Genomic DNA, 72,089 nt, shown 5'->3' on the forward strand with positions numbered 1-72,089 from the left:
CACGCCCTCCTAACACGGGCCGTGTCATTCCCAGAAGCGCTTAAAAACAACTTATTTAGTCCAGGGCTGACACGGGCCGTGTCAGGCGCCTGGAAATTCCATTTTTCATGACCAAAATCCTCTTCCTGACACGGGCCGTGTCACCTGACACGGGCGCCCATGTCAGGTCCCTGTTTTCCATTTTTCTTGATTTCTTGATCTTTTGTGTTGTGCAAGGCTCTAGCTTCCGAATTTTTAGAGATTCGCTGCGATCACTACCTTTATCTCCTCTATGAAACATTGTTTACACCTGCAAGTAGAAAACACACTACCAAACAAAGAAAATGATTAGATACAAAAACGGGGGTTGCCTCCCATGTAGCGCTTCGTTTAACATCGCTTGGCTTGACTGTTGCGCATCTTATCAAACAAGATGAACAACATCAGTTTGGCCCACAACTTGCCCCATATTGTACGACTTCAATCTCTGGCCATTCACTTTAAAAATATCTCCATTGGAAGGGTTTTTTATTTCAACTGCTCCATGAGGATACACTTTGTGCACCACAAACGGACCTGACCATTTCGATCTCAATTTTCCAGAAAACAACTTCATTCTTGAGTTGAATAGCAGCACCCTATGTCCTTCCCAAAACTCTTTCCTTTGGATTCTTCTGCCATGCCATTTCTTCGTCTGATCATTGTAGATCTTCGCATTTTCATATGCGAGGTTCCAAAATTCTTCCAACTCGGGGAGTTGAAGGATTCGGGATTCTCCTGCTTTCTCAAGATCCAAGTTAAGGAATTTGGAAGCCCACAAGGCTTTGTGTTCCAATTCCAAAGGTAGATGACATGCCTTTCCATATACCAATTGATATGGGGACCTACCAATCGGTGTTTTGAAAGCAGTACGATACGCCCACAGCGCATCATCGAGCTTACTCGCCCAATCCTTGCGAGAAGCATTAACCATCTTTTCTAGGATTTGTTTCAGCTGTCGATTCGACACTTCAACTTGACCACTGGTTTGCGGGTGGTATGGAGTGGCTATCCGGTGTTTCACATTATATTTCAAGAGTAGCTTCTCCATTAGGTGATTTAAGAAGTGAGTTCATTCATCACTAATAAGGGCTCGTGGCACTCCAAACCTGACGAATATGTTTTCTATCAAAAACTTGACCACCATTTTTGCATCATTTGTAGGTAGTGCGACTGCTTCCACCCACTTGGATACATAATCCACTGCCACCAAAATGTATTTCTTTCCAAATGACGGTGGAAACGGACCCATAAAGTCAATACCCCACACATCAAAGAGTTCAACTTCCAGCATGAGATTTTGTGGCCTCTGATTTCTATTCGAAATATTTCTCATCCTTTGGCATTTATCGCACTTTTTGATCATTTGTTGAGCATCTTTGAATAGTGTCGGCCAGTATAAACCTGATTGGAGGACTTTAGCAGCAGTTCTATCACCACTAAAGTGTCCACCATAGTCCGAATCGTGACAGGCTTTCAGCACATCCCTCTGTTCTTCTTCTGGAACACATCGTCGGACTGAACCGTCTATTCCCTTTTTTGTACAAAAAGGGGTCGTCCCACAGATAGAGTCAAAATCATTCGGGATCACCCTACCCACTAGATAGTTCGCATAGTCTGCGAACCAAGGCATTCCAATAACAGCGAGGATGTGTTCATCAGCAAGCTCATGCTTTATTGGGCGCTTTTCCTCATTCTCTTCTATTGGGGACATCCGGGAAAGGTGATCTGCTACAGTGTTTTCGCACCCTCTTTTGTCCCGGATCTCCATATCAAACTCTTGGAGGAGCAGGATCCACCGCAACAGTCTTGGTTTTGAGTCCTGTTTAGAAAACAAATACTTCAAAGCAGCATGGTCAGTATAAACATTGACCCTAGAACCCAACAGTTATTTCCTGAACTTGTCAAAGGCATAAACTACAGCTAACAACTCCTTTTCGGTAGTTGCATAATTCATCTACGCAGGGTTCAACACATGACTCGCATAATAGATAACATGCAGGAGCTTATCCCTATGCTTCCCAAGCACTGCTCCCACTGTGATGTCACTCGCATCACACATAATCTCAAAGGGTAGAGACCAGTCAGGAGCAATGACGATAGGTGCTGTCACCAATTTATTTTTTATTGCTTCAAAAGCAATGGCACAGTCCTTATCAAAAATGAAAGCCTTGTCCTTAACCAACAGGGTAGTTAAGGGTTTAGCTATCTTTGAGAAATCTCTGATGAACCTACGGCAGAAACCCGCATGTCCCAAGAAGCTTCTTATACCTTTTTCATTCACAGGAGGTGGCAGCTTTTCGATTACCTCAATCTTGGCTTGGTCCACTTCTATCCCTTTGTGAGAGATCTTGTGACCTAAGACTATTCCTTCTCGAACCATGAAGTGACATTTCTCCCAATTGAGTATCAGATTGGTTTGTTGGCATCTTTCTAAAACAAGGGAAAGGTTAGTTAAACAATTATCAAAAGTCATCCATGAAGACCCCCATATGCTTTTCAAGCATGTCTGCAAAAATGGAGCTCATGTATCTTTGGAAGGTGGCTGGAGCATTACATAACCCGAATGGCATTCTTCTGTATGCGAAGATACCATAGGGGCACGTAAAAGATGTCTTCTCTTGATCTTCCGGCGCAACCGCTATTTGGTTGTATCCAGAGTATCCATCAAGGAAACCGTAATACTCATGACCTGCCAACCTTTCCAACATCTGATCAATGAATGGTAGTGGAAAATGATCCTTTCTTGTTGCCAAATTCAACCTCCGGTAGTCGATGCACACACGCCAACCCGTGACTGTCCTGGTAGGAAGTAACTCGTTTTTTTTCATTCTTTATAACTGTAGTTCCCCCTTTTTTCGGGACCACATGCACCGGACTCACCCAAGAGCTATCGGAAATGGGATAAATCAACCCGGCGTCTAAGAGTTTAACAACCTCTTTCCTGACCACTTCCTTCATCACGGGATTTAGTCTTCTTTGTGGTTGAACCACCGGTTTGTGACCATCCTCCATGAGAATTTTATGCATGCACACCGTAGGGCTAATTCCCTTCAGGTCTTCTATTGCCCATCCCATGGCACTTTTGTGTTTTTTCAACACCTTGACAAGCTTATCTTCTTGAGAAACCTATAAATGAGAGCTTATAATCGCCGGGCATTTCTTTTCGGGATCTAGAAAAACATACTTGAGATTGCCAAGTAATTGTTTCATCTCAGCCACTTTCTTGGTCTCATGTTTCTTTTCTTCAACTTGAGGTTCCCTTAAGTTTTCCCGTTTGACTGATCGGGACCCCTTAACGGGTTGTTGTGTTGCCATCAGAGTTACCACTTCCATCTCCTCGTCACCCACTTCTTGAGTGTCTTCAAAAATTGAGAGACTTAGGACTCTCTCCAGGGGTAATTTTTGTTCCCCTAGGTGATTTTCTTGCAGAACCATTTGATCAATAACCTCTATGTGTTAGATGGTGGCCACATCATCTTTGTATTTTATGGTGTTGTGCACATCAATTTTTAACTCTTCGTCATAAACCTTTAGAGTCATGGTCCCTTCTTCTATATCTATCAAACACCTCCCGGTTTCCAAAGTCTACCAAGAATGAGCGGTATCTCTTCATCTTCCGGCATTTCTAAGATCACAAAGTCTACCAGGAAGACAAACTTATCAATCTTCACAAGAACGTCTTCCACCACTCCATAAGGTCTCTTGACAGAGTGGTCAGCAAATTGAAGTGTCATTCGGGTATCCTGTACCTTTCCAATCCCCAACCTCTTGTAAATGGATAAAGGCATGAGGCTACACTTGCCCCCAAGTCTATAAGGGCCTTCTTGAATGATCTATCCCCGATAGTGCAAGGGATAGTCACCAAGCCTCGATCTTTTTTCTTTATCGGGATCTTCATACCCTGCAAAATAGCAATGCAAGTTTCGGTTAGTACAATAGAGTCAGTGTCAGTGCTCCTCTTTTTTGAAATAATGTCTTTCATAAATTTAGCATAAGAGGGCATTTGCTCAAGTGCCTCCAAGAACGGAATGTTGATTTCAAGCTTTTTGAACATCTCCAAGAAATTTTCAAAGTTCTTCTCATGTTTCTCCTTCTTCTTATTTCTTGTTGGAAATGGGAGTTTGACAACCGGCTTAGATTCACTAACTTTTTCTTTAGCTATCGATTCAGATACTGTCACCTTCTCACTAACAACGTCATTCTCTTTTATCTCCAAATCAACTTCAAGCAATTGGTCCTCTTGTTCATCATCTTTTTTGGGGACTTCTTTTTCCTTACCGCTCCTTGTTGTAACGACCCTCACATTATTATGCTCTCTTGGATTCGTGACTGTAGCACTCGGTAATGCACCTGGTGTTAGCGAACCCGCAAGTTGTTGAGCAATCTGACTCATTTGCACTTCCAGATTTTTTATAGAAGCACCGGTGTTTCTCAGATTACTTCTAGTCTCCTCTTGAAATTGAGAACTTTGAGCTGCCATTTTTTCAACGGCAATTTCCCAATCTGGTTTTCTGGGAACATGTTGTTGGAATTGTTATTGAGATGGATGAAACTACTGCTGCTGGTAAGGTTGTTGTTGTTGTGGACGGTATTGCTATTGTGGTTGACTTTGATACTGGGTGGGCACTTGCTTCTGAGCATTTCCTTGCTTTTCCTTCCAGGAAAAATTTGGATGATTTTTTCATCCAGGATTGTATGTATTGGAGTACGGATTATTTTGCTTCAGAAAATTAATCTCTTCAACCTATTGAGCAGTTTCCACACAATGCATGGCGAAGTGCGGACCTCCACAAATTTCACAACTAACAGCTTGAATAGGTTGGACCGGTTGCACTTGTGCCACAGTTTGCGTGTCAAGAGTCATTTTCTTGAGCCTTCTCTCTACTTCAGCTATTATTTGGTCTTCCATCTTCACCACTTGATTTGCCAATTTAAGATCAATGATACCTTCGGGTTGACTTACACTGCGGTCATAGAGTTCTAGATGTTCATTTGCTGCAATGGCTTCAATAATTTTCTTTATTGAAGTGGTTATTTTAAAGTTTGTTGAACCACCGACAGCTGTGTCTATGAGTTGCTTAGTCTTCATTCTAAGTCCATTCACAAAGTTTTGCATCTATTCAGTTGCATCCATGTTATGTGTAGGACATGTAACCAACAGCCGCTTGAACCGCTTGTAAGCGTCTCCGAGTGACTCTCCTTCTTTCTGTTTAAAGTTAACAATATCATATCTCTTGCGGATATACACAGAAGCAGGTAACTACTCATTCAGGAATGTTGTCTCCATTTGTTGCCAAGCTGTTATGCTTCCCGCGGGTAAAGAGTAAAACCACTCTTTAGCATCTTCCGACAATGTAAATGGGAACATAACCAACTTTTTTGCTTCTTTTGAGTGTCCCTCAATTTTCAACGATGTCGTCATGGTCAGAAATCTTTGTAAATGCTTGTTGGCATCTTCATTGATTTTTCCGGAGAACGGTCGTCTCTCGAGTTGACGAATCGTTGACGGGTGCAGCTGAAAGTGATCAACATTTTGTCATACCCCGATTTTATCCCGATTTATTTTTTTCTCACGGATACCACGACATATTTGTTTTTAACCATCAAACCTTGATTCCCACATCTCTTTGTAATGGACTTGGGCCAAGCCATATATAGGAATCTAGAATCCTTCAAGGTTCTATGATGAACATGGCACAAGACTTAGTTGCTTGTGGGACATCCTCTACTGTCATGTTATGGCCTCACCACATATCATCGCGCACTCCATTCACAAAATACCCAGGAGAATTTACGCATCGTTGAGTTCAAATGGTGCATTGGTCCATAAGTACGAGTTGTAAATTAATTTGTCGAAGTGCTTTGTTTGGTGTGTGAGCACATCATTTTTGGTCCTTTACAAATCTCATGTCAATCCATTCCCATGTTTATTACGATCCCTCTATGTACAATGGTTTATAATGTGGCAAAGTTATCAAGATCCAAATAACAAAACCAGTAGAACTTCATTCAAATAAACAAACATCATTACAATCCACCAGCGTGCATTATTTGAAATACGGAGTTTGGTATTATTGACAAATAATACAACCCATCTCTATACCAAATTACCAAACCTAATTCTAATCACCTCCTAAAGTTTCACGTTAATCTTTGTACGATCCCTTGGTGTGTGGACACTTTGTTCCAACCTTGATAATATGACCGTTTGAACCATCCTGCCATAAACACTAGCAAGAAGACAAACAGACCAAGGTGAGTGATAATCATGCCGCGTAATGTGTCGCCAACATGAGCCCTGTACCGTGAACTTTCCATAATAAAGTTGGAACTACAAATTCTTGTTACAAACTATCCATCGATGCATCAGAATCATAAAGAACAAATGTCTAATTGAGTTCTATTGTTACAAAATCTATAAACCAATCACATTTCATGTTGATCCATAACTACCAGATGCTATATTCCAAACTGTAATTCATTTTACATGACAGGGATATTGTTTTTACAACAAGATTTCGTTTACAGCAAGGTGATCCAACAGGCAGCCCGCATCATTCAAATCCAAACTCTCGAACTGCAAACAGCAGCATAGCTGTGGGATGAACCAAATATGCTAGTGACCACGCTCCCGGATCCAACACCGCCAACAATGTTGCAAAACTACGACCTACAAAACAACAGCATCCCACACATATACAAAAGCAACCCAATGACAGATGCATTGAAAAAAGCATAATACACTTTAGAACGAATGCATAGTAAAGCCAAGGTCCAAGGTCATTACAAAATGCGAATTGCTACGCTTACCTTGTGAACCAACATGATTTAGTGTGCATCACCCCTGTAGTGTCAACGTTCCTTCGAGAAACCGCACCAGACTGAGTATCAACGGCATGATGATATCATGACTTAGCACTTCGCAAGCATTGCTAGCTAGTGCTGCAAGCCAAGGATATGAACAAGAGGTGACTGTGGTATACCGACTGGAAACCATGAGACCTTGTGGCCAATGTCCTGCATTATCAAACAAACCTGCAATACATTTTTAATACCATAAGAGCCACGCAGTGACGTAAAACAAATTCAGCATAACTACACCATGATACCAAGATACACGACGCATAACGTACATAAGGCCAAACAGGACAAAATGCTTATGCTCTACACCAGCCTGGAATCACTACAACAACAAAGCCATGCCAAGCATCATGAATTCTCCATCACCATGACTTCAATCCTTACAGCAGCCAGACCTGCAATAACCATTTTGCAGCCATAATACATACACCTAAACCTATGTCAATCCAAACTACAGTTCATTTCTACATATTTGAAACAGTACATGGGCTACAAGGCAAAATATATATGTGACTCAACGTTCCAAAACAATGGCAAGAGTTTTTCATGACAGTTCCAAATTTCCAGCCAGAAAGGAATCGTCTGTCACTTTGAGCATATACTCATCATTTCCAAAACAGTTGCCGAGTAAGCTACAAATATCGCCAAATGATATCCTTGACCTGGATTTAGTTGGGCTTGGTGGTGACTTAAAGAATCTCGATAGGGAGTTTTTACATCGAATCTGAAGGAAGAGTCCGCCAAAATACGCAAAGTTATTCGAAAGGTGTGCCTTGCCAAGTTGTGACTGAAGATGAATGAAACCTGGAGTTTTTCAAAAGCCTAAATATCTCACCACATTCAAGTAGCAGCCGAATGATCAAGGCAAAATGATTTCAAACTTTGAACGTCAAGTCATTCCTGGTTGTAACGATGAGGGGATAACATCCTAACAAAGATTTTAAAGTGAGGACGAATGGAGGATTGGGTAAACAGTATGCAGTAATATGCACCACCTCTAGAGGATACCATTAAAACTACCTGAACCTATGCATCCTATAAGTTGGTTTTAACCCTGCAATTGCCATAACTCTGTCAAGCAAATATGGGCATTGTCTCCAAGAACAGATACGTATGTTGAAGTCCTGTTTCGTGTTGCACATAACATATGGAAAACAGGACACAATCAGTTAGACCTCAAGGCAAAAAAACTGCAGAAGCATGTTGCAAAGAAACCGCTTATTATAACCAATGCTTTATAGACATGGTTAATACAGGAAAACTCAAGTCACTTATAAGCCATGATGGACGAACCTTAAAGTCAGGTAGGAGCATCGCTACTGTGCGCATAACCATAACCAAATAGTAGTAGACGAACTCCATGAAAATAAACCTGCTACAATAGAAGATTTACCAAATTATAACCATGGTTAAAAAATCTTCGAGTTTATGAGCAAAACAAGACTAAAGTGAAAACAATACTCTTACCACGACACATAGATCTTTCACGGCGGTAAATGAGAAACTCAATACAGGACCTCGATTTTGAAAATTTCACTACGGACAAAACAAAAACAAATCTTACCACCTTCATTTCCAGGATCACACCAAGATCTAGAAAGGATTTGATCCTAATGGATTTTTGGAATCTTTGCCAGCCCATAGATGAGATAACCTCGTACCCCCTAAACTCTATATAAAGACCGTCCATAATTGGGATGAAAAAACCCTTTTTTGGAGCGCCGTTACTCTGCAGAAAAAGAACCCGAAAACATTACTCAGCGCTCTAAAAAAGGAAGGTTGTTGAATCTTCATTTTGAAGTTCAACCAACCTGATCTAAACCTCAGTTTATTCTAAAAATAAATTTGATAACAAGAACACCGAAGGAGAAGAAGCGGAGAGGACAAAAGGTACAGAGGGAGGAAAACGAGAAGAAATCAACATACCTTGAGGTCGGGTAATATCGCCGGTACGCTCGTCGGAAATCTTGTTTTCCAACGAACCTCATATCACTTCTTATGAATTAATACCCCGTACTTCTTTCATAGAGATGTTGCACATACCTGTTACCATACTGTTAAGATTTGTGTTGACTATTTTGTGAATCTGTGGATCTCGCTTGCGTATGTCTGAATCGGCGGAAAAGGGGTGTATTTTTGTTTTTGTTTTAATTTATTGGCTTAATGTTTTGTCTGGTTTTAAACATAGAGAAGCAAGTTCTGGGTTGAAAACAAAACAAAGTTCAGAGAGGAAGAGAGGGAGAGTTTAGCGAATGTTAGGAGAAATATTTATGATTAGGAATGATTATTTTTCGGTTATGTTAATACTTTTTCACTAATAATACATTTAATGCTGGGATAATGATCTGTTCAAATCCCATTTGGATAATAACGTTACACTGGGTCTACTGTGTATTCATGTTTTAATGCATCATTATTTTTAATTTATTATTTGTTTGGTTTTCAATACCTAGATTAAAGGGAATATATTTACTGCCATGAATCCGTTGGTTTTTGTGTTGAGAAATGAGGCGTCCGCCTCCTTGACTTTATTCCTTTTCTTTTCTTTATTATTTATTTTGGTAGTTAATAAAGGTTGGGCCAGGTTTAAATCTGGGTTTGCTTTCTACATCACCTTGGATTTGTTCTTACCCCCCCCCCCCCTGCGCTTTGCAGCAAAGAGTAGGCCATTCCCCTTTGGGCCAGACACAGTTTGCTAATAAGCACCGTTTGTTTATCCTTCTAAACATTTCTTTTGGTTAAGTAAGTAAAATAGAGTTAATTGGGTAATCTTGTTAATTATTCTAATAATAATTAATCAATTTATTTGTTCATTTGGATGACTATTAATTAAATTATTTAGGTACTTAGTTGAATTCTTTTAATTAAATAACCTTTGACTAAGTCGTTTTATCGTTTAATCCTATATTGATTGAAGATTAGAAACCATTATGAGGGAAAACTTTTAAGAAACTCTTAATTCAATTTTGGATGAAAAGGAGCATAGCAAGCGCACGCTTAATTATCTCTCGATTATTCGAATAATTGGCGTTCGCCATATTGCTCGAATTTTCGTCATCTAATTAAAACATTAATTTCATAAAATTAAAATCACTTCCTCAAATTAATTATAAATCCTAAAACTTTTATTATTTAAATTAATTTTGAATGAAAAGGAGAATAGTAAGCCTCCGCTTCACTATCTCTCGACTATTCGAATAATTGGTGTACGCCATATTGCTCGGATTTTCGTCATTCAATTAAAACCCTAAAAATTCCATAAAATTAAAATCACTCCCCCAAATTATTTATAAATTATATAAGCTTTATTTTAATAATTAATTTTGAATGAAAAGGAGAATAGTAAGTCTCCGCGTCACTATCTCTCGACTATTCGAATAATTGGCGTACGCCATATTGCTCGGATTTTCGTCATTCAATAAAAACCCTAATAATCATACAAAATACAAATCATCTTCTTAAATTAAGGTAATACTCAAAATATATCTTTTTATTAACTTGGGATGAAAAAGAATATAGGAACCGTTCGCTTCACTATTTCTCAAGTACTTGAATGATTGGCGCACGCCATATTCCTCGAGTTCTTATCGCCCGATTAAAACATCAAACCATAACATTTCAAATCATTTCTTTTAAATCAACTACAAATTCCAAATTCTTTTAATTCTAAATTTCCGATAATTAAGGATGGGAGGCGTTCTCCTTACTATCTTCCGATTATTCGAATAATTAGCGCATGCCATATTGATCAAATTCTCGTCGTCAAAATTAAAATACGATCGAATAAATTCAAATCATCTTTTATATCAAATACAACATCTTAAAACATTTCTTCTTAAATTAAACTTCGGATGATAAAAGATGGGAGGCGTTCGCCTCACCATCTCTCGATTGTTTGAATAATTGGCGCTCGCCATATTGCACAAATCATCGACTTCCGATCAATACATTTTAAATAAACTTGGATAAAGGAATAATTGGCGCACGCCTCATTATTCTTCGAATAAGCAAGTAGGAGGCGTACGCCTCACTATCGTGCATATTCAACATCCACGAACAAACGTTCAAAATAATTTGAACGAAAAAGGAGTAGAAGGCGTTCGCCTTATTATTCCTCGAAAGAATTGAACGATTGGTGTGTACCACATTGCTCAATCTTTCGTCGTTCTTCAAAACACCTTAACAAATCAAACTAACTTCTCGCCCTCGCGCGATCGAAACCAAAAACATCAATCTCATCAATTCAACTTGTCATCCCCGCGTGACCAAAATTCTTTTTCAAAAGAACACTGCTAATCCTTTTTAATGCGCACAACAAACCAATGCTTAAGCCTCCGCCGAGAGTTGACAAGTCAGCGTTTAGCCTTTAGAACGCGATATACGCAGTCGTTCATTAAAAGATACCAACCAATCGTAGTTCCCCGAACTACGAATGCTCTGATTTCCTTATTTGCACCATAAGGATACGTAGGCACGAGATTGCGAGATCTTGGCGAGCACACTAATAAAAAACCTCCCTTTTCCCCTTCTGAGGTCTTCATCCATCTCTATTATCAACTCTAATTACTCGAAGAAAGCAAATAACATTTAGCTAACATTCAAATAGCAAATTAGACTAAAAGGTTCCCGTTGAGTACAACGGACGCGAGGGGTGCTAATACCTTCCCCTTGCGTAATCGACTCCCGAACCCAAATATGGTTGCGACAACCATTATTCTATTTTCTTAAAGGTTTTATCGATATTTTCCCATTCCTCCATTGGAATAAATAAAGTTCGGTGGCGACTCTGTTCGAACATAAATATTTCCACGACCATCGCGAGGAATCGTATTTTTCGAGATGCGAAACATTTACCGGTTGGTTCACAATTGTTAACCTTCCAGTAGGAGCATTTGCACCCCCATAGTCACCCAAAAGTCTCTCTGCAGGAGGTGGTGGGGCTTCACCCTGTGGTTCAGCCATGGGTTCAAAAACAACTTTTGAGTCTTCAGAATGAACAGAAATAGCTTCTTCTTTTTCGGACTCAGAAACAATAGGTGCTTATTCTGAAAGTTCCAGCCTAGCTTTTCGTCGTCTTGCACGCAATAATCTTTCGGGTTCTGCGTCAAAAAGAAATTCAGCTGAGGCCTTACCTGGCATACACAGATTAGATAATTATTAGATTAAACAATAAAAATAAAAAATAAAAATTTTTAGCTGCAGAGCAACAAAATTCCAATTGAATTATTTTAACTTATACTTTTGGCAGTCCCCGGCAACGGCGCCAAAAACTTTATTGGTAAAATAGCAAGTGTACTATTTGCACCAATGTAGTAATAAAAAGGGAGTTATCCCGAGTATCGATCTCGAGGACTGCGTAGAAAGTGTCAATTTTTAGAATAATTCAATTGAACAAAAGTTCATATGGGGTTTGATGATTATTTTCACAACTGATAAGAAATAAAAATATAAAGCGTATAAAAACAGTTTGACCAATATGAGAAATAATGCTAGGGCCAGGTGTATGACTTGCTGTGTATTCCACTTTTTCCATATCATATAACATCGATGTTATTATAATTCAAAACAGTTTCTCCAGAGTAGTTTTCTCTAATTCCATAGCCAAAACCATTTAACAAGCAAATTCACTCCTAATTCCTTAGTCGTTCAAATTGTTGTTAAGAATTACTTATTTTATCAAGAATTTATAGTAACCACAGTTTGATCCTCATTCCTAAGTGATTAAACGCGAGTTTTATTATACAACAAGTGACAAGGCGGTTTGTCCGACCTAAACCTTAACCAGAGATCAGAATTTCATTTGTCCGATAAAATTAAGCATTAAGCACGTTGTATAATAATTTGAATTACGAAAACATCAATGATTATAAGAACATGGATAAAATATTCATACAGTAGAAATTCAGGGACACCCCCCTAGCATTGGGGGGTTTAGCCTCTCATAATATTCAAAGATAAAAGATTACAAATTAAAGATATTACAAGTTGTTTTTGATGAAAGTTGATCTTCAATTTCTTCCGATCTTGAAGATCTCTTCTCTTCTCCACACCTTGCAAGGTTGCTTCCTCTTTTCAGATCTTTTCTTTTCACGATCCAAAAGTCCTTTTTTTAGTGTTTCCCATTCGACTAAATAGTTTCTAAACAACTAAAAACAATGTCAAATTCCCAAAATGCCCTCCGGATGTCCACAGGAGTAAAAATTAGAAAAATAAGAATTTTGAGCGAAATGGCCAACACGGGCCGTGTCAGGTGACACTGCTGCCCGTGTTGGCTCCTCTGTAGGTGCACAAGACATGCCCTGCTGACACGGGCACCCGTGTCAGCCCATTGTTTTACTTGGTTCATGATCGCTTGTTCTGCACATGCTGACACGGGCCGTGTCAGCTGACACGGGCCGTGTCAGTTGACACGGGCGACCGTGTCAGCCCCCTGTTTTGTCTGTTTTTCGCTTTTCCTTACGTCTCTGACCTCCCTACTTCTGGTACACACTTTCGGGCTTTAAATCTGTTGATTCTAAGTGTTGGCAGCAATTCTGGTAAAACAAAGAGTGTTCACAAGATGTTATGTGTGATGTCTTAACATGAGATATCCTATGTACCTGCTGGAGTTAAAGAAGATATGGAAGCAGGATTGTTTCAGAATGCCACATACAAAGACAAGGCTTCTGATATTGGTTGTACCTGCTGGAGCTTATATGGAAGACATATGCCGCATGATTGTTTTAGTTGACATACTCATTGCCATGGTAACTGATATGGCTGTACCTGCTATAAAAGGAAACTGGATTATGCAGGATTTTTCCAGATGTCAGACCCGATGTCATGACATCCTGTACACAGAACATTCAATATGAATGTCTGGTGTTTTGTGATTGCACAATTGGTGGCAATCATTGGTTGATTGAAGATATGGCTAGCTGGCGCAATCTATCAGGGATATCAACCAGATTTGTTTATTTTCCAAGGAGATCTTTACAGCTGATATGAAAAGATTTAATTGGAAAATATATTTAGGGTTTTCAAGTTGTCCAATGTTTCTATAAAAAGGGACTTAGAAAACCTGATTGCACACACAACCAAGACTGAGCGAAATTTAGAGAGAGAGCTAGGGTTTGTGTCTGTAGGTCATTCAAGTTATCCATAGATGATTGAATTCGACTGATTTGTCTTCTTGATCAAAGCTTTGAAGCAAGATCAAGAGTGTGTCTTCTTGATTGAAACTGTGAAGTAAAATCAAGAATATTGTAATTGAAAAGTATTTCTTTTCACAAGGGATTGTTATTTATAATCACGGGTGTGTGATTGTAAGGGAACTGAGTGGGTTCTCATATCTAAGAGTTCTTAGGTAGAAATTGCACGGGTAGAGATTAGGTGAGAAAGACTGTAACTTGGTGAAGTGTACGGATAGTCTTTGAACTAATTCTATTATAGTGAATTTCCTTCCTGGCTTGGTAGCCCCCAGACGTAGGTGAGTTGCACCGAACTAGGTTCACAATTGCTTGTGTGATTTGCTTTTCAATTCTATTTTTCCATTGTGTATTAACAGATATCAGTGTCGTGCATTACCTTCGACATCTTATATCTGATATCCGAATTTCAATTGGAATCAGAGCAGGCATCCTGCTCTGGATCTGGGTGAGATCTAGGGGCAATACTTTCTGGTACAATGGAGAGAGATGGAGGATTTGTTCATAGGCCACCAATTTTGGATGGTTCTAACTATGACTATTGGAAACCTAGAATGGTAGCGTTTCTGAAATCCCTTGATAACAAGGCTTGAAAAGTTGTGCTAACAGGTTGGGTGCATCCTATCATTACTAAAGAAGGAGAAGTCACCACTGAGAAGAAGCCTGAAGAACAATGGTCCAAGGAGGAGGATGATTTTTCTCTTGGAAACTCTAAAGCTCTGAATGCCATCTTTAATGGAGTGGACAAGAATATTTTCAGGCTGATAAATAACTGTGAAATAGCCAAAGAGGCTTGTGACATTCTCAAGACCACTCATGAAGGCACATCTAGGGTAAAGATGTCCAGACTTCAGCTGCTTACCTCCAAGTTTGAAAACTTAAGAATGAAAGAAGATGAAAATATTCATGAATTTTACATGAGCATTCTTGAAATTGCCAATGCCTCTGGAGCCTTGGGCGAGAAGATGTCAGATGAAAAACTGGTAAGAAAGATATTAAGATCACTCCCCAAGAGATTTGCTATGAAAGTCACAGCCATAGAAGAATCTCAAGATATCTCAAATATGAGAGTAGATGAGCTGATTGGGTCCCTCCAAACATTTGAGGTGGGAATATGTGATGGAGCTGAAAAGAAGGCCAAGAGCATATCAATTGTGTCAAACACCGAAGAGGAAGATGAGGTAGGTGGTCACGACATTGATGAAGACCTGGCAAATGAGATAGCAATGCTGGGAAGACAGTTCAACAGACTAATGAAAAAGGTAGATGTCAGAGCTAGGGGGAATGTCAAAAATATTACATCTGACATCAATAAATCCAACAGCTTTGGTAAGACCACAAAGTCTGAAGAAAAGCCCAAAGAAGTTCAGTGCTATGAGTGTAATGGGTATGGTCATATTAAAACTGAATGTGGGACCTACCTCAGGAAACAAAAGAGGAGTCTTGTAGCCTCTTGGTCTGATGGAAGTGAAACTGAAGAAGCTACAAGTCATGTAAATTCTTTGACAGGAAGATGGGGGTCTGAGGAAGAGTCAATTGATGATGAAAGATCCTTTGAAGAACTGGACACTACCTACAAAGAGTGGTGCCACAGAAGGGCAGGATTGTGCAGACAAGTTAAAAGACAGGAGGAAGTGATAGCTCAGCTGAAAAATGAGAAGAAAGAGTATATGGAAACCATCTCAAAATTGGAAACTGAGGCTGTATTCTTGAATTCCAAACTAGATGAGATGACTAAGTATGTAAAAATGCTTAACAATGGATCTGCCACCCTAGACATGATTCTCCAGACTGGGCAAATAACTGGAAACAAATCTAGCATTGGATTCAAGGGTGAGTGCAGTTGCAAATCAAAATCCAAACGTAAGAGCAGTCATGGTAGAAGCAAATCTGAGATGTCACAACAGTAGAAAGGGAACCATCAAAGATGGAAATGCCAATATTGTGGAAAATTTGGCCACCAGAAGCCCTTCTGTTATAAGCTATATGGCTATCCTGGTCCTGTTCAGTCTTAACACCAATCTAGGTCCAAACATCACAAGACTGTCAGCAGAAAGCAATGGGCTCTTAAGACAAAGGTCACAAGTCTAATAGCCCACACTTCCCTCAGAGTCTCAGCCAAAGAAGATTGGTATTTTGATAGTGGTTGCTCCAGACATATGACTGGGAACAAAAACCTGTTGACTGAACTTCATCCTCATGCCATGAGCTATGTTACTTTTGGTGATGGTGCAAAAGGGGAAATCAAGGGAATGGGTAGGCTAGATTGCCCTGGAGTTCCTGACCTTGATGATGTTCTACTTGTTAAAGGATTAACTGCTAATCTCATAAGCATCAGTCAACTATGTGATCAAGGTCTGAATGTAAACTTCACAAAAACTGAATGTCTGATTACTAACAAAGAAAATAAAGTAATCATGAAGGGAGTTAGGTCCAAAGACAACTGCTATATGTGGAGCTCTCAAGAAACTGGATACTCTTCAATGTGTACCTTAGCCAAAGAAGAAGAAGTGAAGATATGGCATCAAAGATTGGGCCATCTGCACCTGAAAGGTATGAAGAGAATCATATTAGTAGAAGCAGTTAGAGGGATTCCCAACTTAAAGATTGATGAAGAAAAAATTTGTGGGGAATGTCAGATTGGAAAACAGACAAGGATGTCACACCAGAAGCTCAGACATGACACAACTACTAAAGTCCTGGAACTACTTCATATGGACTTAATGGGACCCATGCAGGTAGAAAGCCTTGGTGGTAAGAAATATGCATATGTGGTGGTGGATGATTTCTCCAGATACACCTGGATCAATTTTATAAGAGAAAAATATGATGTGTTTGAAGTCTTTAAGGAGCTGTGTCTGAAGCTTCAAAGGGAAAAAGGAAGTCTTGTTATCAAAATTAGAAGTGATCATGGAAAGGAGTTTGAGAACAACAAATTTGCTGAATTTTGTTCTTCAGAAGGAATTCATCATGAGTTCTCATCCCCCATCACTCCCCAGCAAAATGGTATGGTGGAAAGGAAAAATAGGACTCTGCAAGAATCAGCCAGAGCTATGATTCATGCTAAGAAGTTACCCTATCATTTTTGGGCTGAACCCATAACATAGCCTGCTATGTCCACAACAGAGTGACATTAAATAAAGGGACTCCCACAACTCTCTATGAAGTCTGGAAAGGAAGAAAACCTACAGTAAAATACTTCCATGTATTTGGTAGCAAATGCTATATCTTAGCTGATCGTGAGCAAAGAAGGAAGATGGATCCCAAAAGTGATGAAGGAATATTTTTGGGCTATTCAACAAACAACAGAGCCTACAGGGTCTACAATTCCAGAACTAATGTGTGGATGGAATCCATTAATGTAGTGGTTGATGGTGAACAGACTGATGTCACAGACGATGTCGAGACATCTCTGAATGATTCTCCAACTGACTCCTCAGACAAGAATAAGGAAGAAGAACCACCTCAAACTGAACCTGAAGATGACAAAATCAACAAGGGACCCTCTATCAGAATTCAGAAGGATCATCCCAAAGACCTTATCATAGGAGACCCAAATAAAGGAGTCACTACTAGATCAAGAGAGGTAATCTCACATGGTTGCTTTGTGTCAAAGATTGAGCCCAGAAATATCAAGGAAGCCTTGACTGATGAGTTCTGGATCAATGCCATGCAAGAAGAACTAGGTCAATTTAAAAGGAATGAAGTATGGGAATTGGTTCCTGGACCTGAAGGAGTAAATGTCATAGGTACAAAGTGGGTATACAAGAATAAATCTGATGAACAAGGGGTTGTTACTAAAAACAAAGCTAGATTGGTAGCCCAAGGATATACTCAAGTAGAAGGAGTTGACTTTGATGAAACTTTTGCTCCTGTAGCTCGCCTTGAGTCCATTAGATTACTGCTTGGAGTGGCATGTATTCTGAAATTCAAACTGTTTCAGATGGATGTGAAAAGTGCCTTTCTAAATGGCTACCTAAATGAAGAAGTATATGTTGAACAGCCTAAAGGCTTCACAGATCCAAACCTTCCTAAACATGTGTACAGATTGAAGAAAGCCCTTTATGGGTTAAAATAAGCTCCCAGGGCTTGGTATGAGTGGCTCACAATATTCCTCACTGACAATGGATACAGGAAAGGAGGAATTGACAAAACTCTGTTTGTGAAGAATGAAGGAGGGAAGCTCATGGTTGCACAAATATATGTAGATGACATAGTATTTGGTGGTATGTCAGAGCAGATGGTTGAACACTTTGTTAGACAAATGCAATCTGAATTTGAGATGAGCCTTGTTGGAGAACTGACTTACTTTCTTGGGCTACAAGTCAAACAGATGGAAGACTCTATCTTCTTATCTCAAAGCAAGTATGCCAAGAACATTGTGAAGAAGTTTGGCATGGAGAATGCAAGTCATAAAAGAACTCCTGCTCCTACACATGTAAAAATCTCCAAAGATGAAAATGGTGTCAGTGTAGATCAAAGTCTATACAGAAGCATGATAGGGAGTCTGCTATATCTCACAACAAGCAGACCTGACATTGCATTTGTTGTTAGTGTGTGTGCTAGATATCAAGCTGAACCAAAAGTCAGTCACATAAACCAAGTAAAGAGAATACTGAAATATGTCAATGGCACCAGTGACTATGGGATGCTATATACTCATGGATCTGGATCTATGTTGACTGGATACTGTGATGCAGACTGGGCGGGAAGTGCTGATGATAGGAAGAGCACACCAGGAGGATGCTTCTTCTTAGGGAACAATCTAATTTCATGGTTCAGTAAGAAACAGAACTATGTATCTCTATCCACTACTGAAGCTGAGTACATAGCAGCGGGAAGTAGTTGTTCTCAACTGGTCTGGATGAAATAAATATTGTCTGAATACAATGTCACACAAGAAGTCATGACATTATACTGTGATAACCTGAGTGCTATAAATATTTCCAAGAATCCTATTCAGCACAGCAGGACTAAGCACATATATATCAGGCATCACTTCATCAGAGAATTTGTGGAAGAAAAGATCATTGCACTAGAGCATGTTCCTACAGAGAGGCAATTAGCTGACATATTCACAAAAGCCTTGGATGCCAATAAGTTTGAATGTTTAAGAGGAAAATTGGGGATCTGTGTGTATGAGAATCTATAGCAATCAAAGGAGTCTGGGGATAGTTCTCACAAAAAGAGTATGGAGTTTTGTGAGGTATGGTATAGCGAGAGATGTGATTGGTGTAAAGAGTCTAGGAGATTTATTTACCTTTGGTCAATTTTGACTAAAAAGGGGGAGAAGTATATGGAGCTGGTGGAGCTGGGTACTGGCTGAGATGGATAAACAGAAGTACAACCATTATTGGAAGAAGTGCGCAGGTGTTAAAACAGAATGGTTCTGTTGGGCTGTTAGCAGATGTCAAAGAGGATGCAGGTGTTGATGTTATAGCAGATGTCAGTGTGACATTCTGGCTGGTATAGGTGCTGGAGTTACAGTAGCTATTTTTGATGAATGCACAAATTTAGGGGGAGAAGAAGTACCCTAGTGCATTGTGCATTTGTGTGTCTTACTAGTTACATCCATAACTAGTAATTCTGTTGTTGTTGCACAGATTTAGGGGGAGGAGAAGTACCCGTGTGCATATGTGTATTACTAGTAGCCATAGCTAGTAATTGTTTTGCTTCTGCTGCTAATTAAACTACTGTTATGTGGTTTAAACTGCTGATAGTTTGCCTTGTGAACAAAAAGGACAGATATATGTTTTAGCCAAAATTTGCCAAAGGGGGAGTTTGTAGATTCTAAGTGTTGGCAGCATGTTTGGTAAAACAAAGAGTGTTCACAAGATGTTATGTGTGATGTCTTAACATGAGATATCCTATGTACCTGCTGGAGTTAAAGAAGATATGCAAGCAGGATTGTTTCAGAATGCCACATACAAAGACAAGGCTTCTGATATTGGTTGTACCTGCTGGAGCTTATATGGAAGACATATGCTGCACGATTGTTTCAGTTGACATACTCATTGTCATGGTAACTGATATGGTTGTACCTGCTATAAAAGGAAACTGGATTATGCAAGATTTTTCCAGATGTCAGACCCGATGTCATGACATCCTGTACACAGAACATTCAGTATGAATGTCTGGTGTTTTGTGATTGCACAATTGGTGGCAATCATTGGTTGATTGAAGATATGGCTAGCTGGCGCAATCTATCAGGGATATCAACCAGATTTGTTTATTTTCCAAGTAGATCTTTACAGCTGATATGAAAAGATTTAATTGGAAAATATATTTAGGGTTTTCAAGCTGTCCAATGTTTCTATAAAAAGGGACTTAGAAAACCTAATTGCACACACAACCAAGACTGAGCGAAATTTAGAAAGAGAGCTAGGGTTTGTGTCTGTAGGTCATTCAAGTCATCCATAGATGATTGAATTCGATTGATTTGTCTTCTTGATCAAAGCTTTGAAGCAAGATCAAGAGTGTGTCTTCTTGATTGAAACTGTGAAGTAAAATCAAGAATATTGTAATTGAAAAGTATTTTCTTTTCACAAGGGATTGTTATTTATAATCACGGGTGTGTGATTGTAAGGGAAGTGAGTGAGTTCTCATATCTAAGAGTGCTTAGGTAGAAATTGCACGGGTAGAGATTAGGTGAGAAAGACTGTAACTTGGTGAAGTGTACGGATAGTCTTTGAACTAATTCTATTATAGTGAATTTCCTTCCTGGCTTGGTAGCCCCCAGACGTAGGTGAGTTGCACCGAACTGGGTTAACAATTGCTTGTGTGATTTGCTTTTCAATTCTATTTTTCCATTGTGTATTAACAGATATCAGTGTCTTGACATTACCTTCGACATCTTATATCTGATACCAGAATTTCAAAATCTAACCTGGAAACCAACAGTCTACACAGAAACGCATAAAATGCGACAAAGGGCGAAAAACTACTAATGTAACATAAAACAAACGGGAATTCCAAAAATGCAATAAACCAAAGAAATTACAAAAATCAAACGCAAAAGTTACCGATTCATGACGATTTCGTGCTGGATAGATGATGAAAACTGAGTGTAAATGGTGGCCGATCAGCATCCTCTCTCGCTGATAGTGCACACCTGGCACCTTTCATGGTCATGCTCATAGTGGCTGTGTTCACACAACAGCTTATGCATCTCGACCAATGATTGCCTTATGTCATTAACATACAAGACTTTATATTTGCCACGGCATCCCTGGACCATGTTAACAGCAGCCTTCCCATGCTCGGGCAATGGGTTCTTCTTAATATTCGGACCCACATCCTCGAAAAACAATATACTACTTATCCCCTGGTCTTGGACCTTGGTCTTCAACAGGTAACAATTCTCCACATCATGTCCGGGAGCACTGGAATGGTATACAAAATGCAGTTCTGGCTTATACCACCACTGAGGGTTGGTTTGTACAGCAGGAGGGTCTCGTGGAGTAATCAGTTTTCTATCGATCAACGAAGGATAAAGCTCAGCATAAGTCATAGGAATTGGGTAAAAAGTTACCCTCTTCCTCTTGTAGTTGCTGGTGTTGGTGTTATTATTGTTTCGAGACTGGTAGGCCTGTTGTTGTGGACGATGTTGTTGTTGTTGTTGATGAACTTCTCTAAAGGCAGGTGCTATATAAGCCACCTGGTGTTGGTTAACGGCAGGACGCACGTTCTTGCTCTTTACAGAGGGCCTTATTTTAATATGGGAGGACACATCATGTGCCTCTCCCTCCTTCTTCTTAGGAAAGCCCCCATATCTCTTTGCTGAAGAGCTGTCATCCCTAGACAATCGTCCTTCACGGACCCCTTCTTCCAATCTCATCCCGATATTCACCATTTCGATGAAGTCTGAGGGAGCACTGGCGATCATTCTGTCATAATAGAAAGAGCTCAAAGTCTTCAAGAAGATATTTGTCATCTCCTTCTCTTCTAGGGGAGGCACTATCCGAGCTTCCAGTTCACGCCATCTCTGGGCGTACTCCTTGAAGGTCTCTTTGTCCTTCTACGACATCGCCCTCAACTGGTCCCTATCAGGAGCCATATCCACATTATATTTATATTGCTTGACGAAGGCCTCTCCAAGATCGTTAAAAGAGCGAATGTTCGCACTCTCCAGTCCCATGTACCGCCGAAGCGCAGCACCAGACAGACTGTCCTGGAAGTAATGGATAAGTAGTTGGTCATTATCTGTCTGAGTTGACATGTTGCGAGCATACATCACAAGATGGCTGAGAGGGGATGTGTTTCCCTTGTATTTCTCAAAGTTAGGCACTTTGAATTTAATAGGGATCTTTACGTTGGGCACGAGGCACAACTCAGCAGCACTTTTACCAAAGAGGTCCTTACCCCTCAGAGTCTTCAGTTCCTTGCGCAGCTCAAGGAATTGGTCTTTCATTTCGTCCATCTTTTCATAAACATTCGGGCATTCAGATGGCTCGAAATGATAGATGGTGTCTTCAACTCGGGGTAGGGTGTGCACAACGGGAGGTGGCACAGAAAGGACCGGCCTAGATGCCGGCAGAGAAGAGAGAGTAGGAGAAAACCCTCAGACACAAAATTGGCGGGCATTCCCCAAGGGAACCCGGCTGGCATAGTTGGAGCGAAATGGGCTGTTGCAGCAGGCACAGTCGAGGTAGCAACCTCAAAAATAACAGTCCTCTAGGGAGGAGTTGCAGGAGTGGGCGAAGCTAGGCTCTGGGCGGCCAGTACTGACTCCATCATGGCAGTCAGCCTAGAAACCTCTTCTTTCAATTCCCGGTTCTCTTGCTTTAAGTGCTCCATTATCTTTGGATGATTGGCCCTTGTGTTATACCGGTGCGTCAGCTTGTCTTCAAAATAAATGAAGAGCAAAGAGTTAGACCACTGATCAAGAAGCTTAGAACAAAACCTTCTTATGCATATGATGCATGCAATGTTTATGCATATGGTTTGTTTTTATCAGAGGAACTTTATAGAGATCTACTTGCAAATATTTGAAAATATTGATCTCTTAAGACACATATGGAATACTCAGAGCAATAATATTTGGGAAAATTTTACACCAAAGAAGTAGTACAGTTTTGGTAACCAAATACAATACAAGAGAAAAGGAAAATGAACATCCTATGGAGCCCTAGAAACAATCGTCCAAAGCACTCGAGATCGGATGATAAGCTGCACGAAGCCTCTTCACCTCTCTCTCATAAGCTGCCTCCATATCGGCCTTCTCCTTGGCGAGCCGATCATACTTCCTCTTCCAAAACCTGGATGACTGAGGAAGAAGAGAAGTAACCACATCATCAGGCTCATCGATAACCTGATGCTCTAGGAATTCTATCACTGCATCCTTATCTTTGAATTGCTGAAGAAGTTCCTCTCGCTCACGAACCCAAGCTCACGAGCGATCTTCATCTCTCAACTCCTCTACTCCTTGGTTAGGGAGGGTTGAAGGCCCAACCATAACCATAGGTGTAGGTATCGGATAATCATAAGGCATGCGGTACTCAAGAGCTCTCTTCCTCACTCAAGAGGTGTAGGGTTCCAAAGCGATACAATTCTTCGGACCAAGCTCCTTCCTTCCCTTCCTATGAACTTTGCGCCAGGCGCGGACCATCCTATCCTTCAAGTTTTGGGGATCTTTACCCTTTTGAAAGAATACACCTTCCAACAAAATGTTGTTAGGTTTATCCTTTAAGGGGAACCCAAGCTGACGGCAAGCCAAAACAGGGTTGTAGTTAATTCCGCCACATGTACCAAGAAGAGGCACATTGGATAACTCACCATAAGAATAAATAATCTAAACGCCATCGTACACATGGTTATACCAAAAGATATCATCATTAGTGAGGGACATAAGTCTCGTGGACCACCGTAGACATCCCTTGTTTTCCTTGACGGCGAGCGTCTGAGGCAAGTGTGAAATAAGCCACTTATACAACAGAGGCAGACGGCACACAATGGATCCACCACCCTTTGCATTCCTCATATGCAAAGAGAAATAAGTGTCACCCAACAAAGTCGGAACGAGATTAAGAGAAGAGAAAATCCTAATAGCTTTCACATCCACAAAATTGTCGATGTTGGAGAATAACACTAGCCCATATATGAGAAGTACAAATATGGCTTCAAAGGCGTCCTCACTCATGGCCTTCCCAAACAAAGTAGCTTGGGTAATGAGAAAATCAGATGGGAGACCTTGAATTCCACCTTTGGTAGTCATATGAGCAACAATGGCAGATACATCTATGTGAAGCATGTCAGCAATCTCTTGGGAAGAAGGAACCCTCTCCAAACCACTGAACGAAAACTGATCCAAGATAGGTATACCCACATGATAGGCATACTCCTTAAGTGTAGGCAAAAGCTGGATATCCGGAAAAGTGAAGCAACGATACAGAGGATCATAGAACTGCACCAACACACTCATCAGACCTTCATCCACCTGGGTAGAAAGAATAGACAAGATCTTCCCATGGCGAGCTTTGAACTCCAAAGGATCTAATACATAAGATATCAAACTCCTTAACTCTTTCAAGTCGGGTTGTCTGAAACTGTACTTCTTCGTATTCCTTCTTTGCTTATCCATGTCTGAAAATTTGCAAATAGACCTCTTAAGTTCCTTGAAAACTCTTTATTTTTTATGATATGGATGCATATGAATGCATGAATGCATGGATGCAACAATCAGACTCAAGGATCAAGCAAGTCATGCCACACAAAGGTCACAGGATGGCTCAAGTCATCATCAATATCAATCATCCATTTTGGTGGATTATGATTTACACCTTATCAACACCCAAGTTCCATTGATATTGAGGATATACGAGAACATATATCAACCGTGAATCAAGGGTTTGTTGTAAGTGACGTGCATGGAGTCTCGGTTAAGAACCACCCAAAGGGAGTGTGTTATGGTTAAACCTGACAATCATATTCTAAAAGAGGTCCCCACATTCATCATCTCATCTTTTGGATATTATCGGATAAAACGACTACTCGTTTTCCAAAAATATTCTCAAGAGAGACTCTTATGAGTGTAGTATCGCGTAACAATCGTATCAAATCTTACACTTGAACGACCTTCGCACTACGTCCTAAAATAGGCCAAGATGGGCTAGGTATCTAAGGTCCTTGGCTTCTAAGGTTTATATTGGAAAGATTAATGCCTAACCACGACTACTCGTGTGACATTATTGATCCCAAAAAGACCTCCACCAAGTGAATGGACTTGCAAGTCAACTTGCTAAGGAATAACTCCATACAAGTCAACAAGACTATGCCATTCTCCTATCATAAGTGCACTCGAGTACGGGTATAGAACTCATCTCACAAGAAACCACCAAGCATACAAGCGATTGATATATATATCAAGCAATTCATACATTACAAGCAATACGGTCATCCCAAATTTGCATAAAAATATGTCACAAATAAATATAAACATACAACACACATAAGCAAAAAGTAGGCTAAACCCACTAGGAAGTGTTAGATCCCCGACAGAGTCACCACTTTTCTGTAGCGGGGATTTCTTTACCTTATGGTTTATTGACTAAACCAAAAGTAAACATACAATTCGAGTCGCCACCGCACTTTTATTTGTCCAAAGGAAAGGCTAAAAAGCGAACAAAAGCCAAGTAAGAAGTTTTATCAAATCAAAAACTAATAAAAATGTCAGAGATCTAGGTAAGGGGGTTGGTTATGAAATGGGAAGGTTTTACGCACCCAAACCATCCTTAGTACTCTAAGGGAACCTCTTTTTGCAAATATGTGTTGTAGGTTGGTATTTGTGAAAATATGTGCAAAAGATTGGGGGGAATGAGAAGAGAATAGATTATATTTACAAATTTTGTTTTTTGAATGGATAAACCCATTGCCTACGTACCATCACAAAGGTAAGATCAAAACCTCGTAGTTCAGGGTAAAAAATCAAAAAGATTTATGAATTTAATTGATCAAAAGCCTTAAGGTCTTTTGTTATCAAAGGGAGAAAACTCAACCTAAACCAACAATCAACCATGTGAGGAGAGCTTCAACATACTAGGGAGGGGTTAACCCTATAATAAGTTGGATTAATATTTATTCACAATAAGTATTAACGAAAAGATTTTGAAACGTCAAAGGCATATGGCCTAGGTTTCTAATTTGAAAATAATGTCAAAGTTTGCACAAAAAGAGTTTGGTTTGGGTTAGAGTAAGGAGAAGAAGAGAATGGCTAGTCCTAAAGCATACAAAGATAACAGAAGAGATAAAACCCTTGGAGTTCCTTTTCTTGAAATCATAAAGATGATTCAAGATGCTCATTTCCTTTGGACTTAGCAAACAACAAGCAATCACACAATATTTGGATTCAAGCTCCTAGGATCTCCATTTGGCTTGTCTCTCTTAACTTGGCTACTCATGACAATGGTCCTTCTTACTATCTCAAGATGGAATCCCTATCACACAAGAGCAAACATCAAAAAGTCCACAACACAATAAGAGGAATGGACAAAGAATAAGTTTTGGAAAGGAAGTCCTTTGAAGTCTACTTTGACATTTAGAATTCTAAAGGCATGAGGCCTAGTTGCTCTTGAACAAATTTAGCATTCTAAATGCATGAGACCTAGTTGCTCTTGAACTCCTTTAAGCATAGGTAAGTCCTAATTCTAAGTCATTTTTCCCTTTTGCATTGGGTTCACACAAACAAAGACAAAACAACCACAAAGCAACAATATATTTATATACAATAATGAGCTCAAATGAGCAAAAGGAAAATGACATAAACATAAAATATATGCTCAAGTGAGCAAAAGGGAAAAGCAATATGAATAAATGAGCAAGAAATTAAATGCTCAAATTGCAGTTAGTAGTTAGTATGGTTATGTTAGTTTGTCATAAGATAATTTAGCGCTATGTTAAGCAATCGTAAGTGGACTAATATAGTAATCACACCTATCTGAGGTCGGTCAATAAAACTATAGGCAAATAAACACAAGTTAGAGATCATGACTAGTAAGCCAAGCTCCTACAACTTGTCATGCCAAAAGAAAAGAGGAAAGGCCTTGTATGGACTTTAGGTTTTTTGCTTGACCAAGAAGCAACCTATCTTGGACACAAAGCAACTCACTTGATCTTGGATCAAGTTGAGTTTGATTTGGATGAAAGAAGGTTAAACCTCTCATTTGTCAAGATCAACCATAAGACATTAACTCATTGGCCAAAATAAAAAGAAAATGAGATGAAGATGAAATAAATGAAAAAAGAAATTAAATGTCAAACACAATTGGTCAAAAGTGAATCAAATCATCATCAACCAATGTTAAACAGAAGAGAAATGAAGATTAGAAGTCAACAAGTCAAACATATTTTTTTGGTATTTTTGGAATTAAAATAAATGCAAAATTAAAATGGACAAAATATGGTCAAACCTCCAATTCAATTAAAATCAACTTAAACAAGCCCAATTAAATTCTCATAGGTCTAACATGGTCAAACAAGGTTTGACAATTTTTCTCAACAATTTTTGAAATCAGAAACTATTTTAAAACAATTAAAAACAATGAAAAATAACACAAATGAATTAAAATCTCAAATAAATCTCAAATCAATTAAGAAATTGATGAGACTATTTTTCATTGACTTATCATGATCCATATGTGTTAAGAAAATATTTTTGGATTTTTCAAATATCAAAAAGTAATTAAAATGAATATTAAATGAAGTCAAAAAAATATTAAATGAAACTAGATATTAAATGAAGTCAAAAATATGTCCACATAATGGAAATATGAAAAAACATTAAAAAAAAGATATTTTCAATAAAATATTAAAAAACAAATAATTCACAAAAAATATTAAATGAAGTCAAAAAAATAATTAAAATCAAAATATGAAACTAGATTTTTCAAGAAAATTTTTGGCATTGGTCTTATATTTTTGTGAGTTCAAATAAAATATTTATGAATTTTTGAAAACAAAAGAAATTAAATGAAAATAAAACAAAAATCAGAACATAACTAAAATGCACTGCCATTGGATCTTTTCATTATTTGACGTGGCATTGATCACACGGTTCAGAAGCGCGGATGTACGAAACACCTTGGTCAAACGCGTCACACTTTGAATTAAAATAAGTCCACATAATGGAAGGCCACGATTATAACATTTGAACAAGATCCAATGGCCTGGAAGCTCCCATGTGGGGATGGTGGTGGAAACCACCAACTTCTCCGGCCAGCTAACTGATTCCGCCCACCACGCGCAGGGATTTCAACTTCAATAAAAATGAAAAAGCAAGGTATCAAAATGAAGCCGGGGTGATGTACATCACCCCTGTAACCATGGATCCTTCTCAATGTTCCTATTTAGAGAGAAACAAGAGCTTGAAGATCATGGTACACAAACTGAAATGGCACGATTCATGAAATTAAGACCACCACTGGCCTGCCTCGTGCTTGAGGACTTCATAAAACAGCACAAACTCAAGCAATTCACATTGTATTTCAAGATCTGAATCAAAAAAGTTTGATGAGATACCTTTGAAATGGAGCTTCAAATAACAAGAATTGTCCAAGATCTTGATTCAATTTTGATCTAGAAATGTAATGGTGATGCAAGGCTAAGGAATTAAGACTTGAAGATCAACTAATGATGCTGAAATTCAAGCTTGAAATTGAAAAGTGAAAACTTAAATTCCTTTGAGTAAGGGTTTGGTTTTCAATCCATCAGCATTTCAGATCTCCTTCAGGTTGATTTTTGAATGAGTATGCACTTCTATTTATAGTTGGAATGGATGCAAGATGGTGCAATGCTCGTGTGCATGAACTGTGGATCCTTCATGCATGGGCCTGTACAGGCGCTTGCGAAGCCCAAAAATGGATGGAAATGCATGCTGAGATCATATTGGAGTGAAATGGACGTGCACAAGGCCTGACATTTGCTTGCATTCCAAGTTATGATGTGAATTGCCAAAATGAGCATAAACCTTAAGCTCTTCGAAACTCCCACATGGAAAATCCAAAAATTGTCATGTAAGTAATGGTTGGAAATCTCTTAGGATAAGGAACAAAAGTCATGTTAGGAAAAAATCCATTTGGAGTTTGGAAATTTATGAAAACAGGATGTGAAGTTTGGGGTACAAAACATGTCTAGGTTCCCTTTGATTTTTTTTTGCCAAAGCCAAACACGAAAGTAGTAGATATTTTCAGGGTGATCAATTTGGACTTAAATTTCAGATAATTTGGATTTTTAATGAGAAAGTTATGGGTACTTGAAGTTGGACATTTTTCAAATTAAATGACTTTGGTCCAAAGTGACCTATAATGTTTTGTATTATCATGTGTTTTTTTTAGGATTATGAAATTTTGTCCAACAAAACATTTGACTTAGACATCTTAATATTTCCAATTCAATTGGTCTCACCTCAAAATCATAAAAATTAAGGAAGTTAGGTCCTTGGAAAGTTGACCCAAAATTAGGGTTTTAGTCAAAATGACCTATAATGTTTTGAAATGAATGATGACCTTCTAAATTTCAAATGGATTTTTTATTAACATGAAATTTTTCATATGGTCCTTAAGAACCTTTTTTATCTTGGTGTCATCTTCATTTGACAAACACATCAAAAGTTGTATCTCAATGATAACAGTTTAGTCAGATGACTTGACTGGTCAACTTCTCAAGGCCAAACTTCAAATATTGATGAAAGAATGATTTAGGATACTCACATAGGCTCATATATGCATAAAATAATGAAATACAGAACTTCCCTTGATTAAATTTGATCATAGGTTGAGGTTTCTTCATGAGCAAGGCACCGTCAAAGCATAGTTGAATTAGGGTTTCCCTGGGAAACAATCCTCAAGCCCTTTGGGTTATCTTGATCAAATTGACAAATTGAGATACTTGGGAGACATATATGATGATTAGGAACTTTATGGACCATTGTCATGCTTTTTCTCATTTTCATCTAGCCACTTCAATGAGCTTAGGAGCCTCCTAGGAGCATTGTGAGCACATGATCACTTGAGCTTCAAAACAAAAAGAGTTAGTGACATATTTTTGTGCTTTTGGTTAGTATAAAAAATAATAAAAGCAAAATATACAATTCAAGCATGCTTGGTGGTCTCAAACCACTCAGACAAGTCCCACCCCTAGGGTTAAGGAGCCACACATGCTATGATCCTTGAGGCAGTGCAATGAGAAAATGATATGATGCCATGAGGGATCTTAGGGTCCAAATTAGGGCCTTACAGATTGCTGTTGACATTTCTTGCTAAAACCAATGATTCTTAAATTGACTGCTTTTGTTATTTCAAGAAAAATAATTATTCATTGATTTTTTTCAAAATTATCATCATAAAATTTCAATTTTATTTAATAGAAGTAAATAAGAATAGAAATAATTGAATGAAAAGCTCAACTTTATTTATTAGAATGGTAGTCCGTAAATGACGAGACTCCATGGACCATACAAAGTTTGAAAATGGTAATTTACATGGAAAAGGGCTACACTGAATACAATTATCACTACTCTTCCTACCAACTTCACAATCCACCGTGCTTGTCTTCGGTCGAGAATGATGAATCAGAACCAAGTGAGTTGCTCAAAACTGGTCGGGTGCAGTTACTTGCCACAACCCCTAATTTTTGCCTAGATTGCCCCAAGGTGGGGTATTCAATCTACCAGGATAACTTTTCTGTTTTCTGTCTCTAACTTTTGCCTGAATTGCCCTTTCAAGTTTTCAATCCACCGAGACGCTCATTTTTGCCTAAGTCGCCCTTTCGAGTTTTTAACTTAGCGGGTTGTTCTTTTATTTTTAGGCGAACTATTTCTTGACTGCATCGGCATTCACAGGACGAGTGAACTCTTCACCATCCATAGTTGTAAGAATCAAAGCACCGCCTGAAAACGCTCTCTTAAAAATATATGGGCCTTCATAATTAGGAGTCCATTTGCCCCTAGCATCAGGTTTGAAAGATAGAATCTTCTTGAGCACGAGGTCACCTTCTCTGAACACACGAGTCTTGACCTTCTTATCAAATGCCTTCTTCATTCTCTATTGGTACAACTGACCATGACACATGGCCGTTAATATCTTTTCTTCAATCAAATTCAACTAATCATACTTGGTCTGACACCATTCAGCTTCTGTCAACTTGGCTTCCATCAAGACACGCAATGACAGGATCTCAACCTCCACGGGGAGCACCGCTTCCATTCCATAAACGAGAGAGAAAGGGGTTGCCTTTATTGAAGTGCAGATGGATGTACAATACCCATGCAAAGCAAATGGGAGCATCTTATGCCAATCATTGTAGGTTATAACCATTTTCTGAATGATCTTCTTAATATTCTTGCAGCTTCAACAACCCCATTCATCTTGGGCTTATAGGGAGAAGAATTGTGATGTGTAATTTTGAAGTCTTTGCAAAGAGTTTCCACCATGTTATTATTCAAGGTAGATCCATTATCAGTAATGGTCTTACTTGGCATACCATAACAATATATAATCTGATTCTTGTTAAATCGACCCACAACCTGCTTGGTCACATTTGCATACAATTCTACTTCAACCCACTTTATGAGGTAGTAAATAGCCACCAAAATGAAACGATGTCCGTTTGAAGCTTTGGGCTCAATCATGCCAATCATATCAATTCCCCACATGGAGAAAGTCCATGGGAGAGGAAATGGCATTCAACAGTGTTGGAGGAAAATCAATCTTATCTGCATAAATTTGACACTTGTTGCATTTCTTCACAAACTTGCAACAGTCAGATTCCATTATTAGCCAATAGTAACCTGCTCTCAACACCTTCTTTTACATAGCATGTCCATTGGAATGAGTACCAAAGGAACCTTCGTGGACTTCCGTCATCAACAGGTCTACTTCGTGTCTATCCACTATTAGCTGGAAAATTTCGGCTAGGGGAAAAGCCAATTTCGACCGGGGGTTCTGTTGGAAGCTCCTCGACAAAAGGGTGGACGAGTCTGTCGGTCAACACAAGTAAGCTTTAGAGGTTTTAAGCGAAGAAGGAGAACGCGGGCACATAAAGAAGTCGTGGGTAGTTATGCGCCGAGATGGGGGAAATGGACCGACACGTGGCACCTCAAGAAGGCTTTGTAACATCCGAAGGTTACTTTCTAATTAGTATTTAAGCCAATGTTAGGTAAGAATTCAAAAGGTGGAAATTTGAACATTTGCTATAGGGGTAAAGGTTGAAGTACCAAATTGTTTACGAGAATAAAGTTACTCTCCTCACAAACAATGTATTTGGCCTCCACTTTATAATTACAAGTCATTTAATCTTCGCAAACCTTATCTTTCGTCTTGTCTTACTTTATTGTTTATCATCTTACTTTCAGTACTTTATCGTTTCTACTTGTCATTTTACCTTTATTATTTCCTTGACTCGTAAAGAGTCTCGTTTACACCCTTTCAACCAATCAGAAACATTGTTTACCAAATAGCCATACACCTAAAACACTAAGTCCGGGACTCCTTAGCCGGTCCTGCAAGTAAACCTCATATAGGAAGGTTAGGTATTGTTGTGCGAAACAACACTACGCATATGAGCAAAACCATATCGGAATTTCTCTTATAAAGCACATCACAATTCAGGTAGAAGTTGCCATCTAATATTCTCAAAGTCTCCTTATTTTTCAAAGATGCCCCAAGCGGGTAAATATGACTTTGGAGGAAACATTTGATATCAAAATACCATGGCTTTTCATCTTTGGCTTCTTCAACAGCAAATACACGGGGTGGCCTATCAAGACGCATCACAGTCAAATTAGGAACTTCATTCCAAAATTTTACCATAATCATTGAAGCCAAAGTTGCAAGAGCATCTTCCATACGATTTTCATCTCTGAAATTCTGGTATCAGATATAAGATGTCGAAGGTAATGTCACGACACTAATATCTGGTAATAAACAATGGAAAAACAAAACAGAATGGTAAAGCGAATAACACAAGCAATTGTTAACCTAGTTCGGTGCAACTCACCTACGTCTTAGGGCTACCAAGCCAGGAAGGAAATTCACTAAAATAGAATTAGTTCAAAGACTCTCTGTACACTTCAACAAGTTACAGTCTTTATCACCTAATCTCTACCCGTGCAACTTCTACCTATGCACTCTTAGATATGAGAACCCACTCACTTCCCTTACAATCACACATCAGTGATTTTAAACAACAATCCCTTGTGAAAAGAAAATACTTTTCAATTACACACTCTTGATTTTACTTCACAGTTTCAATCAAGAAGACACACTCTTGATCTTGCTTCAAAGCTTTAATCAAGAAGACACACACTCTTGCTTAACAACTTTAGAGTGACAAATTACAACCACAAATCAGTCCAATTCAATCATCAATGGATGACTTGAATGACCTACAAGTCTTACGACTAAACAGACACAAACCCTAGCTCTCTCTCTATATTTCGCTCAGTATTGGTTGTGTGTTCAAACAGGTTTTCTAAGTCCCTTTTTATAGAAGATCTCATCTAGGCTTGGACATCTTGAAAACCCTAAATCTATTTTCCAATCAAATCTTTTTATAACAGATGTATAGATCTCCTTGGAAAATAAGTAAATCTGGTTGTAATCCATGATTGAATGCGCCAGCTAGCCATATCTTCAATCATCCAAAGGTTGCCATTAATTGTGCAATCACAAAACACCAGACATTCATACTGAATGTTCTGTGTACAGGATGTCATGACATCGGGTCTGACATCCTGGAAAAATCCTGCATAATCCAATAATTCCTTTTATAACTTCCAGCAGGTACAGCCATATCAGATGTCATGACATTGTGTATGTCATCTGAAACAATCCTGCACGAACATGTCTTTCATTTAAGCTCCAGCAGGTACATTCAATATCAGAAGCCTTGTCATTGTATGTGGCATTCTGAAACAATCCTGCATGCACATGTTCTTGAACTCCAGCAGGTACATAGGATATCTTATGTTAAGACATCACACATACCATCTTGTGAACACTCTTTGTTTTACCAAAATTGCTGCCAACACTTAGAATCAACAATCTCGAGGGATATGATGAAACTCAACCTTTGTAAAGAAAGTTGAAATCCTCCTCGCATAGTCTCTATATGGTATCAAACCGAGTTGATTTGTCTCCCATTCACCTTTGATATGATTCACAACCAAAGCTGAATCTCCATAGACGTCAAGATATTTAATTCTGAGATCAATGGCTTCTTCAAGCCTCATAATACAAGCTTCATACTCAGCCATATTGTTTGTACATTTGAAGGTCAATCTAGTTGTAAACGGAAAATGAATGCCGTAAGGAGTGAGAATCACTGCCCCAATGCCATTACCATATGAATTAACAGCTCCATTAAACACCATGCCCTAACGAGAACTAGGTTCTGGCCCTTCCTCAAGCAATGGTTCATCACAATCTTTCATCTTCAATTACAAAATCTCTTCATCAGGAAAATGATACTGCACTAACTAATAATATTCAATCGGTTGGTGAGCGAAATGGTCAGCCAACACACTACCTTTAATTTCTTTTTGAGATTGGTATTCGATATCATACTCTGATAACAACATCTGCCAAGGGGAAATCCTCCCAGTTAATGCAGGCTTCTCAAATATGTACTTGATTGGATCCATTTTGGATATCAACCAAGTAGTATGATTCAACATATACTGGCGCAGATGCTTAGCAGCCCAAGCCAATGCACAACACGTCTTTTCAAGCATAGAATACCGAGTCTCATAGTTAGTGAACTTCTTACTGAGGTAGTAAATGGAATATTCTTTCTTTCCAGATTCATGTTTCTGACCAAGAACACATCCCATACTCTCTTCAAGCATAGTAAAATATGTGATCAACGGTCTTCCTTCAACAGGTGGAGACAAAATCAGAGCTTCAAGATGATATTCTTTGATACTATCAAAAGCTTTCTGGAAATCTTCAGTCCAATCACAAGACTTGACTTTCTGAAGAAGCTTGAATATAGGGGCACATGTGGCAGTCATATGCGATATAGATCTTGAGATATAGTTCAAGCGACCGAGAAAACCTCTCAATTGCTTCTATGTTTTGGGCGCATGCATTTCTTGTATTTCTTTGACCTTGGCAGGATCGACTTCAATACCTTTCTCACTGACAATAAAGCCCAACAACTTACCAGAACGAACACAAAAAATACACTTATTGGGATTCAAGTGGAGTTTATATTTCCTCAAACGCTGGAATAACTTTTAAAAATGCTCAACATGTTCTTCTTCATCACTTGATTTGGCAATCATATCATCAACATAAACTTCAATCTCTTTATGCATCCTATCATGAAAAAGAGTGGTCATAGCTCTCTGGTATGTTGCACCACCATTCTTTAAACCGAAAGGCATCACTCTATAACAGAATGTTCCCCAGGGTGTAATGAATATGGTCTTATCCATATCTTTAGGTGCCATCTTGATTTGATTATAACCGGAAAACCTGTCCATAAGCGAAAAGACTTTGAATTTAGTTGTATTTTCTACAAACATATCAATGTGTGATAGAGGGAAATCATCTTTCAGACTAGCTTTATTCAAATCTCTATAATCAACACACATGCGAACTTTTCCATCTTTCTTCGGCACATGCACAATGTTGGCCACCCATTATGGATATTTGGAGGTAACAAGAAAACCAACGTCAATCTGCTTCTACACTTCCTCTTTAATCTTCACTACCATATGAGGATGGGTTCTTCTCAACTTCTGCTTGACCAACGAGCATTCTGGCTCCAACAACAATTTATGCTCCACAATCTCAGAATCCAGACCAGGCATATCTTGATTGGAGCTAGCAAACACATTAGAATAATCTCGAAGAAGATCAATCAACCCCTTCTTATCTTCTGGACACAGTTGAGACCCAATCTTGACTTCCTTCCCATCATCTTCAGAATCCAAGTTGACTAGTTCAATCTGCTCTTCAAACGGAAGAATGGCTTTCTCCTCGTACTCAAGTAAATGGGATAACTCATAAGATATTTCTTCATTATCAATCTCTTCCTCAGCTTCAAACACAGGGAAATCAATGTTTAGAGAGGGAGTAGGATCATTGTATTCAGTGGGTTCAAGAACCAACCTGCATAATGATTTGATATTTTGATTTTAGAGAAGTGGAGTGCAAATAAATATTATGCAGATGGAAGGATTATTATTTATTTATGCTTTTTGTGATTACCATTTTTAGAAAAAGTAAAAAGTATAAATAAAACATCATAGATGTGGATGAATAAAATTGTATTTTATTGATGATAGTAATAAAAATGCCCAATAATGTTCACTTCCCCCTTAGGCATAGGAGAAGGATTTTTCTCAAAATAATAAAAATAAATTACTTAGAACGATGAATGACAACAGGAACATCAACAGCAAACCAGTTGTTGCAAATCTGGCCATGCGTCACAAAGTTGGCGCAAGCTTCGTCCTCATCACCACTGTCTTCAATAATGTCAGCTGAGTGTTGATCATTCTCATGAATGAACCCTCCACTAAAGAAAATTGGTTGCATAACTTTGGCTTTGTCATTGAATGGACTTGGTTGAAATCCTAGCCCTGCTCTGTTCATGTTCCTGTTTTTGAAAAGAGGGAGAGATTTTGAAATTTAAGAAGTGGGAGGAGATGAAGAGGCTACCCTAAGCATAAATTAAAAGTTAAGAGTTGAAAAGATTTGACCAATGGGATGCAATCCAACAGAAAAGAATGTCATATAGAAACCCATTTTCCTTTGGACTTTATTAAAGTAATAATCAATAAGCAATGAGCAATATCCAAACATCATAAAGATCAAGGCATCAAATAAAGATGGCCATATCCAAGCAAGAATTCCAATAGCTAGCAGTCTTCATTGTCTTCCAATGTATCAGATGAAATAATTCCTTGATCAACTTAGAACAAAACATCAGACACAAGATCAAAATAATAATTAAGCACCAAGACAGAGTAACATATGACTCCAATAAATTCTCAAGTCTTGCATCAGATGAAGGCACAATTCAAAGACAGCTCAGTCCCAGATGTTGGCATTGGCCAAGTCCTTTAGCACAGGGAAAGTTGCCTAATTCTAAGTCCAGAAGCTCTGACCAAGTCCAACAGTCCACCAAATGTTTTTTAGGGTTTTGTTGTTATTAGGTGTTTTAGGGTACTAAGACCACAAACAAAATCAAAACACACAAACAAATATATACAATCACAAGATATGGTTCAAATGAACAAAGTGAAAAAGGACTTAAACATAAACAAGTTATATGAAATGTAAATGGAAATGGATGATAAATAACTGAAATTTAAATTGCATAAAGTAAATGACTTGAAAGTAAAAACATAATGAATAAGAGTTAGTCAAATGTTAGTTAAAAGTTAGGGGTGTTATATGTGATTTTTAATTGATTAAGTCATTCTTTGGGGAACACTCAACCACTCATTCACAAGTATGAATCCTTACACCAAGACATCTTCCATGAGAAGGGCTCCAACTTGGATAATTCAACAAGTATGCCACTAGCTCTCCATACAATACCATGAAGAATAGGAGACTTAGAATATCACTTACTAGAATGTTATGCATTGAGGGTCAAATTTAGCTCCATGTTAAGGAATCGTAATTGGACTTATGTAGAAGTCACAACTATCTGAGGCCGGGCAATAGAAATATAGTTGTTAATGCATGTTAGAGATTTGGCACAAGGAACCAAACTCCTAAAACATACCACACACTAAAAAAAAATGGGAGAGACCTATCTCAGTCATACTTGTATTGATTCATCTGACACAAGGTCATTGATGAATCAATTAACCTTTAGACATTAGAGATTTCATTGGTCAAATGGGGAAATGGGAAAGAATATGGATGAAGATGAATAGGGAGGGGAAGATAGAAACACAAATTAATCATGAGAAGAATTTCATCAAATCAAAATCATCCATTCATTTTGGGAGATGAAATGTACATTTCATCAATCCCTTAAATCCAAGGGTTTTGATCCAACAAAAGTCAAATAAATCATGACCAAGGCCCAAACAGAAAGTCAAACTTCACAAGACCATCAAAATGGCTCAACATAATTTCTAAACATTTAATCAATTAAAAATGAATTCAAATACATTTTAATTTGGTCAAAACCTAAAATACCTTCAAAACACCAAATATATGGCGAAGGGATTTATCCTAGGTCAAAAAAGGTCAAAGGACCTTAGACAAAAAATTTCACAATTTTTTAAAAGTCAGAAGTACTTTTTAACAATTAATAATATGCACAAAAACATTTAGTTCATGAAAAATACCAAAATTAATCCAAAAAATAATTTCAATTCGGAATATGGAAGAGAAAAATATTAAAAGATTTTGGGTGAAAGTCCCATATTTTTGGGATTAAAAATAGATTTATTATGAATTTAAACAAAATAAAAGGTAATTAAAAGAAAATCAGAAAATAATGGAACCATGAAAAGTAACCATGCACAAGTCATTCAAACCTTGTCCAAATATAGTGATTTTGGAATTTTTGGAAAGGTGATATCAAGGGGAACAACTTTCAAGTTGAAAATGTTTCCATTTTAAGCTTGGATCATGATTAATTTTGAGGTGGATGTTTGGGAAATCAAACATTATTGAAAATTTTCTAAGTACCAAGTCAAATATCCACTACTTCCACCATGAATAACTTTTGCTATGGGCTTCAAATGGAAAATGTTCCTTCATAAAAGATGTATCTCTTTCAAACCTATTAAATGTAGTCACAAGTTTGAACTCATTTGGATTTGGCATGAAGGAGTTATGCATTTTAGAAGTTGAGAAAAATTGCTTGTTCATGCCTTTTGAAGTCGATTTTGAAGTTTCCTAAAGAATAAAAGTTGGAGAGGACGTCTTGAAATTAATCACGAAACATGAATGGCCTTCATCTCATAAAAATTGAGCAAGTTATGGTCCTTGGGAGTTGACCTCCTAACTAGGGCACATACAAAATGACCTATAATCTTTCACCATAAAAAATGACTTTACAAGCAAAACTGTAATGTCATAAGGAGTAAATTTGATCTTAGAATAATTTTCATATGAAAATCATGTAGGAGATAGGGTCTAGGGAACCCCAATTTTGACCAGTTGACTTTCTCAGGTCAACCACCTTGAACCAACTTGCAAACTTGAAGTTATCTTGATCTTTGGGGCTCATAAGGGATAATATATGTATAAGATGATGTAATATAAAGTATACCTTGATATATTTGATCAAATGATGAAGAAACCTATTAAGGAAGTCACACAAGATACCCAGATGAATTAGAGTTTCCAAGACAAACAAGCTTCAAACTCTTGATGATTTCTTGATCAAAATGATAAGTGAAGAGAATAGGGATCCATATATGATGTCTAGAAATAATGTTAACCATCCCTTGATTAATCTCCTTGTATTGAGGGTCTCAATGTCTAGATGTGAGCTTGGTAGAGCATGGGTGGATGCATACGCTACCTACAAAAGAAGTAAAGCTATACATAGACATAATTTTAGTATTTTGGTTAGTAAACAAAGAAAAATAAAGTATGATACAATCAAATTTGCTTGGTGATCTCTGTAAGACCCCAATTTTGTCCCTAAGATCCCTCATGGCATCATAACATTGCACTTGCATTGCCTCAAGGATCATTAGCATCTTGGTTCCCCTTGCCTTTGGGTGAGACTCCTTGTGAGTGGTGTGAGATCACCAAGCATGCTTGAATTGTATATCATTGCTTTTCTCATTTTATTTACTAACCAAGAGCACAAAAATATGTCACTAACATCTTTTGTTTGTAGCTTGAGCAATCACAAGTTCCAAAGCTTCTAGAAGATTATTGGTACAAAGACAAGGTCAAGAGGAGATGAAAACAAGCATGGTAATGGTTCCCAAAGCTCTCATCCATCAAATATGCCTCCCTAGTACCTCAATGCATCATTTTTATCAAAACAAGTCAAAGGGTTTGAGGTCTTGTTTTTCAAGGAAACCCTAATTCATCTGTGCACCACAATGCCTTGCTCCTGAAGCAACCTCATCCCATGATCAAATACAATCAAGGGAAGTTATTTAATTCATCATTTCATGCATATTTGAACTTACTTGAGTGTCCTCAATCATCAATTCATCAAGATATGAGTCATGGACTTGAGAAGTTGATCAGTCAATTCACCTGACTATTTTAAAATGCACTGAGACCTAACTTTTTATGTGTTGGTCAAATGAAGATGGTTCCAAAAGAAAAATTGTTCTTAAGGACAATATGAACAACTTTCATGTTCGTCAAAAATTTATTTGAAGCTTGTAAGGCCATCTGTCATTCCAATACATTATAGGTCATTTTGACTGAAACCCTAATTTTGGGTCAACTTCCCAATAACACAACTCATTCAGTTTGTATGATGTTGAGGTGGGATCAAATGTATTGGAAAGCTTAAGATGTCTAATTCAAATGTTATGTTTAACACATTTTCAAAATCTCAAAGGAAACACATGTGATAATGCAAGACATTATAGGTCCTTTTTGACCAAACGCATTAAAAGTCAAAAAAGTCCAACTTCAAGTGCCCATATATCTTTCATCAAAAATCCAAATGATTCACAATTTAACTCCATTTTGATTGTCTTGAAAAGATCTACAACTTTGATGTTGGAGGTTTTTCCATTAGAGGCTTGCATCATCAAAACAGAGGGGCTTGAAAATTGGCCAATTTTAGAAACCTTGCCTTGACATGTGATGCACCTTGCACTTTAAACTCAAATTTCATAAATTTCCACACTTCAAATGGATTTTTTCTCAACAGAACAATTGTTCCTTACATCAAGACCTTTCCAACCATTACTCACATGATCATGTTTGGATTTTTTCATTGGGACTTTCGAAGAGATGAAGGTTTAGGTACAAATGAGGAATTCACTTGAAATCTTGGTACATAAGCAATTGCCTTGCAAGTCACACGTCCAATTCCATTTGGCTGATGCTCAGAATTCATTTGGCATTGTTTTTGGGCTTTGTGCATGATCATGCAAGCCCATGCAATGAAGCTCCACATGCCATGCACACGGATTGATCACACATTCCTTGCCACTTCTTCTATAAATAGACACCTCATTCCATCCATTTCACACACCTGATTCAACCTGAAATGCTGCAGAATTCTTTCCATAGCCATCACTAAAGAAGCAAATCTCATTTTTCTCAAATTTTTCAGATCTGAAATTCAACTTCATCTGGTTGATTCTTAGATCTAATGCTTCTAAACCTCCATCATTCATCTCATTGAACTTCTGTTTTGGTAAAGCAAGCAAGAGATCGAGCTCAATTCTCCAAAAATCAAGCTTACACTTCAACTGGTATTTTCTTCGATTCTCATCATCCATGGACCTATTTGCTTGGATTAAATGTTTTCTGAAGTCCTCACTTGAGAGGCAAGCTAGTGGTAGCTTCAATTTTGCTTTTCCTTGATCTGCATTTTGCATACCTGAATCTTCCACCTCAGATTTCTCCATTTATAGGAATCTTGAGTGTGATTCAAGGTTACAGGGGTGATGTACATCACCCCAACTTCATTTTGGTATAAGGATCATGCATTTTCATTAAAGTTTGAAAACCTGCAAAATTGGCCGGAATCTGTAGGCTCACCGGTGAAGAAGTTGGCTCCGGTGGCCGCCTGTTTCCAGTTTGAATCCTGGCCATTGGATGTGATTCCCAGATCGAATCATGACCATTGCTTGTTATGACTTTTATTTGTTTCCATGTGCTTGCATTGACCGTGGAGCACCATAGGCGCGCGCCTCAGGAGCGTGTGATCTGCAGCTCAATTAATGAGCACAGATCCAACGCTCCTTGTTTTTTTGCTTTTTCTATTTTCTGATTTTCTTTTCTTTAATCCCTTTTATTTCAAAAAATCATATCTCTCTCATTTTTAATCCAAAAATTATGGGACCAATTGCATTATTTCCCAAATAATTTCTAGTTTCTATTTCTGATTTTTAATTATTTTTATTTTGTTATTTGATATTTTTTGTGAATTTTCTCTTTTCTGGTTATTTTTAATTCATTTTAAATAGTTTTTGATATTCAAAAAATGCAAAAATATTTTCCTAACCTATTTGAATGATGATGTATCTATGAAAAATATTCTCATCAATTTTTAAATTGATTTGAGATTTATTTGAGATTTTAGTTCAATTAGGTTATTTTTATTCATTTTTAATTGATTAAAAATAGTTTTTGACTTTTAAAAATGCTGAAATTTTTTTGTCAAACTTTGTTTGACCTTGTTGAACTTAGGATAAATTACTTTGACCTTTCAAGGTTGATTTGAAGTAATTTTGAAGTTTGACCTTTCCATTTATTTTTAATTCAAGTTTATTTTAAATATTAAAAAATGCCAAAAAATAGTTTATTCATTTCTTGACTCCCAATCTTCATCTCACTTCTGTTTTTGATTGTTTGACCTTGACTTTCAATGTTATTGGTGAACATATGAGGATTGGTACATTGTATTTCATTTAATGAACATTAATTTTGCCATTTCCATTTCTCTTATCCATCTTCTCCTTCTTCTTCTTCTACTTCTTTTCTTCTTGATCAATGAGTTGAAGGTTGATAAGTTAGCATTGGTTAGGGAGATTTAATCTTCCTTGATTCAAATCTAATTCATCTTGATCAATTGATCAAGTGAATGACTTTGCATTAAGGATAGGTTGTCTTCTAAATCATGCAAAAGGCTTAAACCAATACAAGATCAATTTTCATTTTCTTTTTGGCATGGCAAGTTTTTGGGACTTGGTTCACTAATCAAGACTCCTAACTTGTGTTTGTTGCCTATATTATTATTGACCGGCCTCAGATAGTTGTGACTTCTACATAAGTCCAATTACGATTGCTTAACATAACGCTAAATTTGCCTTATAGCACACTAACTACTAACACTAACTATTAACAATTAACATTTACTTTATGCAATTTACTTTTATGTAATTTACTATTCTTGCACATATTATCCATTTGCTTTTCTCTTTGCTCACTTGAGCACATGTTTATGTTAATGCCATTTGCCTTTTGCTCACTTGAGCAAATAATTGTGTATATATTATTATGCTTGTGTTTTTGTTTTGATTGTTGTGGACCAAATGCAAAGAAATGGACTTAGTTTCTAGGACTTTCCCTATGCAAAGAAATGGCGAATTGGACTTAGATTCTAGGACCTTCCTTATGCAAAATTGGAGTAAAAGGATCTTAATGATGAAGATGGATTAGAAGGACCAAATCTCTAAACTCACTCTTGTCCATTCTTGTTTTACTTCATGGAACTTTTGATGTGTGTTCTTTTGTGCTAGGAGTTTCCATTTGAGCTTAATTGGAGGACCATTGCCATGTTCATCCAAGTGGAAGATACAAGATACATTGAGGATCTCTTATGAGACTTGTTTGATTGCTTATGCTTTGTGGTTGCTTATTCCAAAGGATGGGAGCTACTTGGATCATCAATATGATCTCTAGAGAGGGACTCCATTGTGGTTTTGATTCTTTTTCCCTCACCTTTTTGTTTCACTTAGGACTTAGCCCTTCTTCTTCTTCTCCCACTCTAACCCAAGCCAAAACTTTTTGTGCAAACATTTAACCATTGTTTTCAAACATTAGAAACCTAAGTCTTATGCTTTTGATTTTCAAACTTTCTTTTCATAACACTTATTTTGAATTGAACCTTTAAGTCAACTTTGACCATTTTTGTATATACTCCTAATTGGTAAATATAACCTATTCAAATGTCTTTTGTGGTTCCAATGACCACTTTCTTAATAAAAAATCTTCCATAACCTTTAGCTATTAAGTTTGAGTTATCCTTGTGGTAGATGTAATACTCACCTATATCCTTAGTGATGGACAATAAGTCTTCCATGCTTATTATAGGGTTAACCCCTAACTAGCATGTTGAAGCCATCCTCACATGTTGGATTTGTGGTTTGGTTGAGTTTTCTCCCTTTGATAACAAAAGACCTTAAGGCCTTTGGACCGATCAATTCACCCACTTTTTTTTGAGATTTTTACCACGAACTACGAGGTTTTGATCCTAGTCTTCTTTAAGATGGTACGTAGGCAATGGGTTTATCCATCCAAACACAAAATGTAAATAACTTGTATATTCTTTTCTCATCTCTTCAATCATGTTTGCACAAACAAAATTTCTCACAAAAATAACAACCTTTGCAACAAGTGTGAAAAGGGCTCCCTAGGAGTACCTAGGATGTTTTGGGTGCCTAACACCTTCCCATTGCATAACCAACCCCCTTACCCAGATCTCTGTTTCTTTTACTAGTTTTTGTTAAAACTATTAGGTTTTTGTTCGCTTTTTAACCATTCCTTTGGATAAATAGAAGTGCGGTGGCGACTCGACTTGTATGATTTACCTTGGATTTAGTCAATATCTCTAATGGTAACGAATACCCCGCTACAATCTCTCCCAATGCAAACCTAATGAATGAGGGGTAAGGAGGATGCCAAGGTGTAATCCCAAAGCCAATGCATATGATGAGATATCATGAGGGATCGTAGGGTCAAAATTGGTGTCTTACACTTCCCTTTGTGTAACCAACCCCCTTACCCGTAATCTCTGGCATTTTATTAGTTTCGATTTGGAAACTTCTTATCTTTCAATTTTGTTCATACTTTCCCCTTTCCTTTAGAAACAAATAAGGCGCGATGAAGACTCTGATTTTTCAATTGGCGTCGGGTTTATCCATAGCTCGATCGTCATGAATGCACCACTACAGAAATAAAGTAACGTAGAACATAGCTCATGGATAGATATTACTTTTTCTGACCTGGGAGTCTGAGAAGTTTAGGACCGTAAAACATATAACCTAACATATCCTATTTAGGATGTAGTGCGGAGACTGTTCAAGTGTAGACTTGATAATAGTTGTTACGTGATACTACACTCAGACGAGTTTCTCTTGAGAATACTTTGGGTTGATGAGTCAGTCTTCTAAACCTATAGTATCCGATAGATGGGATCAAGACTCTGGGAACTTTTTTTTTAGAACATTCTCTACAAGTTTTTACCCGTAGTACACTCATTTGGGAAGGTTCTTAACCCAACTCCATGCTCGTGACTTACAACAAACTAGTTTATTCTCGATCGATCCGACCAGTCTCGTCAAAATCAATGGATCTTGGGTGTTAATAAGGTGAAAAACCAAAATCAACCAAAATGGATGATTGATCTTGATGATGACTTGATCTATCTCGTGACCTTTGTTTGTGTTTTCCTTGTGTGTGATCCCTTGTATGTGATTGTTGCATTCATGCATTCATGCGCATTATAACATCCACCATAGTAGTAAATTTTCAAGGAACTAAGGTCTTATTTGCAAATAATTTTCAGACCACGGATTGTGGACGGAGGAATACTAAAAAGTACAGTTTCAGATGTTCTGATTTGAAGGAGTTAAGGAAGTTGTCATCCTTTGTATTAGATCCCTTGGATTTCAAGCAACGTCATGGGAATCTTTTGTCCGTACTATCTACTGATGTGGTTGAACGACTCCTGAGTGTCTTGGTCCAATTCTATGACCCTCTTTACCGGTGCTTCACTTTTCCCTATCTCTTAGGCCCATGTTGAAAGAGTATGCACATCTCTTGGGTATGCCCATATCTAACAAGGTTCCCTTCAGTGGATTAGAGGAGATTCCCAGATCTCAAGTCATTGTCAAAGCTCTTCATTTGAGGAAATATGAGATTAATGCTAATTTGATGAAGAAATGAGGGATTCAAGGGTTGACTTTTGAGTTTCTCATTAGTAGAGCTACTGCTTTTTCTCAAGCCGACAACATGGATGCTTTTGAATCTATCTTTGTCTTACTCGTATATGGATTATCTTTGTTCCCTAACATTGACGGTTTCATTGATGTTAACCCCATTAGAATATTATTGATTAAGAATCATGTTCCGACTCTGTTAGGTGACACATACTTCTCCTTGAATTTAAGGAATTCTAAGGGTTGTGGAACCGTGGTGTGTTGTGTTCCTCTTCTATCCAAGTGGTTTTTTTCGCGCTGCCTCAGACGCCAGTTTTCTTGGAGAACCGACAATGTCTACGGTGGTCTCAGAGACTTATGTCTCTCACTAATGATGATACTTTTTGGTATGATTCTGCTTTTGATGGCATGGAGATTATTGATAGTTGTGGTGAATTCTCTAATGTGCCTCTCATTGGTACACAATGAGGAATCAACTGCATCTCAGCATTGACTCGTCATCAGCTTGGGTTCCCCTTGAGAGATAAACCTAATAACATTCAGTTAGAGGGTCTATTCTACCAGGAGGGTAAAGATCCCCAACATTTGAAGAATATAATGGTGCATGCTTGGCACAATGTGCATAGGAAAGGAAGATCCGAGCTTGGTCTGCGTAACTGTGTAGCCTTTGAAGCTTACACTATTTGGGTAATGAAGAGAGTTTTGGAGCTTAAGATGTCATACGCCTGCAAAAGACCTATGTCTATGGTTGTGGCTGAGCCATCAACTCACCCTAACCAAGATGTAAAGAAGTTAGAAGACACACTCTCAAAGATGAAGCAAGAGAGGGACCTATGGGAAGAGCAGTTCCATGCCTTGAACCGAGAGCACGTAGAGTTACAGCTTGAGTCGAGGGATAAAGATGAACTTATTGAGGTTCTTGAAGAGCGTGTAGTGAAGAGATAGAGAGAATCAGAGGATTCATTTTCCTCTAGTATGCCTCAGCCTTCCGTTGCTTGGAAGAAGATTGTTGATCGACTCATCCTCGAGAAAGCTCATATGTAGACAACCTTAGAGACAGAGATCTGATGCATCTGGAGGAAGTACACTCCCTTGGCCAGTTCAATTGATTCAGTTGCTAGGGTTCTTTATTTCCTTTCCTCTTGTATTTGTATTTTTGGTCTCTAAAATTGTACTCAGTGTAATCCTCCCAAATTTTATGAATAAAAAGAGATTTTATGGTCAAAATTGTTATTATTGTTATTAATTGAAATATTTAAAAATATGACTTTATATGTTCCTTGAAAATTAAAAATTAAAACATTACACTTCATGTATCATTTGCATAAGCAGGTTCTCTTCAACCAGATGTCTTATGGGTTCTTCTTCTATGTATCAGTCAAGCTGACTCATCGCTACTACACTTGCGCTAAAGAGTAGAGCAGGGCTAGGATTTCAACCAAGGCCATTCAACGACAAAGCCAAAGTTATGCAACCAATTTTCTGCAGTCGAGGGTTCATTCATTAGAATGATCAACACTCAACTGCCATTATTGAAGACATTGGTGATGAGGACGAAGTGTGCGCTAACTTTGTGACGCATGGCCAGATTGCAACAACTGGGTTGATGTTGATGTTCATGTTGTCTTTCATTGTTCTAAGTAATTTGTTTTTATTATTTTGAGAAAAATCCTTCTCCTATGCCTAAGGGGGAAGTGAACATTTGTTTTTATTACTGGAGCAAGACAATAGATCCATTCAGTCGTTTGAAGAGCAAATTGAATTAGTCAACTAGGGTTTCAAGGATGATGTGAAGGAAGTAAATATTGGGTCTCAACTATGTCCAGAGGTTAAGAAGGGGTTGGTTGATCTTCTCCGTGAATACTCTGATGTGTTTTCTTTGTCCTATCAAGATATGCCAGGTTTGGATTATGATATTGTGGAGCATATATTGCCTTTGAAGCCAGAATGCCCACCGGTCAAGCAGGAGTTGAGAAGGACTCATCCTGATATGGCTGTGAAAATTAAAGAGGAAGCGCATAAGCAAATTGGTGTTGGTTTCCTTGTTACCTTCGAATATCCGTAATGGGTGGCCAATATTGTGCCTATTCCTAAGAAAGATGGAAAAGTCCGCATGTGCGTTGATTATAGAGATTTGAGCAAAGCTAGTCCCAAAGATGATTTTCCTCTACCACACATTGATATGTTGGTAGACAATTCAACTAAATTCAAATTCTTTTCATTTATGGACAGATTTTCCGGTTATAATCAAATCAAAATGGCGCCCGAAGATATAGAGAATACCACATTCATTACACCTTGGGGAACATTCTATTATCGAGTGATGCCTTTCGGTTTAAAGAATGTTGGTGTGACATACCAGAGAGCTATGACCACTCTTTTCCATGATATGATGCATAAAGATATTGAGGTATATGTTGATGATATGATTGCTAAATCAGGAGATGAAAAAGAGCATGTTGAGCATTTGTTGAGGTTATTCTAGCGTTTGAGAAAATATAAACTCCGCTTGAATCCCAATAAGTGTACTTTTGGTGTTCGCTCTGGTAAGTTGTTGGGCTTTATTGTCAGCGAGAAGGGTATTGAAGTTGATTCTGCCAACGTCAAAGCAATACAAGAGATACCTGCGCCCAAAATTGAGAAGCAAGTCAGAGGTTTTCTCGGCAGCTTGAACTATATATCAAGATTTATATCACATATGACTACCACATGTGCGCCTATATTCAAGCTTCTCTAGAAAGATCAGTCTTGTGATTGGACCAAGGATTTCCAAAATTCTATTGACAATATTAAAGAGTATCTGTTGGAGCCTCCAATTTTGTCTCGTCCTATTGAAGGAAGATCGTTGATCAAGTATTTGAGTCTGCTTGAAGAGAGTATGGGATGCATTCTTTGTCAGCAAGATGAATCTGGGAAGAAAGAATATGCAATTTACTACCTCAGTAAGAAGTTACCGACTATGAGCATGTGATATGAGGATACAATATAGGTCATTTTTGACCTATACCATTGAACAAGTGATTTTTCCAAACTTCAAAAATGCATAACTCTATCATTCTAAATTCAAATTACATGAAATTGGTGAGAATTTTGAAGGTCTTTGAAATAGCTAAAACTTTCATGAAGACACTTTTCTCATTTGAAGCTCACATAAAAAGTTAAGTAAAGTGGAATATTGAGATATAAGGCTTGACACTTAGAAATTTTTTCAACATGTTGAAATTTCCAAACTTCGACCTCAAAATTCTCCATGTTCCAAGCCCAAAGTGAAAACGTGTTGAATATCAAAATTGTTCCCCTTGATCCAAGCTTTCTAAAGAACCCAAGTTCATGCATTTTGGACGAATATTGCTAGGTCTTCTCATGGCTTTAACAGGGCTGCATCATTGGAAAGAATCAAATGTACAAATTTCATTTCAACTTGCCTTGCCATTCAAGCTTCAGTCATACTTCAAGTTGAATCACCTTGGACCTTAATGCATTGCTTCATGGGCATTTACATGTAAAGACAAAGAGTCAGACAACATACGATCGCAAGTTTCGATGATGACAAAAGACCATCATGCACGTCTACAAACAAATGAACACATTACCCATCATATCCTTTTCTACGTTTGTCTAAACCTATTATAATGATTAAAAACATATGTGGACAAAGTGTGATCATGACAAAATGCATGAAAAATCACAAAACACAGTTTTATGAAGATTTGAAGGCCTTGAGTCGACCATAGGGGTCAGCTCAAAGCTCACGGGTCAGCGCAAAGCTCAGCTAAACTGAAGATTGGTCAGCGCATGCTTCTTTGCGTCGACCATAAGGGTCGGCGCATAACTCACGGGTTAGCGCAAAAATCACTTGAGTCGACCAGAGGTCAGCGCATAGCATAATGATGCTATCCTGGGTCAGCGCATGGAACCATGGGTCGACCATAGGGGTCGGCGCATCACTCACGGCTCAGCGCACACCGACCTATGGTCGACCGCTCGTGCGTAAACTCAGTTTTCTGAGTTATTTCCACCGTTTGCAATTTTGTTATTTTTGATTGGTTTTGTCAGTTACTATATATAGAAGTCAAAACACTTTTATTAACCAACATTTGCTAATTTGAGTTCAAGTGTTCAAGGAAACAAGAAAGAGTGAAAAAGGTGTCCAAGACTCATCATCTTCATCTTCAATATTTCACAACAAATCAACTGCACACAATTACTTTTGATGTGGTTCGTGATCGATTAAAGGTGATAAGGTTCGAAGCTGTGATCGAAGAATCCAGTTCGGGTTGAAGCTTGTGGCAGGTTCTTTATTGAATAAAACCGTTAGGGTTTTGTCCTCCAATACGGGTTTGTGTTTGGGGGTTTTTAGACGAATCGCTTCATCAATATTCAGCCGAGCGAAGGTGATTGAGAAGAGGAAGTCTTCATCAGTCTAGTAGCGGATTCGGTGGCATTGAAGTGAAGGATTCGGGTTCGACTCGTTGTGTTTGAGATCAACTGGGCCGAGGGTTTGAAGAACGGAAGATTCTTCAACAAAGGGGCTGGAATCGGAGGTCTAGCAACAACGATCGAAGGTCTTGATTCATCTTGAATCAAGGAGCAAGGATAGGAAGCATCATTCAACACATTGGAAGTTCTGTTGTTTACATGCTTTGCAATCCTTGTATAAACGATTAAATTTCACAGGTGATATCTAATTAATCATCTCAATTCTAATTTTAGAATTGAGGGTAGACGTACCCCGAAGCGAGGACGGCGGGGGAACTGCCTCATCAAATCTCTGTCTTCTTTAATTTTCTGCATAAGTGCTTTTCAGCTTAAAAATTAAGTGATTTTAGTTTAAGCAATTTTACCAAACGTTGATATAAGTTGAGTAAGAAACTAAAACTGCTGTTTGAATACAAAGTACAATAGTTTATTGTACTAGATAAATTTGAATTACTTACTCAACTCAAATATCTCTTGGAGTGTATGCATACCAAGTGTTTGTGAATTTGCATAAGCCAAAGTTGTCTTAAGTTTGCACTCAGTTTAATTTGGTATTTTGGATTATTGGAACTAGGCTTGCTAGTTAGTGAAATATATCAATTGAGTGTGCAAATAGTGTAGTGATTAGTATTTCATTTTATCTCTAATCCATTAGCTTAACGCATATCCGGTTTTCCAATAACGGTTCGTTTTAGACTAAAATTTTCCTCGGCCGCTTCCGCATTCAAAACAAATTTTCAAAACAAATTTTCAAAACAAATTTTCTCTCAAATTGGTAGCGCCGACTCAAGTTTTTTATTTGGGATCTATTCAACCCCCCCTTCTAGATCCGTGCGATAGTCTAACAAGTGGTATCAGGAGCTCCGGTTCACTCTGTGCTTCAAAATATAACTTTGATAGAAAATGGCTAACGAACCTAAAGGGGCTTATAATAGAGCTCCCGTTTTCAATGGTGAAAATTATAGTTATTGGAAAGACTGTATGCGGGTGCACATAAATTCCATAGATAGAAAAATATGGAATGTTATTCTCAATGGTCCAATTCAAATAACCATGACCAATGAGAACAACGAAGTGGTGCCTAAGCCCGAAGCACAATGGACCGATGATGATGAAAAGAAATACAATTATGATTGGAAAGCCAAAAATATCCTAATCTCCTCATTAGGCGTAGATGAATACTATCGTGTATCCCATTGTCCTACTGCTAAGGCTATGTGGGATTCACTACAAATTGCCCATGAGGGGACGAATGATGTTAAATTGGCTAGAATCAATACACTAACACAAGAGTTTGATCTCTTCTTCATGGAGCAAGGGGAAACCATTACTGACATGCAAAAGAGATTCACTCATCTCATTAATCGATTACATTCACTTGGTAGGCCTGTTTCCAATGATATTGCTACTAATAAGATCTTAAGATGTCTTAACAGGGAATGGCAGCCGAAAGTGACCGCCATCAAAGAGGCAAATGATCTTACCACATTGGACATGACAACATTGTTCGGTAAACTACAAGAGCACGAACAAGTTCTCTTAAGCCTGGAACAACACGAAAACAAAGATAAGAAAGACAAAGCAAAGGTGAGTGAAAAAAAATCAATAGCTCTAAAGACTTCCTCCTCAAAGTCTAAAGCAAAAGAGCAAAGTGATTATTCACCGAGTGACGAAGAAGAAGAGGACAAGAGTGAAGATATGGGGCTGTTCGTCAAACGCTACAACCGTTACGTGAGAAAGAACGGAATCCAACATTCCGAGAAGAACTTGGTAAACTTTCGGAAGCAATCTAGGTTCTCTAAAAATGATGACTCAAAAGGAAAAACAACTAGAGGGTCATGCTATAAGTGTGGAAAGCCGGGTGACTACAAACCGGACTGTCCGATGAACAAAAAGAAAAAAGAAAAAGATTCATACAAATCACACAAGAAACCATCAAAGCCAAGGAGAGCATACATAGCTTGGGAAAGCGATAGCGACTCCTCCGATGATGAAAGTTCTACTGATGAAGATGAAAATGCAAATCTATGTCTCTCTGCTCATCAAAAGAACAAAAAGAAAAAGGTACGACATGCTAAATATGAAAAATCCTCTAGTATGTCTCATCATGAATTGCAAACTGCTTTTGATACTTTACACTATGAAGCAAAAGAGGCCTTTAAAAGGCTTGCCTCAAATAAGAAAAAATTTTCACATTTGGAACATAAAATTCAACAATCCGAAGGGAAACTTGAGGCACTTAAAGCTTCTATAGTGGAAAGCACAAAAACAAGTTATGAGGACCTTAAAAGTAGAATGATGAACTTTGGGTGTGATACTTGTTACATTTGGCAAGGTGAAGTAAGAAACCTAAAAGCCAAACTTGACAAGGCTCTTGAGCCCAAGATTACTTTTGCTATCGACAAATCAAATTTTCGAAAAAGTATGGTTAATCCATATAAAAAATATAAATATGTTATAAAAGATGAAGATAGCAAAAGCAATCCAAATGCAACTTTCTCTTGTCTCTATTGTTGCAAGAAAGGCCATTCCATTGCTAAATGTAGATTTAGGAGGTTTTTAGTTCCTAAAGGCATTTATCAATGGATGCCCAAATGCAACCATTTTGTTCCTCACCACTCAGGACCCAATAAGCAATTGGGTACCTTCTCTTGTTAATTATCTTGTCACAGGTACAATGCCTCGAGACTACCGAGAGAAGATGGGTTCTCGACAGTGGATGCTCAAGGTACATGACAGGTGACATATCTCTCTTCATTGACTTTGTGGTTAAGAAGAAGGGATATGTAACTTATGGTGACAACAACCGTGGAGCAATACTTGGTAAAGGTAGTGTAGGTAATCCCTCCTCTACTACTATTTCTGATGTTTTGCTTGTCGAAGGTCTTAAACACAATCTACTTAGCATCAGTCAATTATGTGACAAAGGATACAATGTATCGTTTTCAAAAGATTGTTGCAAAATTGTACATAATGATGATAAGAAGAGTATGTTTAATGGTCTTCGTGTGAACAATGTCTATATGCTTGACTTAAATGAAGTATCGTTAACAAGTGACAAATGCCTTGTAACAATGAGTGAAGATTCATGGTTATGGCATAGGCGTTTAGCACATGTTAACTTTGACTTACTTAACAAAGTAGTCTCAAAAGATCTAGTCCTAGGTCTCCCCAAAATTAAGTTCACCAAGGATCACCTTTGTGATGCTTGTCAAAAGGGGAAGCAAACGAGGATCTCTTTTAAATCCAAAAATATCATTTCAACAACGAGACCTCTCGAGCTTCTCCATATGGATTTATTTGGGCCATCTAGGATTAAAAGTCTTGGCGAAAACTATTACGGTTTCGTAATAGTGGATGACTTTTCTCGATTTTGTTGGACTATTTTCTTAGTAAGTAAGAGCGACACATTCGCCGCCTTTGAACGATTTGCTAAGCTTTCCCAAAATAAACTAAATACAAACATTGTTGCAATTAGAAGTGATCATGGAGGTGAGTTTGAAAATCACTTATTTGAAGAATATTGCGGTAACCATGGTATTGATCATAACTTCTCCGCTCCACGTACTCCTCAACAAAATGGGGTTGTGGAGCGTAAAAATCGAATTTTGGAAGAATTAGGAAGAACAATGATCAATGAAAGTGGCTTACCGAAATACTTTTGGGCTGACGCCATTAGTACGGCTTGTTACGTTCTGAATAGGGTGCTCATTCGCCCCATTCTAAACAAAACACCGTATGAACTTTTAAAAGGGCGAAAGCCAAATGTTTCTCACTTACATGTCCTTGGTTGCAAATTTGTATTGAATAATGGAAAGGAAAACTTAGGGAAATTCGATTCCAAGGCCGACGAAGGTATCTTCCTCGGATACTCTCAATCTAGCAAAGCATATAGAATATACAACAAACGATTACTTACTGTAGAAGAGTCTGTACATGTCACTTTTGATGAATCCAATCCGAGAAACGTCGGAAAGGGTAGTGTTTTTCATGGTGCAGGTACATCTACCGAAGACATACTCAAAGATGGCGAGCCGGGGATTGATCAACCCGACATAGTCAAAATTGAGGAGGACAAAGATGTACACCGTGAAGAAACTGAGGTAGTTCATCCGCCTTCAAACGATGATCTCCCTCAAGCTTGGAAGTCTTCCAAAGACCATCCAATAGACAACCTTCTCGGGGACATCTCAAAGGGTGTAACAACTCGATCAAAGCTAAGTAATTTCTGTTATCACTTCGCTTTCGTTTCGCAGATGGAACCTAAAAACTCTAAAGAAGCCCTACTCGATGAACACTGGTTCTTATCAATGCAGGAGGAACTTAATCAGTTCACCAGAAATGAGGTTTGGGACCTCGTCCCTCCTCCGCGAGATCATCGAGTAATCGGCACCCGATGGGTGTTTAGGAACAAGCTGGACGAAAACGGGGTAATAACCCGTAATAAGGAGCGTTTAGTCGCGCAAGGGTATAACCAAGAGGAAGGCATCGATTATGAGGAAACTTATGCGCCGGTTGCCCGACTCGAGGCTATACGCCTTCTCCTTGCTTTCGCTTGTGCGAAAGACTTTAAGCTATTCCAAATGGATGTCAAGAGTGTGTTCCTTAACGGTCACATAAATGAAGAGGTTTATGTCGCACAACCTCCGGGTTTCGAATCCCATGAGTATCCTGATCATGTTTATAAACTAAAAAGAGCTTTGTATGGCCTCAAACAAGCTCCTAGAGCTTGGTATGAGAGACTAAGCAAATTCTTACTCGATCAAAAATACTCAAGAGGAAAGGTTGACACAACCCTCTTCATTAAACGTCAAGGAAAGCACTTGATATTAGTGCAAATTTGTGTAGATGATATCATATTTGGATCTACTAACATGAATCTTGTGAGAGAGTTTTCTGACCTTATGCAGGGCGAATTCGAGATGAGTATGATGGGGGAGCTCACATACTTTCTCGGTCTGCAAATTAAACAGCTCAAAGAAGGAACTTTCGTGAGCCAGACAAAGTACTGTTTGGACCTTATCAAGAGATTTGACATGGCAAAAGCTAAGGCCATAGACACCCCCATGCCTACGTGTACCAACTTGAACAAAGATGAAGATGGTAAGGAAGTATATGTAAAACGGTATAGAGGTATGATTGGTTCACTCCTTTATCTTACTGCTTCTCGTCCCGATATTATGTTTAGCGTATGCATGTGTGCTAGATATCAATCATGTCCCAAGGAATCCCATTTAAAAGCCGTCAAACGAATACTTCGATACCTATCCGGTACTCTGAAGTATGGACTGTGGTATTCCAAAGGTAATGATTGTTCTTTGGTAGGTTTTTCTGATTCCGACTTTGCCAGTTGCAAATCGGATAGGAAGAGCACAAGTGGCACTTGTCACTTATTTTCAAACTCTTTGGTCAGTTGGCATAGCAAGAAACAAGTTTCTGTTGCTTTGTCAACCGCCGAAGAGGAATACGTTGCCGCCGGTAGTTGTTGTGCCCAAATCCTATGGATTAAGCAACAACTATTGGATTTTAATCTCAAACTTGAACGTATTCCCATTTTTTGTGACAATACAAGTGCCATTAACCTAACCAAGAATCCTGTGCTACATTCTCGCACCAAACATATCGAAATACGACACCACTTTCTTCGGGATCATGTAGAGAAAGGTGACATTGTGTTTGAACATGTCAATACTGAAAATCAACTAGCGGACATTTTCACAAAGCCGCTAGCCACTGAACCTTTCTTTCATATCCGCCGAGAACTTGGCATTCTCGATATTTCGGAACGGGCACTATAATCTGCTGTTTTACCTAATTCCATATAAGACTTTAATCTTGTACTTCTAACAAATCTATGTTATTGTAAGCACAAGTCTACCGTTCACTAAGTCACTCCGGTATTGAGGTGATACTGTTCCTCTCTTTCTCTCTCTGCAAAATCTCATGACTACAATAGTTATATCTCATAATGATGTTGTTTATATATATATATATATATGATCTCTCTTTGGATGTTTATTGCTGTATGAATTGTTAATTATGCATCAAACCTGTCATCGCATGTGCCAAATAGTGAAAAATTGAAATTTGGACTGTATGAGTCGACCGCAGCAGGGCTATGGTCGACGCACGCTTAAATAATTTCTGCATTTTCTCAAAAACCAAACAGTATGCGTCGACGCATACAGGGCTATGGTCGACGCATCGCTCGAAAATTTCGTTTTTCTGCAGAAAAATTTAAATCATTTTTCATGCATTCCCATTCAAAAAAAAATCATCATTAAGTGTGCATTTACATTCCATCACCTTTCAAACTACCCACTACTTTGTAACTTGCATCTACCTAGTGGCTATTGTTCCTTGATCTTCCATCTTCCCAAAACCCTAACCTTTCCACTATAAATTGGGAGAAACCTCTCTCTAGCAGAATCACTTTCAAAACCCTTCTTAAACATTCTCTCTATACCCAAACACTCAGTTTCAAACTTCCTCAAATGGCTTCCACATCGCGCAGACCTTCCGGCAAGAGATCCCGAGAATCATCCGCCGCATCTCTCCCCATATCTGCTGTATCACTCGTTCCACCCGCTCGCGTCGAAGCCTTCAACAGAGATTTCGGCAAAAGAGGAGTTGTGCAACAACATGCGTTCTACAAACTTACCGCTGAACGCATGCACCTTCCTGAAGTCCTGGCTATGCTGCAGCATCAGGGCTTTATCAACTTCTTGGAATGTAATACTAAATACAGTGAAGACCTTGTTCGAGTGTTCTATGCCGGCCTTCATGACAACTTTCGCGGGCACAAGTTTCACTCTAGAATTGGTCCGACAAAGGTACCGCTTAAATCAAATATCTGGAACCAATATTTTGATATGTCTGTTGATAATGCTGGAAACCCTCTACCTGAGGTAACTGAGTCTCACCACATAGATGGCTATGAGTTTAAGAATGCATTGAATAACATGCTGAGACGACCCTATCCTGATCAGTTTGTGAACAGTGACGCGTTCCCACGAACTATCACTGTCGGCAAGCTGAAAGCCGGAGAAAGGATTCTTCAGTGGGTTGTCTCACGAATCCTGCGACCAAAGAAGGGCGGACTCTCTAGAGTCGAACCGGCCGAGGTTCATCTGATTTACATTCTGAAAAATAAGATGAAAATCAACTGGCCGTACTACATTGCCAGTAGAATGTTTGGGCTACGTGACTCCGGATGAGGAACGACTCTTGCCTACGGATCCTTCATTCAAGAGGTCCTAACTGCAGCCAACGTTAATCATCCGTCTTTCCCGTACACTTCCATCTCATCTGACAAAGAGTTCAGCACAAAAACTATGTCTATGATGGGATATCTTTGGTGCAATGAGCAGAGAATGTATAAGTTTATTCGAAGAGCAAATGTTCCTGCAGATGATGACAGTGATGAAAGCGAAGAACAAGAAGATGAAGAAGAAAATGAAGAAGAAGAAGCCAGGCACGATTTTGATCACAATGGTGGAGATGATAGTCCTCCACCCGTTGACACTCATGACTACTCCGGCTCGGCTTGGGTTCAGCAGTCGCATACAAATGAAGAAGATGTTCCACGCTGGGGTGGCTGGGGTGAATGGCAACATACGGGCTGGTCAACTCAACATCAATTTTACCAGCCGTATCACCAAGATGAGGAAGAATCTCCTCCGTCCCCTCCACAGCAAGCAGATTCTTCAGAACTGTTGGATATGATGCGCAATATGCAGATCGCTCAACAGTCCTTCATGCAAGCTCAAGATGAGCGCTATGCTCATATCAACGAGCAACTTCAAGCCCAAAATGAGCGTCTCGACTCCTTCTCTACAAGCATGAATGACCGGTTTGCAACCTTTTCGGTTTCATTTGAACTTCAGGAAAAGTCAATCGACGAGAGTCTCAAGCATCTGAACGGTGTCACCGAATACCTATCATCTCTGGCTGACCCTTACAAAAACCCGGGCATTTGTTATCATCCAGGACACCGCCACTAGGACATATAGATTCACATGCACTTTGTAGTTTGATTGTTATTTTGAATGTATTTCTATGTTTTACTTGTTCTTAACAAATGACTATTGCTCAGAAATGACATTGGTGTGTTATTATTATTTGTTTATGTTATTTCCTGTGAAATTTCCTTGTTATCTTGAATAATCACTCTGTCTCTCTTTTTGATGTTGTCAAAGGGGGAGAAAAGTGCACAAAGCAGGCAGACAAAAATGCCCACAACTAACAGTCGCCTTCTGCAGATAGCCTTAGATTACAAAAGAAAGGGGGAGTATGCAAAATGTGTCAATACCGCATGCTGTTTGTCACGTTGATTTATATAGGTTGTCATCATCAAAAAGGGGGAGTATGTAAAGACAAAGAGTCAGACAACATACGATCGCAAGTTTCGATGATGACAAAAGACCATCATGCACGTCTACAAACAAATGCAACACATTACCCATCATATCCTTTTCTACGTTTGTCTAAACCTATTATAATGATTAAAAACATATGTGGACAAAGTGTGATCATGACGAAATGCATGAAAAAACACAAAACACAGTTTTATGCAGATTTGAAGGCTTTGAGTCGACCATAGGGGTCAACTCAAAGCTCACGGGTCAGCGCAAAGCTCAGCTAAACTGAAGATTGGTCAGCGCATGCTTCTTTGCGTCGACCATAAGGGTCGGCGCATAACTCACGGGTTAGCGCAAAAATCACTTGAGTCGACCAGAGGTCAGCGCATAGCATAATGATGCTATCCTGGGTCAGCGCATGGAACCATGGGTCGACCATAGGGGTCGGCGCATCACTCACGGCTCAGCGCACGCCGACCTATGGTCGACCGCTCGTGCGTAAACTCAGTTTTCTGAGTTATTTCCACCGTTTGAAATTCTGTTATTTTTTATTGGTTTTGTCAGTTACTATATATAGAAGTCAAAACACTTTTATTAACCAACATTTGCTAATTTGAGTTCAAGTGTTCAAGGAAACAAGAAAGAGTGAAAAAGGTGTCCAAGACTCATCATCTTCATCTTCAACATTTCACAACACATCAACTGCACACAATTACTTTTGATGTGGTTCGTGATCGATTAAAGGTGATAAGGTTCGAAGCTGTGATCGAAGAATCCAGTTCGGGTTGAAGCTTGTGGCAGGTTCTTTCTTGAATAAAACCGTTAGGGTTTTGTCCTCCAATACGGGTTTGTGTTTGGGGGTTTTTGGACGAATCGCTTCATCAATATTCAGCCGAGCGAAGGTGATTGAGAAGAGGAAGTCTTCATCAGTCTAGTAGCGGATTCGGTGGCATTGAAGTGAAGGATTCGGGTTCGACTCGTTGTGTTTGAGATCAGCCGGGCCGAGGGTTTGAAGAATGGAAGATTCTTCAACAAAGGGGCTGGAATCGGAGGTCTAGCAACAACGATCGAAGGTCTTGATTCATCTTGAATCAAGGAGCAAGGATAGGAAGCATCATTCAACACATTGGAAGTTCTGTTGTTTACATGCTTTGCAATCCTTGTATAAATGATTAAATTGCACAGGTGATATCTAATTAATCATCTCAATTCTAATTTTAGAATTGAGGGCAGACGTACCCCGAAGCGAGGACGGCGGAGGAACTGCCTCATCAAATCTCTGTCTTCTTTAATTTTCTGCATAAGTGCTTTTCAGCTTAAAAATTAAGTGATTTTAGTTTAAGCAATTTTACCAAACGTTGATATAAGTTGAGTAAGAAACTAAAACTGCTGTTTGAATACAAAGTACAATAGTTTAATGTACTAGATAAATTTGAATTACTTACTCAACTCAAATATCTCTTGGAGTGTATGCACACCAAGTGTTTGTGAATTTGCATAAGCCAAAGTTGTCTTAAGTTTGCACTCAGTTTAATTTGGTATTTTGGATCATTGGAACTAGGCTTGCTAGTTAGTGAAATATATCAATTGAGTGTGCAAATAGTGTAGTGATTAGTATTTCATTTTATCTCTAATCCATTAGCTTAACGCATATCCGGTTTTCCAATAACGGTTCGTTTTAGACTAAAATTTTCCTCGGCCGCTTCCGCATTCAAAACAAATTTTCTCTCAAATTGGTAGCGCCGACTCAAGTTTTTAATTGGGATCTATTCAACCCCCCCCCCTTCTAGATCCGTGCCATAGTCTAACAGTACATGCCCATGCACTCGTGTCATTCACATTGCCAATTTTGGACAGATTTTGAAGTGTGCAAATATCATTCCCTTTGGCTATAAATAGAAGGCCTGTGAGCTCATTTGAATCACACCTTGCGCGCCAACTTTGCCCCCCCCCCCCAATTCAAACCCTCTCATTCTAAAGGAAAACCTGAGAAATTTCAATTCGAAATTTGAGTTTGAATCTCAACTATTGGAGATTCAAGAATTCTAGGATCCACAGCCTTGCAACCTCTCCAATCACTTCCTTCTAGCTTCTCAAGTGTGATCAGATCATGTTTGAAGCAAGCAACATCAAGTTTTGCATAGCACTGAAGGTAATTTTCAGAAAACTTCATCTCTTCGATTCTCACTCAATTGTACTCAATTCTCTTGGATCTTTGGTTGTCTGAAGTCCAACCAATGTAGGCAAGAAGATTGAGTTCCTTATAGGTCAAATCGAAGCAACTCAGTTGACACACCTCAAAATAAACTCCTCATATCTTTCTATATATGTGGAGTTAGTTAAAATTGAGGTCAGATTCGTGCTCTACGCTATTTTTTCATTCAGATCATGTCCTCCTTTTTTATTTTGGTGATGGTTGAGGGTGGACCAGTCCGGTGAGGTCCACTGAAGAAGAAGACCAGAGTTACAGCTCAGGCAGTGTGTTGGCACGTCTCCCCGCCATATGATCCATCTGAAATGTTCTAATTTCAAGCGTTGCTTGTAATTACCATTTGTGTTACGCATTGACTCGTGACTATGGTGGAAAGCGCACTATTGGCCACTTGATCTACCACGTCAATTAATGAGACAGATCAAGTGGTCCACGTTTTTTGCTATTTTCTATTTTTTATTTTAATTAACTTATTTTCATTAATTCATATTAATTTAAATATTGATCCAAAAAATATGAGAGTTTCACCAAAAAATTTCAAATAATTTCCTCTTTCATATTCTAAATTAAAATTATTTTATGGATCATTAATAATATTTTTCATGATTTATTTGATTTTGTGTTTGTTTTTAATTGTTTAAAAATACTTTTAATTCTTTAAAAATTCGGAATTTTTTTCTCCAAGGTCCTTTGACCTTGCTTGACCTATGATAAATCTCATGGCCATTTCTTTGGTGTTTTGACCAATTGTGATGACTTGTTTGAAAAAATGTATTATTTTTGTCTTTTTAGTATGAATAAATGCCAATTAATTGTGTTGACCAATTGTGATGACTTGTTTGAATTTGACTTTTGTTGTTGGGCCTTGGTCAAGGTTGATTTCACTTTGTCAAGTTAATATCATTGAATTTAGGGGATTGATGGAATGTACATTCCATCTCCCAAAATGAATGGATGATATTAATTTGGTAAAAGTCCTCCTTTGAACAATTTGGGTTTTGATCCATTACCCTCCCTCTTCATCTCATTCCCATTCTTTATGCATTCATCTCATTTGGCCTATGATATCAAAAAGTCCTAAGGCTAGTTGATTGAAAAATCAACATAAGTATGGATGAGATTAGGCCACCTCTTTTGCATATTCTTTTTGTGTGTGGTATGTTTCATGAGCATAATTCATCACACTATGTCTCTAACATGCATTAACACCAAAATTCTATTGCCCGACCTCAAATAGTTGTGACTTCTACATAATTCCAATTACGATTGCTTAACATAACGCTAAATTTGTGATACAAAAGGCATAGCATTCTAGTTAGTAAGATTGTAAGTCTCCCCTCTTTCATGGTATTGTGTGGAAACTTGGCCTTCTTTCCTTCCTTTGGAAGATGTCTTGGTTTAAGGATCCATGCGTGTGATAAGTGGGTTGAGTGTTCTCCAAAGAATGACTAAAAAACAAAAAGCAAAAGCAAAACAATACTAACTTCTAACTCATTAACAACTAACTTTTAATTTCAAGCTCTTTACTTTAATGTCATTTAATTTTAGTCTTTATTCATATGTCATCATTATTCATACCATTCTAATTGGTTATGTTAATGCGATTTTCACTTTGTCCACTTGGACCATATTGTGTGATACATTCCTTTTGGTCTATACTTTGTTTATTTGTGTGGTCTTTGACCATTAATATACATAATAACAACAAAAATCCTAAAAAACTTTTGTGTGGACTGTTGACTTGATCTTGGACAAATGAACTTAGAACTTAGGCAACATTCCTATGCTAAAGGACTTGGCCAATGCCAACATTCTGTGAAACGAAGTGCTTGCAATCTGAAACTTCATCTGATGCATCTTTGAAGATCCCTTTGAGTTCATCTGCAACATGATCATTGTGAAGCTGTTATTTTGAACCTGTGACTTGTGAATTCATCTGTTACATGGGCTATCTTGAAGAAGATCATGGAGTGGCTAAGCTTGGATGTGGGTATCTTTATTTGATGCCTTACTCTTCAAGATTGATATAATTGTGCATTTGTGTGTCGCTTGATTCTAAATGTCCAAGGGAATTTGGGTTTCTATTGACATTATTCTCTATTGGATTGCTACCCATTGGTCAGATCTATTCAACCCTTAACTTTTAATTTTGTGCATAGGATTAGTCTCTTCATCTCCTCCTCGTTTCTTTAATTTCAAAAATCTCTCCCTCATTTTTTAAAATTTTTCTTTGTTTGAACTAGTTTTGTTGTAAACTTTGACCACTTTGCAAAAGATAGAAACTTTGGCCTTATGCCATTGTATTTTCAAACTTCCTTTTCTTAATCAAACTTGTAAATAGATCTAATTATACTTGAATTAAACTTTCAAAAATACAAAAAAGAACTAACTCATTCAAACCATTTTTGGGCCTCTGTGCCTTTAAAACTTAATTTTTGTTAAAAGCAACGCATCCACTTTGAAATTTGTATCACGAACTACGAGGTTTTGATCCCTCATTTTTATGTTGGTACGTAGGCACAAGTCCGAAGGTCTTGTCAAACACAAAAAATATAATTAATGAATTCTTTGTAAACATCATTTTGTATCAAATATATATGCATACAAAAAGGGCTCCCAAGGAGTACCTAGGACACTTTGGGCGCTAACACCTTCCCTTTGTCTAACCAACCCCCTTACCTGTAATCTCTGACATTTTATTAGTTTTGATTTGAAAACTTCTTACTTTTGGGATTTGTTTGTACTTTTCCCCTTTTCCCTTGGAAACAATAAAAGCGCGGTGGCGACTCTTATTATTTGATGTCTAGCTTATCCATAGCTTGATGATCATGAATTTACCAATATAGGAATTAAGTGGCGACTTTGCTGGGGAGTAGTCTCTAGTGGGTTTAGCCTACTTTTTATGTGTTTATATTGGTATACATGTGATGTTTGTATATATGTATGTGTGATATAATCTGCTTGTTGTGCTTGGTGATCTCTGAGTGGTGAGATAAAGTTCTAACCCGAACTTGAGTGCAATTAAGATAGGAGGATGGTATAGTCATGTTCGACTTATGTGGAGTAGTCCTTAACAAGTTGGCTTGAGATCCATCTGCTCAGTGGAGACTCTTTTGGATTTGGAAATGTCACACAAGTATTTGTGGATAGGCATTACTATCTCTAATTTGGGTCCGAGAAGCTGAGGACCATAGAAAATTTACCCCTTCTTGGCCTATTTAGGACATAGTGCGGAGACTGTTCAATTGTAGACTTGATAACAGTTGTTACACGATACTACACTCAGACGAGTTTCTCTTGAGAATATTATGGGTCGATGAGTCAATCATCTTAACATGTAATATCCGATAGATGGAATTAAGACTCTGGGAACTTTTAGAACATGATCTACAGGTTTTTATCCTTAGTTCACTCCTTTGGGATGGTTCTTACCCAGACTCCATGCTCGTGACTTACAACAAACCCTTGATTCTTGGTTGATCCAATCAAGTCTTGTCAATATCAATGGCACTTGGGTGTTGATAAGGTGTAAACCATAATCCACCAAAATGCATGATTGATCTTGACAATAATTTGATTCATCCCTTGACCTTTGTTTGTTTGCCTTGTGTGTGATCCCTTATTTGTGATTGTTGCATTCATGCGCATCATAACATTCATCACACGAAAATTTCAAGGAATTGAGGTATTATTTGCAAAAAAAATTAGACCATGGATTGTGGACGAAGGAACACTAAGAAGTACAGTTTCAGATGTCCCGACTTGAAAGAGTTAAGGAAGCTAGCATCTTTAATATTAGATCCCTTGGACGTCAAACAACGCCATGGGAAGCTTTTGTCTATCTTATCTGGCGATGTGGTTGAAGGACTTTTGAGTGTATTGGTGCAGTTCTATGATCCTCTCTACCGTTGTTTCACTTTCCCAGATTTTTAGCTTGTGCCTACCTTGGAGGAGTATTCTCATCTTTTGGGGATACCTGTTTCTAGTAGAGTACCTTTTAGTGGATTGGAGGAGATTCCTCGATCTCATCTTATTGATGAAGCTCTTCACTTGGAGAAGTCTGAGATAGAGGCTCATTGGATGAAGAAAGGAGGATTATTTGGGTTGCCATTTGATTTCCTTATCAAGGAAGCTACTGCTTTTTCTCAAGCCGGTAGTGCGGTCGCTTTTGAAGTTATCTTTGTGTTACTCATTTATGGATTAGCTTTGTTCCCTAACATTAAAGGTTTTATTGATGTTAACGCCATTAGACTTTTCTTGATTGGGAATCCTGTGCCTATTTTGTTAGGTGATATGTATTTCTCTTTGCATCTAGGGAATTCTAAGGGTGGTGGAACTATTGCCTGTTGTATTCCTCTTCTGTACAAGTGGTTTATTTCGCACTTGCCTTAGACACCTGCTTTTGGGGAAAACAAACAATGTCTACGGTGGTCTCAGAGACTTATGTCTCTCACTAATGATGATATACTTTGGTATGATCTGTCTTTGAGCAGTTTGGATATTATTGATAGTTGTGGTGAATTCTCTAATGTTCCTCTCATTGGTGCACAAGGAGGAATTAACTACAACCCTACTTTGGCACGTCGTCAACTTGGGTTCCCCTTGAGAGACAAACCTAATAACACTTTGTTAGAAGGTCTTTTCTATCAAGAGGGTAAAGATCCCCAACATTTAAAATAGAAGATCGTGCATGCTTGGCATAATGTGCATAGGAAAGGAAGATCCGAGTTTGGTCCGTGCAGCTGTGTAGCTTTGGAAGCTTACACTCTTTGGGTGAAGAAGAGTGCTTTGGAGTTGAAGATGCCATATCCTTGTAAAAGACCTATGTCTATGGTTGTGGTTGAGCCATTAACTCACCCTAACAAAGATGTAGAGGAGTTGGAAGACGCGCTCACCAAGATGAAGCAAGAGAAGGATATGTGGGAAGAGCATTTCCATGCTTTGAGCAAAAAGCATGAGGAGTTGCAGTTGGAGTCTAAGGACAAAGATGCACTTATTGAGCTACTTGAAGACCGAGTGACAAAGAGACAGAGAGAGCAAGAGGTTTCATCCTCTAGCACGCCTCAACCTTCTGTTGCTTGGAAGAAGATTGTTGATCAACTTGTCCTAGAGAAGACTCAGATGAAGGCTTCCTTTGAGACCGAGATCCATCGCATTCGAAGAAAGTACACGCCTTCAGCCAGATCTTCTGACATTGTTAGGGATCCTTAGGATGACTAGTCTCCTTTTCTCTTGTATTTTTGTTTGGTTTTTGAAATTATACTCAGTGTAATCCTTCCAATTATCTAAATGAAAAGAGATTTTTGGTCATATAAAAATTATTGCAATTGTAAATATATATATATATATATATATATATATATATATATATATATATATATATATATATTTTCAAATGATATAGTAAGTTCCTTGAAAACAAAAATAAATAAACAAGCATTGCATTTCATACATCATTTGCATAAGCAGGTTTCTCTTTTGCCAGATGTCTCATTGATGTTTCTTCTGTGCTTTAGCCAAGCTGACTCATCGATACAACACCCGCGCTAATCATCTCAAGATTATGGAGCATCTAGAGCAAGAGAAGAGAGAGCTGAAGGACGAGATCGCCCGACTGACTGCCATGATGGAGTCAGTGTTAGCTGCTCAGAGCCAAGCTTCTCCAACGCCCGTAACTTTTCCTCCTCAGAGGACAGTTATTTCAGAGGTGGCTACCTCTACCATGCCTGCTGCTACCGCCCATTTCGCACCCACTATGCCTGCCAGATTCTCGTGGGGAATGCCTCCGAACATCATGCCTGAAGGCTTTGCGCCTACTTTTGCTTCCATGCCAACATCTAGCCCGGTCATGTCTGTGCCACCTCCTGTTGTGCACACCTTACCTTGTGTAGAGGACACCATTTATCACTCTGATTCGTTTGAGGGTCCGGATGTCTATGAGAAAATGGATGAAATGAAGGATCAGTTTCTTGAGCTGCACAAGAAATTGAAGACACTAAGGGGTAAGGACTTGTTTGGAAAGAGTGTTGCTGAGTTGTGTTTAGTGCCCAACGTCAAGATCCCGGTGAAGTTCAAAGTGCCTGACTTTGAAAAGTATAAAGGGAACACATGTCCACTCAGTCATTTAGTGATGTATGCTCTCAAGATGTCTACTCAGACTGACAAGGATCAACTGGTGATCCACTACTTCTAAGACAGTCTGACCCGTGTTGCGCTCAGATGGTATATGGGGTTGGATAGTGCAAGCATTCGCACTTTCAACGACTTGGGAGAGGCTTTTGTCAAGCAATATAAGTACAACGTGGATATGGCGCCTGATAGAGACCAGCTGAGGTCTATGTCTCAGAAGGATAAGGAGACATTCAAAGAGTATGCACAAAGATGGAGGGAATTGGCTGCCCAGATCACTCCTCCCTTGGAGGAAAAAGAGATGACAAAGATCTTTCTGAAAACTCTGAGTTCATTTTATTATGACCGAATGATTGCTAGTGCCCCCAGTCACATTACCGAAATGATAAACATGAGGATGCGGCTTGAGGAAGGAGTCTGAGAAGGACGTTTATCGAAAGAAGAAGCATTGTCAAGTAAGAGATATGACATCCATTTTGGGAAGAAAAAGGATAATGAAGCGAATGCAATAAGTAGTGGGAGGCAGATGAGGCCTCAGATTAGAAGGAATCAACCATCCCATCAACATCACCATCAAGTATCTTCAGTCATTCCAGTTTTCTCTAATAATCAATCAACACCAGTTATACAACAACAACGTCAACAACAACAATCGCAACAACGAGCAAACACCTACAACAACAGCAATACCAACAACAATTATCATCAACAAAACTTTGAGAGGAAGAAGTTCTCTTTCGACCCGATTCCTATGTCTTATGCAGAATTGTCTCCATCTTTGGTTCTCAAGAACGTACTTCAACCAAGAAACCCGCCACAAATTCCAGAACCACTTCCATGGTGGTACAAGCCTGAGTTCCGTTGTGCTTTTAATCAAGGAGCACCCGAACATGACATCGAGAAATGTTATCCGCTCAAGTATGAGGTTCAAAAGCTGATGAAGAGTGGAATGGTGTCCTTTGAAGACCGAGCAACGAATGTGAAAGCAAATCCACTACCCGCTCATGGGAATCCTTCTGTTAATATGGTGGATGGTTGTCCTGGCGAGTTTAAGGTCTTTGATGTTAGTTTTATCTTGAGATCCTTGGTGAAAATGCATAAGGACATTTGTATGGTGAGTGATTGTGAGCATGACCATGATGGTTGTGTTGTTTGCAGTATTAATTCAAGGGGTTGTGAAGTTGTGAAAAGGGACATCCAACGACTGATGGATGAAGGCATGATTCAAATTGTTCAATCCCATCATGTAGATGACGACGTGAATGTCATAGTGCCCATTTTCAAGCAGCCAGAGAGATTGGTAATTCAGTACGACAACAGTAACAATAATAATGTCAACAATAGATCAGTATCGCCGTTGGTTATATGGTTAGAGGGCCCAATCCCGTATTCATATGATAAAGTTGTGCCATACCAGTATAATGCTACAATGATAGAAGGTGGTCAAGAGGTCCCGTTGCCTACAAATAGTTGTGTAGTGAGCATTGCTGATGTTACCAAGGTGACCCGCAGTGGTCGAGTGTTTGGGTCGGTGTTCCCAAAAGATAAAGAAGAATCAGTTGTTGGAAAGAACGTAGAAATGCATGTTGTAGATCCAATTGGTACTTCAAAGGGTAAGTCTGGTGAATCCAGCTATTTGAAGGCTAACAATGATGATGACTTACTTCCTTTGATCAAGAGAAGTGAGTTCAATGTGGTAGAGAAGCTGCTCCAAACCCCCTCAAAAATCTCAGTGTTGTCTCTGCTCATGAATTATGAAGCGCACAGAGAAGCACTACAGAGAGTTTTGGAACAAGAATTTGTAGAACATGATGTTACAGTGGATCCATACGATCATATCGTGGCTAACATCACTTCTTGCAATAATCTTAGCTTCTGTGATGAAGAACTCCCTAAGAAGGGTAGAAATCATAATCTGGCTTTGCACATTTCTATGAATTGCAAAGAGGATGCTTTGCCAAATGTGCTTGTTGACACCGAGTCTTTGCTGAATGTGCTGCCGAAGTCAACTCTTTCAAAGTTGTTGTATCAAGGAGCGCCTATGAGGTATAGCGGTGTAATCGTCAAAGCTTTTGACGGTTCGGGCAAAACAGTTACTGGTGAAGTGGACCTTCCATTTAAGATAGGTCCGAGTGATTCTCAAATTACTTTTCAAGTGATGGATATCCACCCGGCCTACATTTGCTTGTTGGGAAGGCCATGGATCCATGAGGCAAGAGCTGTTACCTCCAATTTGCATCAGAAACTCAAATTTGTGAAGAATGGAAAGCTTGTGATCGTTGGCGGGGAGAAGGCGTTGTTGGTTAGCCGCCTGTCATCTTTCTCTTATGTTGAAGCTAAGGATGAGGTTGGAAATCCGTTCGAGGCCTTATCTATTGCTGCTAAAAAGAGAATTGGGGCACCTATGTCCTCATTGAAAGATGCAAGGAAGATTGTAGAAGAAGGCAATGTTGATCAGTGGGGGCGCATGGTAGAGGTCTCCGACAACAAAGGCAAAACCGGTTTGGGGTTCCAGCGAGGTTCATCAACTGCAAGGTCTGAAGATATGCAACTTAGCTTCCATAGCGGAGGGTTCATTTATGGCAATGAACAACACTTAGCTGTTGTGCTAGAGGATGGCGAAGAGGAAGACTGCACCAACTTTGTAACGCATGGAAAGGCTTGCAATAGTTGGATTGTTGTTGATGTTCCTGTTATTTTGCATCGACCTAACTAATTCCTTTTATATTTTTTAAAAAATCCTTCTCTTATGCCTAAGGGAGAAGCGAACATTGTTGGGCATTTTCAAATTGATCATTAATAAAATTAATACTATTAATCCACATCTATGATGTTTTATTTTTTGCTTTATTCTGAAAATGGTAATAACAAAAAACATAAATAAACAATATAATTGTCCATCTGCATAATGTTTGGTCATAAATCCACTTCTCTAAAATCAAAATATCAAATCATTATTCAGGTTGGTTTCTAACCACATTGAATACAATGATCCTTCTCCTTCTCCAAAATTTGAATTCCCTGTGTTTGAGGCCGAGGAGGAAAGTGATGAAGAAGTGAATGAAGAATTATCTCATCTTCTTGAGCAAGATGAAAACACCATTCAGATGTTCGAAGAGCAGATTGAGTTTGTTAACTTGGATTCCGAGGATGATGTAAGGGAAGTCAAGATTGGGTTTGGACTGTGTCCAGATGTCAAGAAGGGGTTGATTAATCTTCTTCGAGAGTATTCAGATGTGTTTTCTTGGTCCTATCAATATATGCCTGGTTTGGATTCTGAGATTGTGGAGCATAGATTGCCGTTGAAGCCAGAATGCCCGCCAGTTAAGCAGAAGTTGAGAAGAACGCATCCTGATATGGCTGTGAAGATCAAAAAGGAAGTGCAGAAGCATATTGATGCCAGTTTCCTTGTAACCGCTGAGTATGCGTAATGGGTGGCTAATATTGTGCCCCTTCCGAAGAAAGATGGAAAAGTCCGCATGTGTGTCGACTATAGAGATTTGAAGAAAGCCAGTCCGAAAGATGATTTCCATTTACCACATATTGATATATTGGTAGACAATACTGCTAAATTCAAAGTCTTTTCATTTATGGATGGATTTTATGGATATAATCAGATCAAGATGGCACCCGAAGATATGGAGAATACCACATTCATTACACCTTGGGGATCATTTTGTTATAGAGTGATGCCTTTCGGTCTAAAGAATGCTTGTGCAACTTACCAAAGAGCAATGACTACTCTTTTTCATGATATGATGCATAAAGAGATTGAAGTTTATATCGATGACATGATTGCTAAATCAATTGATTAAGAGGAATATGTTGAGCATTTGACGAAGCTATTCCAGCGTTTGAGGAACTATAAACTCCGCTTGAATCCCAATAAGTGTACTTTTGGTGTTCGTTCTCGTAAGTTGTTGGGCTTTATTGTCAGCGAGAAGGGTATTGAGGTTGATCATGCCAAGGTCAAAGCAATACAAGAGATTCGTGCGCCCAAAACCGAGAAGCAAGGTAGACGTTTTCTCGGCCACTTGAATTATATTTCCATATTCATTTCCCACATGACAGCCACATGTGCGCCTATATTCAAGCTTCTTTGGAAAGATCAGTCTTGTGATTGGACTGCCAGAAAGCTTTTGACAATATCAAAGAATATTTGCTTGAACCTCCAATTTTGTTTCTGCCTGTTGAAGGAAGACCGTTGATCAGGTATTTGACAGTGCTTGATGAGCGTATGGGTTATGTTCTTGGTCAGCAAGATGAGACTAGAAAGAGAGAATTTTCAATTTACTATCTCAGTAAAAAGTTCACCGACTGTGAGACTCGGTATTTTATGCTTGAAAAGACTTGTTGCGCATTGGCTTAGGCTGCTAAGCGTTTGCGCCAATATATGTTGAATCATACCACTTGGTTGATATCCAAAATGGATCCGATCAAGTATATATTTGAGAAGCCTGCCTTAACTTGGAGGATTTCCCGTTGGTAGATGTTGTTATCAGAGTATGGTATCGAATACTGATCTCAAAAAGCGATCAAAGGTAGTATCTTGGCTAACCATTTGGCTCACCAACCGATTGAAGATTACCAGTCACTGGAGTATGAATTTCCTGATGAAGAGATTTTGTACTTGAAAATGAAAGATAGTGATGAACCATTGCTTGAAGAAGGGCCAGAAACTGGTTCTCATTGGGGCATGGTATTTGATGGAGTTATTAATCAATATGGAAATGGCGTTGGGGAAGTGATCATTACTCCTCAAGGCACGCATCTACCATTTACAGCTAGATTGACTTTCAAGTGTACAAACAACATGGCAGAATATGAAGCTTGCATTATGGGGCTTGAAGAGGCCATGAATCTCAGAATCAAATATTTAGATGTCTTCGGAGATTCTGCTTTGGTTGTGAATCAGATCAAAGGTGATTGGGAGACAAATCAACCTGGTTTGGTACCGTATAGAGATTATGCGAGGAGGATTTCGACTTTCTTTACAAAGGTTGGGTTCCACCATATTCCTCTAGATGAGAACCGGATGGCAGATGCTCTTGCAACTT

Source organism: Lathyrus oleraceus, chromosome 4, assembly GCF_024323335.1.
Source record: "Lathyrus oleraceus cultivar Zhongwan6 chromosome 4, CAAS_Psat_ZW6_1.0, whole genome shotgun sequence".
Lineage (NCBI taxonomy): Eukaryota > Viridiplantae > Streptophyta > Magnoliopsida > Fabales > Fabaceae > Lathyrus > Lathyrus oleraceus.